Raw genomic sequence first — 72,089 nt, 5'->3', positions numbered from 1 at the left:
CGTTGAATTTATTTTGGCAAGGTCACGTCATGGTTGGAATATGTATGAAAAGTCGACAAAGCGCAGGTATTCAACGACATTTTCCGATGTTCCACCGATGGCCGATTGAAAATTATCTAGTGTTAGTATCCTTTTTTCAAATACTTGAAACGTGGCAAGAGTCTCATTAGCTCCATACCTTAGTGTCATCAAAATATTTGTTATAAGTCAAAACAAACTCTGGAATGACGTTTGTGTATCGTTAATCAAGATAACTTGGAATACTAAATTGTTTTTCGAAGATAAGATTTGAAAAATACGTTTTCAAATATTTAAGAAACCGACTTTATTTATCTATGAGGATTGTTTGTATATTTTGTGTATGAAAATGATAAAATACTTAAAGTGTCATCTTCTTGTCTGTGTGGTGGAAAAAACGAAATACCTGGATCATTTATACTGGAGGGTATTTACATTTTTCATGCTGAGCATGGATTTTCAATATTCTGAAATCGCTCGACAATTCAATAAAATCATTTTAGTTTTGGGTCTTCAAATATAGACTTGCAACTCTCCTTTATAATTTTTCCTCCCACAGACGGAACATGCCTTGACGGATTGTGTTTTGAGTGATCATCGATTTTACACAGAATTTCGCTGTAAATGTTTGCTTAAAGTTCAAAAACTATCCAAACAGGATATATATCTTCAAATTCTATTTATTTAGAAACATCAAGTTTTAAATCAGTTATTTTCGCAAAATGTTTTACCAGAAAAATGTTTCCCAGTACCCATGTACTCCCAGGAGCGTGTTGCCGATTTTTATGGAATTACGTTCGAAATATTGTGACACATATGCCACGCCATGTTATGTCGTGTCGTAGTCACGCTTAAATTTCTGACTTTCTGAATTTTACGTTTACGTTTTTTACTTTCTGGAAAACGTTCATTTACAGTTAGGTACAATTCCAGACGACTTGTGCAAGTTTTATCTTAATTCACTTCAAATTCTTTTCAATTTAATTTTATATCTCAATTTCAATACTGTTTTGAGCAGTAATAAAAATCGAGGAATGCATTCTAACGCTCCTAATCGTTCACAGTATTTCGTCACGCACTCCCGATGCCCAAAGATAGACCCAAATATTTATCTTTTTGCCTACCTCAGAGTTCAAGGGTCATTAGACTTGAAATGAATTAATTTTTGCAATAGATAGAGTTGTAGAATAAATTATTTGAAAAGACATGGGCCGAAGTTTACTGAATATTTCTCTCATACTCGATTGAGTAAGAATCACGTTTGCGTGCATAAACAATTTTACATTGTCAGTGGGTTGTTTTTCTTCGCCCAAATTCTAAACAAACGCCAGACCACATATAACTAATCAAAATCATTGTTGAATTATTATTTTTTGATAATCAAAGCGTGACACGTGGAAATGTATTACAGACAATGCACCCCCTCACTGGATTCTGCCAAAATTATGGTATTTCTTGAGCTGTGGGGTTAATAATATTATTACAATTAGCAGGTGAGCCCCCAGTAAATCAAGCCGACTATCACGATTGGATCTATGCATAATATCGTTACAGCAGTAAATACACGTAAAATATTTATTCATTTTGTAATTTGATTCATGGAATTTAAACTGTTAAAATAACGCCGATAAGTAGCAACAGGAAGTTGAAATGTTTTAAAAATTTATAATGAACGCAACTCTTTTGTTATGACTAGCAACGAGAAGATATCTTCACATATTTACTTCTTGAAATCGGGCGTTAGTTGTAGAAACAACCAGTCACCAAACGTGGTCCTGTCGTTCTACAGTTAGATTGCCTAATCAGGTGGTTAGATGACTGATATTGGCCAAAATGATGTGAATGATCGGTTACAATTACACATAATGAGATTCTTATTGAACTGAATTCATACAAAACTGTCCATAATCTGAATACAATATGAAATACCCTAACTTATGAGATTATAAACATTTTGTCCAAGTGCATAAATAGGTATTGATAACATCATACAAGATGGGTACGGCCTCAAGGCATGGGACACATGGCATTCCTTTCCACATAGGATTCATGATACGGCACTGGTACGGAAAATGCTTACGGCAAGGATCAAATGGAAAAATGAAATTGGTTATGTGCAGTACCTTCCCTAATTTGTCGTTAGGCAAGGTAGGCTTAAGCCTAGGGGCCTCAAGTCTTAGAGGCCTCGACATTTGAAGCTGAAATATTATTTATTTTTAAATTTTAGAGACTTGCTCCAATAATTAACAGGTTTAGAATTGAAAAATATATATGTGTTCAAATTTTTAATCAGGTTAATATATCTTGTCTCAAATATTTTACGTTTAGGACATAAAAAGTTAAAAGACGGACGAATAAATGAATTTGTTCAAATTTAAAAAACGCTAGCTCTTTAAGTTTATTACACAGTATATTTTACTATTTTCAGATCGTTTTTTAGTTACAGAACTGTTTATTTCAGACAAGTGGAACGATATATTCATTTATCCTTCATGTTTTATTTATCAGAATTTGTTTCACGCAATTCGGAAACAATTTTATGACGCAATAATAAATTTCACGTAACAACGGAAGGTCTATTGAGGCGTCATAATAGATTTCATAAAAGCATTTATGACGTCATTATGGTTGAAGCAGTCCTTACCTTTGACATTACCGGTACCCTCCCCTCAAAAAACCGCCGATTTTTCAGTCGCAAGAATTTTCACAGTCAGCCGTCACCCTTGACGGATTAAAAACCGTGTTCCCATATTTTAAAAGTAATACAGCGCAATTCTTGATGAAATATTAGATCTCATAAAATGCATAGAAAATTTAGAAATAAATAAAAGTAATAGCCTTCTGGCAAAAAATCATCTGTAACCACTGAAAATTTCAAAACAATTGGTCCAGTATTCGAAGAGGAAAGCGATTTTATAATGATGAAGACAAAAATTAACAAGAACAACAACAAAATATTGAAACGATCCATAGGTCCACTCAAGTGTCCAAAAATGCTTGAAAGCAAAATGAAGTTCAATTCATATCAACCTCTCTTGCATATTACGTTGTTTTTATGTAATCATAATGTTCGAAGTTAACTTCTTATGGCTGAAAAACCTTGACAAAAATTGAAAAAAACTAAATTTTCATTTTTGTGAATTGAGAATATAACAGTTGTTAGTATATTTATAATCAACTTGAATTTTACTTGAATCACGTGCGAATCTATGAAACCTAGTAAGAAAAGAGAATAAAGTTTTTTTGTCAAATGTTTTCACATATATATGAGCATTATATATTCAGGTACACCTACCGTATCCAAACATGACTCAAATATAATGACAGAGAAATAAATTTTAATTCGTCTCATTAGAATTATGTGACTCAATATGGCTCTACATTAATAATTAAATTATCACCGTTACATAGACCTACTATTACAAGACAGACATATGGATGCACCGTGACAACATATTCAATTTCGATTGAGATAATTCACCAAATCGAATCGCTTCGTCGAGGATCGTTACATCAAGTGAAAACTGTGAGACAAATACTTTTAATATAAAATACTATTATATATAGTTCTGATACTAATATAGTGACTTCAAGTATATTTTTGCATAATGCGTCAGTTTCCCAAAAGTTGTTGTTCATCAGGATTGGTTTGGATTTCCGTAGAATTATCACTCTATACTTATTTGAAAATGTATTAATATTAGGACCGAGTTAGTCCTGATACAATTTTCATAGCACCGACTTTATATTGTTTTTCAATATTGAGCAATTATGTAAAATATGCTTGAAGTGATGATTTCATTCGATGAAAATATGAATGAAAAGAGAAGAAATAGTCATTTTTCAAACCCAGACAGAAATAGGTCATCGGCCTTCATGTATCTCCCTTCCTCATAAATGACTATAAAACGCAAACACAAACGTAGACATATTTGTAGAACGCCCTTATCTTCATATTTTAATCAAATAACGAATATAAAAGTTGGATGCCAGGAAAACCTTCATAGTATAAGGGAATTATAAACCGATTACATTTTCTATCGCCCCAGACTTTGCACAAACGTGACAGCTTCACACAGAGATCTTTGTCCTTTCTTCTCATTTTTGCAAAGACTAATAACATATTTCGACCAAAACTTGCCGTATCAATGCTCGGTTTATCTGCACAATGTACTTGGACGCTTTATACTTTCATTCGTTACAGAATTCGAGCAGGAAGATGAGTCGCAGCGGGATCTTACGGGCAAATATTTGCGAAATTATCCAGAAACATCACTTGAAAGAAATGAGCCGCTGGAAACGGGAATTTAATAAATTGCATATAAAATAAATGCGACGCAAATCAATTGGTTCTATCACATATATTGAATGGGGGTGAAGTGCTGGTTGGTCTACGCAAACTCATATAAGATCACTAATATAAATTATCTGATCGAAATGCACACACTAATGATGATGAGACATAGTAGATACCACGTTCCAGGCAATGTCACCTTTAAAGCGTTTTCACTGATGTCATTAGTTCTGTCAGTCCCAATTTTTCATGTCATATGACTTACACTAGCCAAATAAGACTAATAATAATCAATTGAGTACAGCAGGCTACAGGTACAGTACACCAATGGCATCAGATCAATTCCAAAATGGAGTCTATTTCAGCACCAGGCTTGCCCGAAATTTCAACTGCGATTTCGGTCATTGACGCCTTGTTGAAAAGGTTGGATTTCGACTCCGATACCCGACTACGCAATAACCAAGCTGAATCGACCTTTTTCCATTGGAAGTTTGGACCCAGGCTCGTCGTTTTTGTAATAAAAGATAGACCCCAAACTCATGACATCGGGGAATTTAAAATCATGAATTCGGATCCAAATCAAATGCCAGTAAAGAAGCGACAAATCACGACCCCGACTGCACAACCATATGCTGAACATTTTCGTAAATATTTATCATGCATGCCGCGATCAAACCGCAGATGTCACCCTGGTTACGGTAGCAAATTCATAACAGAAAAAATGAACTTTGGCGAAACTGAAAAGTAACTCATAATCTGGAATGAAGGATTTCTTAGAACAACGGTTTGCCGGGTACTACTTATTTAACAGTTTTATGTCGGAATACGGTATTATTCAAGAAAGCATAATAAGTCTATTGCCTTTTGCGGTAACGATAAATGATCTTGCAGGCACATCTTCAACATTCTGAACATATTTGCTGATAATTCTACCATATGGGAAATTTGTTTAAACATCAGCAAACTGGTATCGAATATGCTAACGACATTAATAGATTTCGAATGTAAATAGTTAGTTGATCGATCGAATGTATCACACGAATGTGATGAAACATTGAAAGTTAAGAAGTTTCACTGGTACAACGTGGAGTGCTTCCGATGTAACCCGTTCAAATTATAGAGAGTCCTAATACGTTCAATTATTGATTATGTAATCAAAAAGTGTCGATAATACAAAATATATCACTTCGTATTTGTTATGGTGAATAACCCAGCACACCAATCTGCTGCCTGAATGTTTCCTGTGAACGGATTCCGCTGAAATTTCGTCACCAAGCTGCCTGCATAATTGTATATAATAAGCATTATACGAAATACAATATAATAGAAAAATCATTAGCAAATTTCAGTTCATTGTGTGTACCGAATCTTCAGGCACCACCATGGGAATGGAAAATGCAAATTTTGGATTAGCTCTTATTGATATTGTATCAAAAATAGACCGTGTATCTAAAAGTCAACTACCATGTGACAAATCGGTCGTTACTTAATAATTTATGCAGGTGCAAAGACTTATCTGGGATGTGATTCTTCATTTTGTACTTTATAGTATAATGAAATGTTTAACTGAAATGTTTACACTCGACAAAATGTAAGTTTATGATGTGTATAGTGCATTGATTTGGATATTTTTGCATTGGCCGGCACATGCTTTAATTTCATCACATTGTATGAGCTTTTTGGACGAATTGAAGAAAAAAATTCTCCGGTAGTCACATATCAATTTTTAAAATTTAACTATTTTATCTTCTTTCGGGAGGTGAAATATTTCTGTGGATTTTGCATGTAGATATGAAATTAGCTTGTTTCGATTACAAACAGACCGCCGTCGTTAAACTATTAAACACAAAATTAGCTGTCTCGACAATGGACTTTGCGCAACACTAGCGTGCAAAACGAAACCGCCAAGCACTTTATTATAATTTATGTACTGTATTAATATGCGTCCACATCATGGGAAGATGAAAATGTAAACCGATAAGTAAAATTACCGCTTCACTCCATCCCGCCAGTTACAGGGCTTGGTGAGATCATGCGGTCTGCGTCAGATTTAGAGGGTATATTGAGTAACGGTGTCCCCTGCTCTATAGCGCCACAGCTGTCGAGTAATTTATCCTACAGTTGTCGAATGTTAGCAATAGGAATAAGAAAAACACGAAAATAATTCAAGTTATTATTAAAAAGTATTATAAAAAGTAAAAAGTATTATATTTTGTCGACATGGGCACACCCCCAGCTTAAAATGTGGGGAAAAGACCTAATATTCACAATTTAAGTGTTATATTGTTAATATAAGCTTTTTTAACTTTGAAGAAAGATGTTGAATTGGACATCTTGAATAGTAATCAAATAAAACAAGGAAAAAAAGGCAAATCGCCACCTACTGCTGCCACATTCTGCGCTACACCGCATAGACACACAAATTGGAGAATTTCCCACGGCACCCCTGACATTATTTTACGGCACACCGGTGTGCCGCGGCACCCCGGTTGAAAAACACTGCTCTAGGTTCATGGACGATAATAATGAAGAACTTTTCACCCAGGAGCGACTCCGTAAAAGCTCCGCGACACCAAGGATTCTGTTTTCGCACACCCACACAGAGTAATGATCGAGCCGATGCCTGCGAACGACGTAAATTTCCAAACCAGAGAAAAGTACAATTTGCACTATTGTACGATATACAAAAAAATGAAAGTGCAGAACTGTTTGAAACTGAAATATATTTACCGATAACTTGTTAAGTGGGAAGGTCACATCCAGCATTCTTGTTCTTCAGAATATGTTAGACGCAAGTTTGTTCTTCATACGGATTTTCCGGCATTTCGGAATCCTTGATTGTATTGATTCACAAAGTCTATGGCCTGTTGTACCTGTGATAATTCTGAATTAAATCTTGATTTATTAAAGTTGAATTATGCAGTTTAATCTTCTTACGAAGTTGATATCGCTATGGTGTTATATGATGGTATGAATTGTCTGATCGTCCATAAGTTTGATTTTCAACGCTAGGTGGCACTAATGTTTTGAAAATCTTACATCATTGACCCCCAAGTATGAATACACTATACATTTGCTTTAATTCTCATCGTTTTCCATTTATTTTAACTTCAAACCACTGCAACTATTAAACTAAATAATTAACTTCCCTGCCGAACAAAGAGATGTCTTCGGCCTTCTTTTGAATAGTTTTAAGTACGATTTCACTTCTACTATGATGCCAGTTTTGTATTTGTTTGTTCAATTTACGTTTTATATTTGTCATATTCTTCATTCTTTGATATTACAAGCGATTCAATTCAATTTACGACTGTTCACTGACAACTGAGGCCTAAGTCCCAGTCACTATATTTGCGGTTAAAAATAGGCAGAAACATCTTTAATTTGAGCAGTTAGTTTATCGATTTCTCTTGGCATTTTTATGTAAATACTTAAACGTGAACAAATAATGAACCGACGAAAGCCATCAGAGAGTCAATATATTTATGGAAGGTTTGCGACAAAGTTCATCTAGGAAAATACTGGCTGACTATGTCATATTTGAGTCAGTTAAGTCAAGAGTATCAGTTAAGCATTTAAAATTTTTAGAAAATCGGTTTGGAAATTGTTGATCGTCCAATTTTTTCATTATTAATAAAAATCATTTTGAATATAACTGATAATAATCCAAGTGTTGCTATAGATACAATTATGCAAAAGAAACTATTGTAAAAAATAACTATAATATATACTCAATAATGTGACAAGTTTGTTGAAAAATAGTCGAAATGTTTCCATACTGAAGAAAATCGGTATTTGTATTTTTTTGCATGATGGGCGCTCACACGTTTGTACACTACTCCTTGCTTTATAGTGAATAAACAGCCAACAGTGTCATTACTCAAACCTATTATAGAATTCTTCGAATTCTTATTAACAAAATGATAAAAACGAAAGCGCAGGTTCATATTTCTTTTAAATGCTGTGGGTATGGGTTAGTTCGTGCATAAAAGATTGAAAAAGACATTGAAGATTGAAAGATCTACCTACAGCGGATCATCTCATTCATTTTATCATGTTCGCAAAGACACTGCTCCGCAGAAAAAATATGCATACCATTAAGGTAACATTTTGTCTTCAAGAAAGAATTTACAGTTTGGACACCAAGTTCAGGTTGTGCGCCATCTTGGTGCGCATACTTCAGGAGGTCCGGTTTCTTTTTGAATTCGTACTAACAGATTTAAAATGGTCAAATGATCGCTAACCATGATGGGACACCAATTCTGTGTGCAAGATGAATTAGTGAATTGCGCGAGTTGTTAATAAATTGCCTGATCATATTGAATGACAATTTCAGGTTCCCCAGAAGAGGAAGTCAAAGTGGAAGCTTTCATAACACCTTTATTTCGAGACCAATTCTTGCTCAAAATTTGGAAGGCTACTAAAGTTTTAGGCCTGCGATGGAACACAAACTACTATTTCAATAGAAATAGTAAACACGCCACCCGATGTATTTATAATCACCTCTCCTAAGAAATTATGCGCATAGGTATTTCACAAAGCGTATATACTATAGAGAAAATTTTATCTCAGAGGCGCAAAAACATTTTCGAAATATTTAACAGAGGTCTTTTACGTTTTGATGAAAGCATTATTATCAAACCACGTGTGATAGGATTTTTCCGTGTGTTGTTTACCCTTTTGTTTTTCTGTTTGTTTTTGATTTGATTATAGCTCTGTTTGATGATGATTGCCACCGAACGTGAAGGCAGGAATGCATCGTCTGTCGCGTTTTGGCTGTGACAAGCAGAGTCGTTTTTGTGTTTCGTGTGAGACGGTTCTGTTCCATTTATTATTGTCCATTTTAAGTTGAATTTTTGATATTTGATGAAGATTTAAGCCGCAGTCGAACCTCAAAACTTCGGATTGTAGCGTTGTGGATCTTTTTAAAAGATAGGAAGTAAAAGCTGTGACAGAAGTACCGTCGTAAAAACGAGCAGACGACAGGAAAGAAGACGAAATGAAAGAACAAAATACTCAATCCGTAATCAACAAATACGATCAAGTTATACATCAAAATCAGCATCTAATTTTGATAACGTTTCATTACCCAACTTGATTGTGAACGCTAGGTAGTAATAATTCATAAAAAATTAATTTCAAAATAGCATACTCCATCAGACAAATTATATTTCTCTCAAGTTATTTTCAGAAAAAGTAATGAATTATTCCGCCAAAATATTCTTGCCAAACCATCACTGTGGCGTCTAGTTGCTTGTTAACATTAGTGTGAAGACGAGTATACAAAGCGAGCAAAATATATGTAATAACCCAAATAGCCTAATATGAAATATTGAAAATATATTTCATTTAAGTATACCCCAACAGGGTAATTCCATTGGTCTTTTCCCTTTCTGTTACTCTTATAGAAGCCACAGCCTTTAATGGATCGTAACTTTTAATATAACTTTTGCAAGAACCATGTATGCTTAAAGCTGTTAATAATTTTCAAGGGGAAGTCTGGAGAAAACTCAGCCAATTATTTAATTTAATTAGGTTGGCGTTGGGCAAATGTAGGTCTGCTGCTAAGTGTATTTTCGTGTATGAGGAGAAGTTGGGAGAAGACATTTCGTAATATTGGGATGGGAGATGCGTTGTTTTTGAATCTCAGTTATTTTAGAAATGAATGAGGTAATTGATAAAGTAAAGTTGTTGACTAATGATGGTATTTTGTCTATACGTAAACTAATTTTATAAGAAAAATAATAACACGTGTCGAATAGTTTATGTTAAATCTTGTGTAGTAACTTTTGAGTTAAAAAATTGACAAGTTTAGTTGTGATCATGTAAAAAAAAAGAACGAACAGGTTTATACTTTATGAAAGATTTTAGCGGAAGCGGAATTTGTTAAAAAAAAATTTCTGATATTAGCTGGTTCATTTCTCACACCATGTATGAAATTATATCAACTAACATTTCTTTTAAGGTAAGATCCTAGTATTTCGGTGCTCCCGTAGTATGTGTACCAAGATGGCGCACAACCTGAACATAGTATGTGTACCAGTTTAGGGTTATCAGTTTATGCGCAATCTTGGCGCACACTACGGGAGTGCCAGAATTTTTGTGCGATGAATAGTTGACCAGGTTGATTTCGAACAGATTTTTTTTACATCAAATTCGAAATAATATTTCAGGGATACGTTTTTATACACGTTTTTCCAATAGATAGATACCCTGTAAACTTCCAAAACAAATATTCCAGACAAATCTACGCGCTAAATATTACGCAAATTTCCGTATAAGATAAAACAGTGGAATTTCAGATACCTAAAGACTTTTAAATCCTTAGAAATTGTCTGTTCCACTGGAAAACAACCGCAAAATTATTTATTCATGAGATAGAAAATCCATCTTTGATTTAGTGCATTAGCGCTAAATTTTAATTTGGTCACAAATGTTTTGAGTTATATCGTCACAAAAATGTTAAATGGACTAATGTTGTCAACTGAAAATGAAACAGATGTGTAGTACGAAAGAGAGAGGAAAATACTATGAAAAGATAGAAAGGCTTTACTAGAATTTTCATTAATGTATAATTTGTTAAGATACTAAATGTACATTTTAGGGAAATGGCTAGATTGTCATTTTCATCGTACGAGAAAAAATATGGCTGTGATTTCGTGTCGATGGCTGTGACTTACCTACTGTGAACACACGTAAAAATCTTTAACCTCTAAATATATGAACAGAATATACTGCCGCAGCGTCTCAATGGTTCTTCGTGTGTAGTATATATGTCCAATATTTATATCTTTAAAAACGAATATTTCCAGTGTATTTGATTACACACTAACGGCATATAATTCAAAAATTGAGAGTGGGTGCAGCGGTGTCTGAACCTGATTCCGAAGAGATGAATTGCTATATTCAAGATATATTTAGATAATTGGCAATTTCGTTTCAGCATGTAGCATCAACTTCATCAACCTCATGAAGGTTAAGCCATAATATTTATCATTTGACACGTCAATATGTAGTGTTCATACTGTGCTTTGGTAGGTTTTATTTTTGCTCGTTGCAACATACAATTACCTTAATTTTATTTCTGTATAGTTATCTGAGTTGATCCGCGGATACGTTTTCCATACTCTCATTTCCAACAAAACATATTTTTTCGATTCAGTTTAAGTCTATTAGAATAAGATCTCAATTTTTTTCGTTAGTTGATATCATTATCATGAGTCCCGAGAAAGTTAAAAATCGAATTAAATTACTTTTGTCGATTTCTTGCTCTAAATTATGTATGAGCGCGGACGCCCGAGTAAAGTTTTTGACGACGTAGACGATTTGTAGAATGCGATCAGTGGCTTAATACCAGGATCACTTATCGCTAGGACAAAAACGTTAAAATATAAATGGTGTAACTTGTGATTTACGAACAGGTTACGAAGCCATGTTTTTCTATTTCTTGTTTCAATTTGATGTTGATGTGATATCAATTTATGCTTCATTTTGAAATTTTATAAAACCCTTTTTCATAAATATTTCACAATGATAACCTCCAAATTAACATAAATTTAAAAAATAAAAACAGATTATAATAGCATAATTTTACTCTACGGTAAAACATACTATTAATCTATTGTTGTACAAAAATAAAACAATCGGGATAAGAAGAATACGAAATTTTATTATTTGTATAACAAAAAGCATTGTTTACTAATTCAAGGTCATATGCGGACAAAATTGTTGTTATTTTTGTTGACAACTTTATCTTCTTCCAGCTCCCACTACTGAATAATACATGGATCTTGATATTTATTTATTTTTTCTATTCGAAAAAATCGTTACCAATGATCTTACACTTTCACCTTTTATTGCCTAATTCCCAGTACGATAAAAAAGTGGTCAATTTAGCATGAAAATGCAGGCTCTTTCTTGTATCTGACATTGGTTTAGAGAACATCTCTATTGAGCCCAAAGGATAAAGACGATCAGTATTACGTAGCGTAAAATCGATATTACGTCAACATTGTGTGCGCGACTGACAATTTTATTGACTTTGTACTACGTGGTTACATTTTTAACGAACTACGAATAAAAATTGAACTTGCTTAATATTTGAAAATTCACTCGATTTGTCCACCGTTTAGTACAGTGCTACTTACATACTTTGTGCAGCAAGCTTTACAAACAAATAGTTCAGATGAAATCGATAGGAAATGATGAAGACAATGGAATGGTAACGGATGAAAAAAAACGGCGCATGTTCACTAAACTAAACTAAACTAAATGTTCACCCCCACCTGGCTACGTCATCTCAAAATTACGTCACTATGGCATCACAATCACGTCATGGAGCTTGCTAAGGAAAAGCTCCGATCGCCCGAAATGACATCACCGCCGACGATAACGAACTCGCTAACGCCAGCGATCTCTCTCATATCGAGATCGCTACGACGAGAAAACGAGAGAAATAGCTTGCTTGATTTCGGGTGATCGCCTGCGCGTTTTGGACGGCATTTCGTATACTTTGACGGGCCTTATTTCTCATTGTGATGTTGTAGTGACGTAATTTTTTGATGACGTAATTCAGTGGGGGTTAGAAATGACATATGCGAAAATGGTTATGCTACGGCAACTAGAAGTACTTAGCGGCGTTTAGGGAACTAGGCCCAAAAACAGCGCAAGTATACAGTTATTTATACAGTTTTGTTGTAGACCTCACTAACAATGAATTAGATTTATTCTGCCATCCGATCGAGTGACCATTTCAGGTTCATGAAAGTCACAGTTTTAAAAAAAGTAAGAAAAAAAACGACGCATACGTATGAAACAAGGACACTCACTAAACAGTGCTGTCGATACCTAGTTATTTACTACAAATATTTCCGGTATATTATTGAAAGCTATAGTGAATAACAATTTGTTGGAACACGAATATAAATATTGTCGGGTAATATTTATAAACTCTATGATAGTTAGGAATCCCGGCGCCTGGTTAAAGTGTCGCATAAATCATATCTTCGATTCAGAAAAATAGCATCTTTGTGCTTCAATGGCCGTCTTTGTCCGTTTCGGTGGAATCTGTAAATTACGATTTCGCAAGCGTGGTGGGCATATTGTTTCTTGTAGATTTTGTTTTCATTTTGTCGTACATGAACATTAATGTCTAACTCTAAGTTATTCCCGACAAACGTTATTATAAATTGAATACATTTTTGTAAGAGTACGATGAGAAAAAATTAGATTTACAACTTCATAATTATATTTACAATTCTATTCAATTTAGTAAGTAGATCGCTAATGCAGTTTGGTAGAAAATGTAAAAGGAATCGGTGAGGGGCATTAAAACGCGAACATCGCATTGTGTACAAACTGTCAGACGAAATGAACGAAAGAAACTGCAGAGTTATTAAGAGTGCTAATGATTTGGTTTCTGCGAGACTAACTACTTATCCTTCTTCCATGCTTTTGTGTCGGCGGATCCGTATGCATATAGTGCAAGGATGCTGTAGCAAGAGTAAGGATAACTATCCTAAGTGATTCAAGAGTCTTGCTGCACACTAACACAAATATATTTCTGTAACGTTTCGTCTGTCCAAGGTCAGACTTCTTCAGACATACATAGTTCAAATTTTTTTTTTTTAGTTTACAGTAGTTCAGTGGTAAATTAGTCAGATATAAACATTGGTAAGTGCAGTATTCTGAATAATCCCCTAAATCTTGCAGTTATCATCGATTCACAAATTTATATGTTATTTGCCACCGAGCTGCTGTGTGCGACACTCGTTCCTGCGAAAATCTTCTTTACTTCGATATGTATTTACAATGGTGCTTTCCATACTAGCAATTTCTTTTTCTCCAACGCTTTTTGTTTTAAATGGTTTTTATTTTATTTTTCTATTTCAATATATCAACTCTGGTATTATATGTACCATACGATATTTTCAGTTTTGAATTCATTATCATTGTGGGTTCATTACAATATTCGTTCTCCATAATATTTACATTGTTTCGACAAGATTGAATCAATCGCTTTACTTTATTATACGCATTGAGGGCTCTAGTGTTAAAATCTTTAAACTAATTTTGTGGGATTAATTTTTGTATTAAAATAATTATTTTTAAAATTCTGCAATATTTATTGAAAGTTTCTGACAGTACAATCAGATCAAATTCTGTCAAGTTAGACTAAAGCAGGCTCTGTGGTAAGGGTACTATTAATGTTTGAAACGCAAAAATTAGCTTGAGTTCAAACGTCTTATGTTGTTGTTTTATTACCATTAAACATTATCGGTTTTCTAATTTGAAGTCTATTATCTTGATTGTTGTACGCAAAATCATTCCTGGGAACTTAATATCATCATCTCTGCTGTTGAGAAAGTCTTTTTTATTACTATTATTAACAATCAAGCATAAATTGAAGATATTAAACGTTAGCAAATGGGCATTGTATCCCCAATCTACGCTTGATCAAAGCTACTTTTTGGAAAATAAAAAATTGTGAAGGATTATTGTCTCATCCAACGTTCGAAGTATCTTATTTCAGTTCAATTTGTAAAATTAGATGTTTACAAATCTGAAATTGTGTAATTCAATTCATTTACATTGTTTTACATGTGTAGTATTGTAAACAAGTGTCTATTATTATTTTATACAAGTAAAATACAAAAATAAATTGAAAAAACGAGACAAAACTTTGATCTGAGTTTTGCCAACAAAATAGACTAAGATCTGACAAGTGTTGAATCAATGTATTAGACGTTTAGACCAGATAAGTTGTTAATTAACAGATTTGAGACAAAGCAACTTGAAGAAGTTTTCTATAGATGAATGGCTGGATAGACTCAGAGAATTTCATTCGACTTGGCAGAAAGTATTTCTAAGTTCGCGGAGCCCCAGGGGCATTGTGATTAGATTCAAAAAATATCAACTGTTTTCAATTTAAATAATCTAGAAATGACATCGTTAAGCTTAAATTTTTTCTACATTTAAACTATAAATGAGATTACGTCAAAATTTGATAAAAGAAACCTTTAGTTTATACGTCAGCTGAATTTATAAGTAGGATTTTTAAACAGGGAAATGTAATTTAAAATAGCGATACTTTAATACTAGTATAGAGAATTCTCGAAGAGAACAAGCATATGCTTCTGACTTGAAAATCCTAAACTCAACTAAATGTATTTATTTTAATCCGATTCTGAATTTTTTTTATCGGAATTACTCATTCAAATACGATGGCCAATCGTTCTACATTAAGGAAATTATACTTGGGCACCGTAATTTGTAAATTTTTAAATAATTTGAGATGATTTCATAAAATTATAATATTAAACTGACAATTGAAGTCGGTAGGAGATTTCCTCCGAAATTATTAAAACTATTATTTTCAAATGATTCAAGCAATTTTTGTTTTATTATTTCTCGATACATTTGAATATTTTAAAAATAAAATGATGATGATAAAGTGATGCCTTCTCTTAGTTAAAGAATGTCGAAATCAAAATATTTTCAAAGCTGTGTCATTTTTTGAATTAAGTTTTGCAAATTTTGTATGAACGCCCATATTAAGGGGATGAATAAGGTTATCGTTGCATTTATGACCCATTCAATGAAATATCTAAGGATATTTTTGAATCAATTATAGTTGTTCTATGAAAGACATGTCCCATTATATGCAAAGAAACAATGTATGTTTGATATCTCTTGTCCGCGAAAGTAAACAAATATGCAACCAATTTGTCTGCCGCTCAGTAGATGACCAGCGTGAGACCATCAAATACTTAGCATGACCATTGATAAATCGTTCAATAACGGGATCATTTATATTTACCCCGTACTTGACAAGCTATGTTTCGTGTTTTAATTTCCTGTGGCGACAATAATCGGCAATAAAATTTGAAAATTGTCCGGTTTGCGGACAAAAAGATTTCTTCGTCCTTCTGTGATTTACTTTGAAGTGGCCGAACTAAAATATCGAAAAGCATAATGTTTTTATTGTCAGAGGGATCATTCAATGAATTTGTTCATCCGGGCAGGATGGGCATTTATAAAAGGGACGTTAAGAAGTGGACTTGTGGAAATATTTAGCATCGCTCAGGAAAGTGTCGCGGACGGTGGAGCTTGTAAAAATTTGATACATATATGATAGTGTGATATCGCCCTGGACAATGGTCAATTTACGTCATTAACCTAACTGTAACGAAGTTTAGGTCAAGTTCGGATTGTCTGTTTGGAATTGGGCTCACTCTTGTGAAAGGAATTATTCATTAGTATTCATTGGTGACAAACAAACAAACCAAATTTAATACCTAATTCTTGGAGACGTTGTATAGGTTCAGCCAATCCTTATATATTGTAGTGCTAGCATGAGGTGGATTTCGTAAAATATGACCGATAGTTTATTTACCAAACGTATTAATCAAGTCGGCAGATCAATGGAAACATAACATGACATGTAAATAAATATGTATACTATATCATAGATCGAAAATAAACTTTATATTAGAGTATAACATCTAAGATGGTAGTACAGAAATTGAGAATTAAATTAGTTCAAGCTATGAATATTAGAATCTGAATTTGATTTATTTGTAGATTCATTCGAACTAAAATAGACATCGTCAAGCAAACTACGACGGAGATCGCGATTACGTCGTGTTTTATCATACATGTGATAACAAAGTTACCTTACTAATAAAATCCTATAGGTTAGTGAGAAGTTTCACTCTGAAACGCCAAAGAACTTCTGTTCAACAAGTTGATATTTAACATGACGACTTGAGTGAAACGGGAGGTATTGGCAATATCTCTATTGGGAGTTGGGACCGGGGAACGCTTTTGAAAGATAATGTTACACCTTTAAAGAGTATGATCTTATATATTCTCCAATTCTGTAATTTTATAAACATATGACGACCATTGACCTGACCCTTTGGCCTGAATCGATTAAAGCACACACATCGCTAGAATGAAAAACTCAAAATATTAAAGTTTGTTTTAATTTCAGATATATTTTCGATCCCGTATATAAAATGACAGTACTTTTTCAAATTAGGTTTACTTGTTTGAAATTGCGTCATATTTTCATAATATTCAGATTTAATTTTCTAAATGATACTTCTGTGTAAAATATATAGATTTTTACTTATTCAAAGTGGATATATATATTTGTGAAAACTAATTTGTGTAAAAAGACAATGATGGAACTATATGCGTGAAATGGTCAATGATTGCGCAAAAGGGCCGCATTAGAATTCTGCAAATATAACAAATTTCAATTTACTATTTGTTTGAATATTTTTCTAAAATTTAGATCGATAAGTTAAGAAGGAATGCGTATTCAAATATTTAAAAATAGAGTTCAAGTAATATTAGAAAATTTGTTTGCTCAGACTTTAGGATAAAAGTTTCTCAAGGTCTCAGTGCTAGGTATTGAGATAGGTGAGTCCAACTACCTTGTACGTTAGCGGTGTTCCGGGAGTAGTGGGTCGGGTTGTACCAGCGTTAGAAGAAAATCGCCAATACAAAGTGCCGAAAATACACAGTAAATGAAGTTTAATTAACGGCTTTGAATTTCATAAATATTTTTGTATATAGGAAAATTATGATTAACTTGATCTTGTATATAAGGATTTGATATTGTGAAAAAATATCATCACCCATAGCTTTCAAATCTCTGTATTATTTCAACAGATCTTATTTGTATCATACTGCATTTGAAACTGATACTGCAAAGTGTAACAAATCGGAGATATCTTGTAACGTCCATCAGCGTGATTTAAAATACATATAAATATTCTATTAAAGAGAAGATAAGATCCATATTTTACTGATTTTTCTCTGTCTTTTGCTATAAGCCCAAAGATGAATCCGTTCCAACGTTTTTATTTTTCATTGAACCACACTTACTCCTATCACTGTATGCACATGTAAAGCACGACGGAAAGTGAGTTCATTATTTATGAGAATTCGCGATGTATGTCATGATCGAATACATGACATAAAATCGTTTTGGCGCTATTTCTTTGCTTTTTTCGTGTTAATGTCAAAAAATGATGGATAGATATGGTTAAGCGATTGGCGTGTTTTTTGACTCGTAAATGTTGTCAACCATTCTGTTCACTCGTGAGCCATATTTTATCGTGTTAGTAATGCATTTAGGATAAGTGGAACTAGAGAACAGTGAGTTCAATACTTCCACGATGTAGTTATAGCTGACCTATTAAAACTATTTGACTTGTTGGAAACTTGAGCTTTGCTGAATAAAAGTAGCAACTGCAAAATTTTACTTTGCCGCAATTTTATTAAGTAAACCTTGAGTAACAAGCTACAAAGGTTTTGGGAAGAGTAAGAATCGTTAGGCCAAAGTTATTTAAAAATTGCATATCATCGCACATCTTAAAGTCTATAATAAATATGGGCTCAAGTTTTTAAAAATAACAAATTGCTTATTATCCGTTTCTGTTTTGTAGTCTTACTTAGAGTCTAACAAAAGATTTCAGTTGAGATGTTATTGTTTTAAAATTAATGTGAATTATTTGTTATAGATGTTGAGTTAAATTAGATTATATTTTATCAATATATATAGTTGATAATTTATGTTATCGACCCCGTGTCTCTCACAAGGTCTTAGCTGGGGAGATCATTTGTCGAAATTTCAGTTGCAGAGAGTATATGTGTATGTATGTATCTTTGAATACTTTTTTTTATTATCTTCTTGCCCTAAGTATGGACAGTTATCTCATCGTTCAATAAATAATAGCAGGGTAGTCGTCAGCTTAATGTGAAATTAGGTTTCGAATACAAGATATATTTCGGGATTACGAACTCCTTTTAATAATTAATATAGTCGTGTGGTGTGAACAAAAAAAAAGTTGCAAATACAATATGTCAACCGGCCAAGTCTAGATATCTAATAAAGAGGACTTATTATTTATGGCCCATATCTGAAAAAAGCAAACTACAAAAACATTTTTTTGTATCATTCACAAAACTTTTGATGAGGCTTTGGTATTGTATATAAAATTACTCAGTAGAGATGAATAGACCAGTTTATGTAAGATATTTCAGGTTCTTCTCTCCGTTTCTAGTTATTGACTATAATTTAAATTACTTCATTGTGTCATTTATTGAGTTTGATCTAAGATCACCTATGTTTATTCTCGTCCATATAATGTATCAAGATTCAGCAGTTTCCCCAGTTAACGAGATGAATAATAGCGAGAATATTGAATTGTACAGAAATATGAGTTCATGCCAGACGAGTTTAATTTTGGATTCAGATAAAGAAATAATGATTGTCGATTAGACTGCTTTTTAAATTCAGTGTATTACAAATTTAAAATATTGGTTTCACTGATTTATTTCTTAAATAATTTTCTCTGGTAGATTATCACAGATGTTTTGTTAAAACAGGGTTTTTTCCAAACAGCGAAATTGTCCCTGAAATGTAGTAGCCCTTTGAAGTACGATTATATGGAACATTTGAATGAATATAAGCGATTATTCGATATGACTTATGTAGTCGATAGCAATTAAATGACTGGACCCTATTTGCTTTCATAGTTCGTTTAAAATGTTTGGCATCCAAATTTTCTGAATCAATCGGATAATATTCGGATAAAGCATTCAGTGTGAAAGAAAACCACAGATTTTACTGCTCATTTCTTACAATCAATTGTATGAAGAAAATTTTGCGATGGTATAAAAAAGATACTCATATTCGCCATTTTGATATGAAAGTGTCATCGTTTTTGAGTCACGATTCACGATATTAAATACTTCATGTTTTGACGTGATTTGTTATTTCAGTTAAACGCATACTTAAAATTTTATCTTGTGTCCCATCAAAATTTGCTTTGTACTCAATAAATTGATATTATACATGATTGAGCATAAATAAAGAATAAATGAATAAAGAAAAATTTTACTTAATAATCGTTTGTACCAAGTCGAGTATGATGTTGAGTCATAAAGTGTAAAATGACAAAAATGAAAGCATTTCCAAACAAAGTGGTTTTAGTTGAATCAACTATTGTGAATGGTACTTTGATAAAAGTCAACACAATCAGATTGAATACCAGAATTTCTTATTCCGGCACGAGTATTAAAAAACAATTTTGAAAAGTCGGACGACATAAAATTTTGATTTTTTTTCACTTCGAAATTTTATCTTATATGATTATTGTCAACCCTTTTAGAGCATCGTCAAATAGAGAATAGAGCATAAAGAATTGCCAAAAATAATTCTTTTTTCGATACATCCAAGCTTTCGGCTCGAAAAATAATTTCCCACTTGTCACCAGATGAAATCTTGAGACGTTGGTCTCAGACTGATGTCAAATATTTTCAAGTTCTTTCAGTATAGATAATATTTATTGGCGATGTACGTGGCCGCAAATATCTAGTGCCTCTCCGTCGCAAAATTTTATTTAGACAGAGGTTTCATATATACAGCTATATACTATAGGCATATTTTAATATTAGACATAATAAAGTCCAAATTTTGGAGCGATCATGTCAATTTTGCCCTATAATTTTACTTCATTGTTGGTGCAGTCTTCTCAAATTCATATTGGACGACTGAATTCACCAACAAATTTAAAATAAAATTAGAATAATGAGAGAATTAATGTCATTTACGCGAAGTAATCAGCCGTATAATGGGAACAGATGCTTGGATTATGACAATATATTTCCGGGGTGAGATTAGGGAATCATTTATCGAGTTAACCAAAATTTCTTTTGATCTTATTTGGTTAGGAAACTTATTGAGGGGCCGAGCATTGGAGAAGAGATAAATCTCTTTTTTACACTGTTGGCGTATGTTTTATATCTGGATTTTTAGAAGTGCATGAAGCCGCTTAAATTTTAATTCTGCATATATAAATAACTGAATTACGTATGGAAGTTTTCATTAGATCCCGAGGTCGTTGAAAGAAGCACAGTTTTGAGTTATAGTGATTCAGGGCAAAACTTATTCAGGAAGTTGTAATTAATGGGTTTGATATAAAAATTGCAAAATTGTGCTTTAACTAGAACTATTTACTGAAAAAGTCAGCCCATTATATCAACATAAACTTGAGTGGTTTAGAGTTGAAATGTGAAATTAGTCTGCTAAGGAAAGGTAACCTGTGTGAAGCAAGATATTTATCTTGGTGGTACATTGTGGTACATCAACTAATGTGAATAACAATACTTTGTACTAAACTTTTATAGCAATATAGCACATACTAAAAACTGTTCATGAGCGGTATATAAAAGTTGAACTGCACAACGGGAGAACTATAATTATGTTAATCACATATTTAAAAAATCATTGAAATGGCGTCCTTTTTATGCTTACGAAAAATTTGAATAAAAACTGGGTTAAGTTTGTTTGTTTATATGTTTGTACATTATTTGTCTTCTATCAAATGCAAACATTAAAATTATAATAGAGAAATTGGAGAATGCGTTCAAACAATTCCTTCCTAATTTACATAACGTTCTTGTATCTCGATTTTTCTCTCTTGTTGAACATAACCCGTGATGTTCACATTTTTTATAGGATTGTATAGATATTCTTATTTTGATGTCACCAATCGAATAGTGCCATAGATTAGGCAGTCAGATATAGAGCACGATACCGAAGTATTGTGGACAGGAAGATTCGTATGCATCGAAAGTGCGGAGTCGTATGCCGCCTATATATTTAGGTAACTGACTGCTTTAGCTATCAACTAGGTTTTGGTATGCACTTCAAATTTGAGCAGATTCAAGTAAGATCTATACATAACTTGTACATGCGACCCGGAGTGGTAATGTTTATACAATATACAAGTATGGTTGAGCAATGAAATAACGGGCCAACCAAACCAGGAATGTACAGCCGTCATGTCCGCTATCAATAAACTTCTTCAGAAAGTGGACTCCATAAACAGTTACAGTTAGAGTTTTACGGATAAAATTTTGTCAGATATAAATGTTTATGTTTATATGGATTGTAAGAGATAGAACTGTTAGTAAATTGTGAATTTCACAAAAATTTTCCTATATCTAAGCGGCTAAAATAAATTCTTCTTGACAGACTTTGGAAATCGCGCTAAAATAAAATCTTTGTGGGAGCGGATTTCATAACACTCGTTGTTTATCATAAGATTTAATTAAATAACTAAACCATTTAGTAATCAATATAGCAAAAAACACACCTAATATTTGGTTCCCGAGTACACTCTATGAATGGTCCTTGTTTGAGAAGATATAAATTACTTGAGTGGAACACTCAAGTCGGCGTCTCCTACTCCACGACGCTGTTGAGAATAATTCGTTACCCGACAAAACAAATAGTATTATATAGCCAAGATATCCGCGGATCATACAAAAATACATGGTTAAATTTCGTTTCATCCCTCTAAATTGAACTGAAGCCAAACTTGATATGAAACATTTAAATCAAAGGGTAAACCTTTGTTACCCAAGTTATCATAAAAATAGCTGCTTCGAACCATAGCAATATTACGTGTGGTGCAATGATAATATCGAAATTTATCATTCAACCCATACTTAGTCAGGCGATATCTAAATGTCTTAACCAAAATATATAGTTTGATTTTATTGATATCGTTCAGCATCAATTTGTTCTGACTTCTAGATCATTATACTAATGGCTCGAAAAACTGTTTTTTTCAAATTTTCCCCGTCAATTTTTTTTTTCTTTTTTAGGAAGCATCAATTATTTTACTGAATTGGATTGAATCTTTTATTCATAATATATGTACAGCTGACAGATTTATTTTAGTTTTCAAGAAATAGGTTGAGTTTTGAGTGAAATTTATATTTATTTGTTGCACTGAATGTAATTTTAAAAGCTTCAGTAATTTGTTATTTGTTAGATGCTGTTCGTCAAACTGACAGAAAAGAAAGATAAGATTCTAAAAATATTATAGATATCGTTGTTTAGGCATAAAAATTTGACGCCGAAATATTAGTCTTATAGCGTCTTGCCTGTTGCCCCCAAAATTATAAATAAGCAGTGATACAAATGAATCACATAAATCACATCGGAGGTTAAAATTAAATATAGTAAAAGGTAGATTTTATATTTTTTCGATAAGCGTATGACAAAAATCTGCCGTCACACCTTTTATTCAGGTGACCGTATATTGGCGAGGTGCACAAAATTCTATTTTCGCTAGTTGTAAATATATTTTCCTTCAAAATCCTATTTGAGAATATTTACTCGAAGTCATGTCAAAGGTTAGGAGTAAGTTGAAATCAATTGTAAGTCAGCTGTTGTGTTCGTTCTCAGAATGAACCCTTTCAGTTCCAAATAACTTTCTTTTGTGAATTTAGCCAAGTGTTTAACACCGAGGATCGGTGGATCGGTCGGCGGTGAGATTGTATGAAATAAAAATAATAAATAAAACCCTGTTCTCCAGTGATTCAAAATTGTCAACATGAAATCAGCGGTTACCAAATATATCGATTGCAAAGTGCTCTAAATCGACCTCAGCCTGGATCACAGAATATGAGTAGAATATCAACAGCATCATACACACAAGTCGCTTCATTATACAACATAAATAATATATGAACTTAAATGTTTATTGGTTTCCGATGATGAACAAAATCGTTCATTACTTAACCATTAAGTCGTGGTTTTGAATAACTTGTTTATGACCACTATGCATAAATGAGCATGCATTAAAGAAAACAGTAAAGTGGTTTTTCGAATCTTTCTCCTCTCTTACCTTACATAACTCGGGTTTTTGCTATCGTCTGGATCATAGGTCATGTACTCTTATTAAGCGCTGGCTAAGGTGCAGATCAGGTGTTGACAATACATACAGACAAGACATGGTCGAGTTTTAGAAATCGTTCTCCCCCAGGATGACCTGATACCATCTTAGAGTATATATCATCCTTGATTAAACATGGCCTTAAATTCGCGCACGCGTTAAAGGAATGGACATTATTATGGATCGTGTTTGATGCAAATACCAAGCTGTATTCTAAAATTTAAAAAGCTTTTTATCAGTACAATCGAAAATCGTTACTAATGACTAACGCCATTGTTTTGATAATACAAATACACCTTATGGTTGAGTTCGCTCTCAGAAATGAAAAATTACATTTTGCTTGGCTACGTTTGTCAAAATTTGAATACTTATATATATTAGTATCCGTTGTATGAGCATGCAAGTGTATTATGTTTACATTCGTTCAGATATTTTGAGAAGCGGGTATTGAGTACATGTTGCAAAATTCGAGATAAATATATCACTATGAAATAAATATAGTTTTTGTATTGTCCTTTCTTTTTCATTGTTGTGCGTTCACGCCGCGTGGTTCAGTTTTCTTGTTATAGCACATCGTTATAGCTTTATAGGGCACTAAATGTTGACGATAGAAAAAGATTTCTAGCAGGACAGTTGCGCTTGCAGAGTAAACGGTATTGTCTTGTCGAGAATGCAATGATACCCAAGTATAGCTGGATTATTGAGGCCTCCAATAGGACACCTCTCAGTCCTATTGGGTTGACCATCGACTGGAATACACACATAAAAAGAATCATGTAGGTAAAATGAATAGTGATCTTAGTCTGAAATAACACCACAGATGTGAAAATACTGGAATTTCTATGGAGGAAAGAGTTATTGAGAAATATTCTTTTGACGCGTGCATATTTCTGTTAAAAAAAAATTTAGTTGCTAATCGATTCCAAGTCAATTTATTCTTCAGGATTGGTAATTGAGGCATTCCCACAGTTGAAAATGTTGTCGTCGAAGTTATCATAAAATACATAAATATTGTCTTGCTTCGTCTAACGAGGCTATTATAATTTGGCGTTCAAAATAATGTTTAAAACACAAATGCTGGCAATTGCCGTGGCGACTAATGGTATACGGGCTAATTACCATAATTGTGAAATTTTCCGGAACAAATATATTGGCAGGGAAACATCTTTAATTTGACACGCACCATTGAGCACAAACAATCTGTCGTTCACGCGACTTTGGGATTGCTTACGATACAAACTTGCTCATGTCTGGCCACGGTATTATACCTCTTTTTCATATTTTATATCAACGGCCCATACGAAAATTCAACATGTCAGTTACAATTGTCTCGTTTTGTTTTCAGATATTACAGTAATTTATTTCTAACTGAACATTTTAAAGCAAATATTCGAGCAAAGGGAGCAGGGTTTTCCGCCTGCTTGTATGAAACACGATGAAAAACACTATAGTAATAGTAGCTACAGAATTGTTGATTCTGATATCAGTTTTTAGACAAGTCGTTTCGAAAAATAATAAAGTTACAGAATATGTGTCTGAAGAAGAGCCTAAAGGTAATCTACAAATTATTGTATAAAACAAACTATTATAAAAAATATGAATGGATTTTATTATTTTTCGTCTCTTTATGAACTCTAAATTGCCACATTGGTGTATTCAAAGATATTAATTGAGAAATATAATTTTACGTGGCCGACGGGATCACTTTATTCAAGAGAAAAGAGTATTGGTGTTACATAATTCTCCAAATGGGAACAACAATCCTATTTCCAGGACAAACAATTGAGATATTTATTTGAATACACAACATGATAATTTACATCTTAACAGGTACCATCGTTGCAAACATGGCTAAAATATTGAGCTTAAGATACGATGAACGAGCTGGAAGATCTTTCAAACTTCTCAGTCAAAACCTAATCACGAAAAGTCCGTCAAGTACTTTGAAAGGAGTGGAACTGATCACCTTAAATGAGGAAACAGGTGTAATGACGCTGGCGGAAAAAATTGACAGAGAAAAAATTTGCAGAAAAGCTGAAGAATGCATCATTCAAATTCAGGTATGAACTCTTACTACGGTAATCTATAAAAATGCAGTTGAACGTGACTGACGACAATTACAAATGGCATCAAAGTTGTACCAGATATAGTTATGTTCAATGTTACAGGTAATAATTTCGAAAAAGAAAACGTATTTTTACCGCTTGTAGCAAAATTCACAATTTTCATTTCATATAGGCCGTGATGCTTCCTCAGAAACATTTTAGTATGTTGAATTTGGACATTAAAATTGGAGACATAAACGACAATCCGCCAAAGTTTTTTGCAAGGAAAATAAATATTACTCTCCCCGAAGCTGAGACTTTTATAAACGACGTTATAAACTTGGACAAATTTCAAGCACATGACAAAGATATTGGTAAGTATATCTAATAACAGTGAAGGAATAAATTACATGACTTTTTATATTTACACTGATGTCTCGGCATTGCTAGTTGGAGTTCGAATTTGGTTGGATCACAATTTTTCAATAATAACTCGCCGGTCTTGAAAAGTTTTTGTCCGTTCGTTGTCAATATCGATTTATATTCCAAATTGTCATTTTGTCGGCCACGCCTTCTTCTTTCTATCTCTCTATCTCCTGTGCATCATTATACCTCACAAAGGACCCGGGTCCCGTAATATAAGTAATATAAAACGCCTTTTTACATTTAGGACTCAATGGTGAAATCCTTTATACCTTGACTGGAAATCCGTATTTCACAATTATACAATATGGCGACGAAGCAGGAAACCCGCATTTGGGGCTAAAAGTTTTAAAAATGCCTGGTGAGATGAATCCTTGTTTAGTTGAAAATGAATCTCTAACTTAATTCAATGATAAATCTTGTTATCATCCATTGTTCACATTTATGAACTTATTAATATTTGTAGCAAACCCACTTGAACCCAATATATCGGTACAAGAGTCGGGAGAACGAATAAATGAACCAAATGGATAAACTGAAATAGTTCTTAAAACGTTTTTCATTAAATGTTAATAACGATTAAATTTAAAATACCTGCAGATCACGAACTTGAAACATTGCATCGAATGACATTATATGCAGCAGATCGAGGAGAAGAATCACTCACTGATCACGTGCCACTGTTTGTGACAATCGCGGATTCTAATGATCATGATCCAATATTTGACCAACAGGTAGACGCCGTACTTTGCCGTGTTTAATAGCCATAAAATATTTGTCAACTTTCCATCTGAAATGGTGCAGGCGAATCGAGAAATATACCTAAAATGGAAGAAAATTACAAGTTATCCAGGTTTTCAAATTTATCTTACCAAAACATAAATATTTAATGAACTTCTGTTTCTTAATTCTGGGCAATTTCATAAAATCAATAACTCGTGGATTTGAAATTATTATTCCACCAATAATGTAGAGATTAAAAATACACTGTAAAAGTAAGAGTGATCTGAAAAGTGGATAACGGAATATTTTTTAACGACTTTTACTCAACATATGGACTCTTGTCATTTAGGTACCTCACAGAAAGCTTATAGTAATTGGTAATAAATGCGAATGTAATGACAAGCAAATTTTGTTTTTGTTGAGTTTATTCCGATTAATCGAGAATATTAGTCTGGTGTGTTAGTCCATGAATATTCAACACTTTTGGTATGAACATTTTTGTATTCAGCGTATTTAAATTTTGTCCAAACTCCTTCTTAATACCATGGCAACTAATTATGCGTGTGCGTCTGTACAATGGAATATTTGTGAGTTACACGAGTTCTGAGTTTAACTTTACTATTACCAATATGCTAGATGTGAGTAACAATAACTACTTGTTATGAACACAAGCTACTCAGAGATATAAAATGATTTTATATTCTCATTTTGCAGGATTATTCGATATACCTCGAGGAAAGTACAAAAGTATCAAGCTTGATCACAACTGTTCATGCTACTGATCTTGATAGCGGAGATTACGGTCGAATTCGATATTTTGTTGTTCCTCCGAAACCTCGCACGATTGAACAACTCGTCTCTGTCGATCCTGAAAATGGGGAAGTTCGGCTGAAGAAGAAGTTGGACAAAGAAATTCATGACGGGTGAGATACCAACTGAAATAGCATCTAAATAAAGTATTTAAATGAGCATTGACGCTTCAGGAAAGCATCATACCATTCCAAAACAATGTTGTCTCGGGCTGAACTGCCTTACTACTATATAGACATTTCTCGCAGAAAACACTAGGCTACATGTACCAATGAACAAGAGTAAAAACAAGTAATACACCCAGCGCAGAAATTGCAATACCAGTATTTGGTATAAAAAAAAAACAAAGTCTTAACCGCGTATAGCACGCAATGAAGATCAATTAAAACTGCTCGTTTAATCGCAATTAGACCTGGTCTTTACGTTAATAGACTTGGTACAAGTAAAAATAGCATTTTTTGTTCATGTAATATCATATATTTTTTAACATTCAAAAAGAAACATTAACTAAACGATATATGCATATCTAATCAAAGTGGATGTTATCTTTACAGGTTAAGAATATTAATTCAAGCAAAAGATTCAGATTCAGAGTATTTGGTATAAAAAAAAAACAAAGTCTTAACCGCGTATAGCACGCAATGAAGATCAATTAAAACTGCTCGTTTAATCGCAATTAGACCTGGTCTTTACGTTAATTGACTTGGTACAAGTAAAAATAGCATTTTTTGTTCATGTAATATCATATATTTTTTAACATTCAAAAAGAAACATATTAACTAAACGATATATGCATATCTAATCAAAGTGGATGTTATCTTTACAGGTTAAGAATATTAATTCAAGCAAAAGATTCAGATCCAGCAAAACCAAGAGTAGGTAAAGCATGGCTTCGAATTTTCGTCGAAGATGTCAATGATAATAATCCAGTAATAAACGTTAACTTTATAGTGGATGCAAAAAATAAAACAGGTTGGTGAAGATAGAAATTATGGCTGGCAAGTACTCATTAAAAAGTGTAAAAGAAATAGACCATACGTAAAATTATAAAAAGAGCATGGACGCTCTTAAGCAGATAGAAAAAATACAATGTGAATGTATAAAATTCCCAATTTTTTTTTTCCTTTCAAATATTCCTGCACAACTGTTTGATATTCAAAACGTAACATAAAGCATACCATAAATATGTATTATTCCGTTCGTTAAAGATGTGAATAGATAGTTCCTTTTCCAGAATCAATGACCAAATTTTAGTATGTGGAATTAGCAAAATAAAATTCTATGAATTTGGGCTGCGTTTCTACAGCACTTTTATAGTTTCATCCATTTTACAGGTTATATTCAAGAATCAGCTGGAGTTCGAACTTTCATTGCGTATGTTGATGCAACAGACGAAGACGAAGGTTTAAACGGGGATGTCGGACTAAAGATAAAGTCATTCGGGAAAAAGAAACAAGCAAGAAGTGAATAAAACCGTGTTCTTCTATAGATATCTTACTCAATATCACCAATCCTTTACTGTTTGCATATAAATTATTCACTTTTATTAAGTAAAAACTTCTTTTCTTTCAGATTATAAAGAAGTAACAGGAGAATTCATTTTGTCCCAAGATGGTTTGCTTTCAACTGGTAGACTTCTCGATAGAGAAACGTATCAACAATATATCATCGAAATTAATGCATGCGACAAAGGATCACCTAGAAGGTGATTGTTATAAACGTTTGATTTAGATTATTTATTCATTTGATTAAACGAGAGCCTCGAAGATAAAATAACGTTAAAATTTTCGTCGTTTCCAAAATACCCAGATGAGATGAATTTCTTCGAAAACGTTAAGTTATCAAATATTCTAATTATTATTTGTTACAGATGTACTTTCAACAACATCACCGTAGTTGTTCTCGACGTAAATGACAATTCTCCTGTGTTTGATATTCCTTCAAAAACCGTCGTTCTTCCGGAAGATAGTGAAGTAGGGGTGACAGTAACAGGTGTATCGGCATTTGACGCAGATGCTGCCTACCCACCATCTCTTTGGTTGAGGGTAAGTGTTAAAACTGGTTTTTGACTTGAAGTTATTTGAATAATCAAACGGACGACTGACGAATCTCAATTGTTAGCTTGAACAAATAGCACTGAAACATTGTGCTGATCAATGAAAATTAGAAAAACTTCAACAGTTCTCGAGTCTTGGACTCTCACTTTGCTCATATGGTTAAATGCAGCTTATTTACATGTGTTCAGATAATAGTTTTCGACTTTCTATACCCAAGATTTAAAATTACCCTGTATAGTAAGAATCAGATAGAAATAATCGTCCTTGTTAACTGATGAAACTTGACGTTATTTTTGCTTTTCTAGAATAAAAAAGTTGAGCCATCCATGAATGGTGTTATTACTTATTCAATCGCTGGAGGTGATACGAATTACTTCAATATTGGCGAGAGATCGGGAAATATTAAACTTGGGAAAAAATTGGATCATGAAACACAAAGTATTTGGAAGGTAGGTATAATCCCATTGACCTTCCATTTTTCCCATTTTCCTTGACATTTTACATCTTCTTTAATATCTTCTTAATTTCAGTTGATAATCAACGCTCGTGACGGAGGTTGGCCAAAGTATCGCGATGCGAATTGTACCGTGATAATACGTGTTGGTGACATTAATGACAATCGACCGATTTTCAAGAATCCTAAATACAATAATTCTAAACATTACGCAACAATTCTGAAGGATCAACCTATCATGATAGTTCAGGTAAATTGTTTGATGCAAGAATGCAAAGAAAATAGTGGACATTTCATTTTGTAAATCATTTTAATTTTGGCAATCAGTTTTAAAGCGATAATTTAATTGCATTTTGCTGAAATAACAGATGCTAACACTACATAATCGACATCAGCGTTCAAAATAAATCATTTAGAATTTAGATACACACAAGTCTTACGATATTTTTTATCTACTGGAAGTAGAACTAGAGAATATAATAGGTTTTTACGTAAAGTTACTTTATTTATCAATTCTTCTTTTGAGTAAAGTATAAAAGTTTCAATTTGTATTTGACCACACTGAGGAAACAGTGAATAAACAGTATTTTCATGGCAAAAATTTCAACTAATTTGCCGCAATTAAAAAACCTACAAATATCACAACTCACGTATCTGCAGTGCTGGAATAAGTTGGGAAAATAAAAATCTTCGTTATTTAATCCTATTCTTGTCATCAGGCTGAAGATCGAGACAATGGGATCAATTCTAAAATTCAGTATAGAATTATAGAAGAAGATGGAATAAAATCTGGAGGCAAACAACCTTTGTCTGGGCTGTTTATAGTCAATCCAACAACGGGAACTCTGAGACTTAACTTCAGCAAATCTAATTTAACGAATTTCTTAGGATGGCATCACATCACCATCAAGGTTCGTTTCGCTAACGCATCATGTTACTTCTTCATTAGTTTGATTTTTTTTTTTATATCTTTTAACATATATGAGAACAATCTAAAAGTGGATGGATCACAATAAATCAAGAAATCCCAGATAAGCCTTTGCAAACTATTTCTTCATATTTTGTAGAAAATAAGTTAACTGAGCTATTTACTTCAAAATTTTACAGGCAAGTGATTCGGCATCATCGCCTTTATCAGTGGTAACCGCGATTCAATTAAAAGTTACGAATGAAATTGTACCAAACCCTTTAACACAAGCCGGTATTGAACCCAAATTCATTGCAATCGTAATAATCCTGGCAATTGCCGCCTTGATATTGATGATATTGATTGTCGTGACTCTACTTCGCCGACGAAAGAAAAAACAGGTAAATAGGTTTATGATTCAACACGTTTGAAAGTTTAAACTAAGATTTTAACATAACATAAAATGGAATGCAATATTAAATTAAAATGGCGATATAAAAACAATATCTTCAATGCTTTACAGCTGCAAACGTACAATTGCAAATCAGCAAAGTCTCGAGCAAGACATTGGTTGTCATCTCCGTCACAAAATAAGACGGGATCAGATACGCAAGGATGTTTAGAGCCTGGAAATACTCTTGAATCTGCTTATTCCGATGTGGCCTACAAGTAAAAAACTTGCACTACTTTTACTAATTTATTATCAAATAAAATTGCTATCAGCACCTGCTAAGTTCGAAGCATGTTTCGCTACTAATCAAATGATGAAACATTCTATACAAGCCATAACTTACAAAAAGTCGCTTCCAAAAGTATGAGAAATGTTTGCGTCTTTTCTTTATACGCCATAACCCAGGTGCCATGCGAAATTATGCACTTAATCTTGTCAATTTGGTTCCATCTAAGTATTTTTTGATTTCGGGTAATATTTCTATCGATTATTATATTATTTTGTAGCATGCAACCATATGGACAAGGCAATGAATCTACAGCTACAAGAAATTTTGTACCGGAATCTAATGAAGTGGCGAGAAATAAATTCGCATCACACGGAAAGGTAATTTGTTTTATCAGCAAATATAAACTATTACTTAAAAAACTTTGTTTGTTCAGTCAAACTAAGTAAGATCTTTGGAATAAATACTCATGTTGAAAATGCATTTTCATCTAACGAGAAATTAAATTTCTCTTATATGTATATATTGTATTTGAATATTGCCATCGTATATACTATGATAACGGGTTTTCTTTTCAGGCAAGTAATTCATCTTTAATATTACCTATCGTAAGATCTCTTGATCTGGACAGTGGGCGAGGAGACAGTGGATCTGAAAATGAAAATAACGATTTTGATGCGAACGAAGCAGGTAAAATCATATAATGAATATATAAAACCATTAGAATATAGCACATAATATTTCAATAAATATTGTTTCAGGTCCTCACGTGCAACCTCATAATCAAACAAGAGAAAATGTTTCTCGCTCATATAATTTTCATGATGACGCAGACAGTTCACGTACTAGCGAACTTGGTCCCCGATGCGAAGAAAGCTGTAGAGAATACGGACACAGTGATAGCTGCTGGCTCCCATCCCCAAACAGAGGTGATATATGTTTACAATATATCCGTAGTGTTAGTTTCTATCAGATGACTAAAAATTGTTAAAAAATATGGTCATAAATATGTGCTGCAATATTTAGTAAACTCAATAAAGAGTTGATATGAATCATCTGATATGATCGTTTTACTGCGTTTGTGACTATGAATAATTTTTTTCGTTCAGATTCATATTGCGCTCCAATTCTTCCATGTCCTGGCACATTACGATACACAGCACCGCCATCCCAACATTTATTTCACTACAATTGTATTGACTACCAAGATACACGAGTTTCAGAAAGTATATCAAGAATACCTGGAGATAGATACTCAACAGCACCGACAGAATATTTCCAAACACTGCCGGCGAGAAATGGACAAGCTTCTAACTTGTATTACCACGGGTATGACGGCGACCTAGAAACAATAGACGAAGGCGCACCGCTTGGTGTACGTATATACGAAGGTATCGATACTTATGACGTTGATGACGTTAGCAGTCAAACGCATTTAAATTTGTCGACATCGTTGAATCATTCGAATGATATAATAGCGCCGACACAGCCTGCTTCTTCCAGAACCAGTGCTCTTTACTACATTTCAGGACGCCCAAAAAATTCACCATATCGACTTGCACCCGACTGGGAACAGAAGAAGTATAAAACAATATCAAACGTTCAGAGGACACGCCAGTCTAGTAGTTTATCTGAACTTCCGCATCCCAAATCAGAACTTCGCTACACTCCAACTTTTCGTCCATTAGCGCCATCTCCTGGATCAGAGGTGCGGTCGCATATATCGACTTCTTCATCTGAAAATTCTAACACAGCCCGTGTTACACTGAATGATGTGCAATTTACTCCTAAAGAAGAATCGTATGAGAGTAAAAACTTTGAAAGGCGTGGTTCGTGTGATTCAAGAATACCAGTAATTCAACCATCATTTAGGAGTAGTCTTGCACAAACTCGCAATTCCATTGTAATTGCAGATCCTTCCAATAAAGGGACCGTATCTATTCAAGAAGCACAAGAAATTGTTGATGACATTGATAAGTTATTATTAAATTAATTTATATACTGTGTAATATATTTATATCTTCTTCGTATTGGCCATACTTAAATATGGTTATAAATAAACTAAATACACTCGATATCTTGAATAATGAAAATGTATTAAATTGATAGTTTGGAAGAATCGGCTACAAAAATCGAGTCCAGACTGTTTTCCCCGCTTCTAATCTGCAATTAGAATTTTCGTTCTATCTTCCATTTTCCTCAATATGGTTATAAACTAAATACATTCGATATCTGGAATGATAAAAATGAATTGAAGTGATAATTTGGATTTGGAAGAATCTGCTACAAAAATCAGAAAATGAGAAAAGGCAGCCCGCCCCGCCCTCTAACTTAATATTATATATATAAAGAAGTAAGTAGGTCAATCTTGACAACGTATTCCATCGAGAACAATAAACACGCGAACAGTGTGTAATACAAATATTTGAACGATGAATGCAGTCGGGTATTAGTACAAGATATATTGGGTTTTATGAGCGCGATGTTTGAACAATGTAGTATTTTACTTTTTGATAGCAATGTTTGTATGTATGCAAGTGTATGTATTCATGTTCAGTTTATCGTATGCATTAAGTAAAGCGCAGTATATAATAAATACGAGTAGTAGCTACCTCGTTTCGAGCTTAATTCAGAATTCTGCAAAATGTCAGACGAAGAAATACCCAGTAAACGGCGACGCGTTGACGAGAAGGACATCTCTAGCAAGGTGGACGCTAAAGAGCTATATAAAAAAATACTATCACATCGCGCTCTGCCGGTAGACTTGGATCGCTACGGATATCCAAGACCAGATGAACAACACCCTGGGAAGGCTAAATTTAGCAACCTTTCATCAGTTCAACCATTTAACGATTCAAACAATAAGACATGCGTAAGATGCCAAAAATCATTTTTACTGACTGAGGCAATAGGAAACACCTCCGTCGGGAAATGCTTTTATCACAAGCGGAGGTCGTATCAGGGAAGGCCACACGATTGTTGTGGCAGGCGAAGGGGTTCAAGAGGTTGCCGTACTGCTGATAAACATGTACACGATGATAACTTGAGAGATCCTTCAAACTACATCTCGACCATCAAAAAAACGGTTCCTGATGATGGAAGTCCTGGCATATATTCAATTGATGGAGAAATGTCGTACACTGTCAAAGGCAGAGAACTTACCCAAGTGACGGTTGTTGATCATAACGATGAAGTAATTTACAACGAATATGTGAAACCAGAAAGCCAAATTATTGATTACAATACAGAATTCAGTGGAATCACAAAATCAGATATTGATGGTACAACAACGACATTGAAAGACGTTCAAAATTTCTGCTTAGAGAAGTTTTCGTCAGATACAATCTTGATTGGACACGCTGTTGAATCCGACCTTATTGCCTTGAGACTGATTCATGAAACTATCGTAGATACGGCCATGGTATTTCCACACCCGAGAGGACTCCCATACAAGAGAGCATTGCGAACCTTAGCCATGAATCGTCTTGGACGCAACATTCAGAGCGGTACTCACAACAGCAAAGAGGATGCAGTAGCATGTATGGATATTATTTTACGACTTGTAAAATGAAGAATAAGAAGATCGCTAATGTTCGAAATGAATTTATCAACAGATTGTCATCACATGCCAGAATTCAAAAGTTGCTTCACGTTATTAATTTTTATAAAACTCGTAAAATCTAAGGATCTTTAAAACAAGGATTAATAAAATATTATAACATATATATATATATATACTTGTTTGGTGATTTCTCATCATATTATCTGATTTTTGAATATATAGATAAATAAATTTAATTGGGAAATTCATTCTGACTAATAACAAAGTATATTATTTTCTCTGTGTAACGAAGATTTCTGCGGCGAGGCATGGTTTGGTTATTCGTTTCAGTCGACTCTCTAATCCAAAACCTGTGGCAACATATCTACTTTAGTCTCAATAGTACATGCAGGACGAATTTTATTTTGTGTTCAAAAGCGCCACGACCATTCCACATTTTTCACAACGTCACCACGAACATGTCTCTCTGGGACTGGATGCAACTACTTTTTAAAGGCCGATATGTTCAGGATTACTTACCCAATTTATTTTATTCTGAGTGAATATGTGGCCGCGGAAGCACTCAGAGCTTAAACTCAAATGCATGTTGCAACAGTGATGATTTCCGATGAGATCACTAATAATTTCTAATGTTTTATACGAAAAGAATACAACAAAACAAGGCGAAACTTCAACAGACTAATTGTATTTAAGCGTTCAAAATAGCGTTTATATGGGCATCTGCATTAGATATAATTTTGGATGACGCTTGTTCAAATTATAGCGACACCCAGGTCCAGGTCACGTCGATTTTTGGGGCGTTTTTTTAGATTGACACTCGACTCGGGTTTCTCTCACACATCTCAACTGCAACAACAAGCTTCTGCCTCAAACTAAGTCAAGTTTTTTACTGTCATACTTACTTTTAATGGAGCTCTTATATCGATTTTCCGTTATCGTTTATAACTGAAGAATCTAATACACCGACAAGATTGTATGCTACTCGTTATAACTAGTGGCCTGGAAGCGGACAGTTAAGGAAGCACAGTCTCGACACGTGCGAAGTCATAGGGAACAAGAACTAAGAGCCCTACAAAATCACCAACTTTATAACGGAAGTTTTTACGTTAATAATAGAACTACTCGACAAAGTGGCATAAAAAATTAATAAATCAAGGCTGATATATACTTACATTTTTATATGCTCTCTTAGCCAATTCATCAATTCCTAGCTTTTAGAACATTGATCGGCAAACGTTACGAACTGGCGAGCCAAATATACACATTTCCCGTAGCCTGCGTGCCGCATTATTTTTGCCTACGAACAATCGCCTCATTAAACTTCAATCATGGTGCACTCTCACTTTCTATTTTTGTGGTAAAGCCTGATACATTGAGACGTGTATGTGGCCTATTTTAACATATAATCAAACAATGCATTAGTTTTATTTACTTGATATTATGTGAAGGATTATGTTATTCCTGTGACATATGGCCAAAGCGGTAAAATCCAATAGTAACCTAGTTGCTCCGCGTTACGTCGTTCAGAATTCAGATGACGATCTGACCAGCAAGTACGAAGTTTATTCTTAAGTGTAATACATTTAGATAAAGCTACTCACAGCAATATATGCTTCCGAATGTGCACATTAGGCGCTTTGCATTGACGCACGTATGAGCAGTGGTGCAGCCCCGGGTCGAAATTTGTAGTCACAATGACATGCCTTGGAAGGACGATTAACATTAATAATAAAAAAAAATCAATTTAAGTACCTTGGAATGTTTGACATTCGTCGCTAACTTCCTACCGTTCTTCAAGACATTTTTGAATTTCAAATTTAAATCAACTTTTAATTACAATCAACGATGGGTTTATCAAGTAAATGTCATACCACTTACGCTGCTTATTACAAACAAGCGCCTTATTCAGCAGCACTTGTTACCACATAAATCCGGGTGAAGGCAATAATAAATTTAGGATCAATTTTTGTTTTGTACATTAAACGTCCGGTCGTTCGCATGCGGCAAAAAACTGGTTCGCGAACCGCATTTGGACCGCGGGCCACAGTTTGCCGACCCCTGTTTTATGAAAATTATTTCTCAAAAATGATATAAAAAAAATGAATGAGTTTCAAGTATATTTATTTACCATACTGAACTTATCATATATTAATGAAAACAATATTATAAGATACTTATAAATTTTGAATCCTTTATGTGTACGATAGAAAGTAGACAAACAACAAATTGGCAAATGTCATTCCAAATTTATTTGATGTTGCTTTGTTATGCCCATTTAGTCTCGAACATGTTCGTTACTTCGTTTCATTAAAAACTGCTTGTACTATATAAGCTGTGGTAGTAATGAATCCGAATACATCCGCAGTTACTTTTCTCGACTCAATAAAACACGTAGTGTCATTCTGTAGGTAACAAGCTAAAACAATAGAGGCAACTAGACAAAAGATGTAGGCGAAGCTCGGCCAGTGATATTCTGCAGCATTAATTTTCTTAATTCTCATCATCATTATACTTGAAGTAAATTTGCAGAAATATAAGCCATCACGGCAAAAGTTCAACCCGATGGACATGCTTGGGATGATTCGCATTAATAGCCTCCAAGAGCCAAAAGAGAAAACGTAACAGTTCTGAGGAAGAAAACAGCACCTGTTGCCGTATCTGTATACAATAGAACTTTTTAGTGGCGTGAATATATATATAATTATATGAGTTATGCACAACTTTAAATTATGAGATTAATATAAAAAAATTGGATTGTATTGAAATAATTCTTCCATTTAGGGCTGGAAGAATGTTCTCTATGCGTGTAGATTCTGCGGTTATGAATCGCTGCAATTTCGACCTTCCGTACAATGGTGTACAGAAAGCAACATACTAGCAGATATGCAGAGCGTAAAAGTACAAAAGAACAGCAGGAGGCGATTTCCTGGAATAAACGTTTTAGTTTTAAAAAATGTAGAAATATAAAACAATATCAAACGTTCAGAAGACACATCTTTCTAGTAGTTTATATGAAATTCCGCATCCCAAATCAGAACTTCGCTACACTCCAACTTTTCGTCCATTAGCGCCATCTCATGGATCAGAGGTACGGTCACATATATCGACTTTTTGATCTGAAAATTCCAACACAGCCCGTGTCACACTCAATGATGTGCAATTTACTCCCAAGAAGAATCGTATGCGAGTAAAATGTTAAAAGGCGTGGTATGTGTGATTCGAGGATTCCAGTACATCAACCATCATTTAGGAGTAGTCTTGCACAAACTCGCAATACCAAACTTTTCGTATTGGCCATACTTAAATATGGTCATAAACTAAATACACTCGATATCCGGAATGATGGAAAAGAATTAAATTGATAGTTTGAAAGAATCTGCTACCAAAATCGAGTCCAGACTGTTTCCTCAGCTTCTAATCTGCAATATGTAATTAGAATTTTCGCTCCATCTTCCATTTTATTTTTTAAATCCAAAAATGATGTACGGCAACAGTTCAGCAATAGCACTTTTGTTGTGCAAATATACTTGACATTCAATTTTTTTAATTGCATCATTATGTTAATCTGGAAGAACCTGAACACGGAAGACCTAACTGATTCATGTGCAATGTCTGAAAGCACCGCATCGCAACAGTTTCCGAAAGATTTAGTCAGTAAATAAGTTTTAGCACAATATACAAATACAAAAAGTCAGATTATTTTTCTCATGAATATTGTGTCATGTAAATATTATTTTATCATATCGACATACAGATTCAAAAGATATTGTAGCCTTACCAGACAATGAGAAAGACAACCCGCCCCGCTCTCTGACTCAATTTTATATTAACAAGTAAGCAGGTCAATCTTAACTACAGGTTCTTTAATTCTATTCGTCCCGTCACCGTGACAAAGTAATCAATCGAGAACAATAAACACCCGAACAGTACAATACAAATCATTGAAAGATGAACAAAGTCGGGTATTTGTACTATTATATTGGTCTTTATATATACGTGATGTTTATGCAATATTGTATATTACTTTCCGATGTTTGTATATATTGAAGTGTTTCAGTTTACCGTATATGTTCAGTGAAGAGCGGCAAATAATAAAGACGTATAGAATAAGTCCCAGTAGCTGCTGCCTAGTTTCGTGCTTAATACAAAAATTTGCAAAATGTCAGAAGAAGAAATACCCAGTAAACGGCGACGCGTACTCGACCAGAAGGACATCTCCAGCAAGGTGAACGTTAAAGTGTTATACAACAAAATATTATTACATCGCGCTCGGCCAGTATACTTGGACCGCTACGGATATCCAAGACCAGATGGACAACACCCTGAGAAGGCTAAATTTAGCAATCTTTCGTCAGTTCAACCTATCAACGATTCAGACAACAAGACATGCGTAAGGTGCGAAAAATCTTTTCTACTGACTGAATCAATAGAAAACACCTCCGACAAGAAATGCGTTTATCACAAGCGGCGTTCGTATCAGGGAAAGCCACATGATTACTGTGGCAGGCGAAGGGGTTCACGAGGTTGTCGTACTGCTGATAACCATGTACACAACGATAACTTGAGAGATCCTTCTAACTATATCGCAACCATCAAAAAAACGATTCCTGATGATGGAAGTCCTGGAATATATTCAATTGATGGAGAAATGTCGTACACTGTCAAAGGGAGAACTCTTACTAAATTCACGGTTGTTGATCATAATGGTAAAGTAATTTGCAACGAATTTGCAAACCCAGTATGCCAAATTATTGATTACAATACAGAATTCAGTGGAATCACAAAATCAGATACTGATGGTACAACAACGATATTGAAAGACGTTCAAAATTTCTGCTTAGAGAAGTTTTCGTCAGATACAGTCTTGATTGGACACGCTGTTGAATGTAACCTTATTGCCTTGAGACTGATTCATGAAACTATCGTAGATACAGCTATAGTATTTCCACACCCGAGAGGACTCCCACACATGAGAGCATTGCGTACCTTGGGCGCCACATTCAGAGCGGTACTCACAACAGCAGAGAGGGTGCTGTGGCGTGTATGGATATTATTTTACGACTTGTAAAATGAGGAATAAGTAGATCGCGTATAATCAGGATAAACGTATCAACATTTTGTCATCTGCCAACTCATGCCAGAATTCAAAAGTTGCTTTACGCAATGAGCATATCTACAATGAGTAGAAACTTCCAAATACTTGCTCATTAATCGATTGTACCCTGCATTTTTACGTCGTCCAGCTAAATGGTTCGTTGCATATGGAGAAAGAATATCGCTCGCTGCAAAAATCCCTTGCTTCCGCCGCTTCGGGTGCGAACTTGGTCTTCTTGACGCTTGCAATTTTTCAATTCGTGTTCGGTTTTGGGTTTCGAAGTATGGTACGTTGAAAACATACTAACTATGAGCATATGCTTATTGGGAATGCATATCTATTAGGCAGAAAACGTAGCTATAGCACAGAATATGAAGTCAAGTGCGGTTATTTCTGATTAGAGCATGGGATTTAGGTACATATCTATCCAGGGGGAAGCAAAGGCGATAAGAAGGCCTAAATGTATGGCAAACCACGGCTTCTCACAATCATTGTTTATAAGGTGCTCCATACGAATCCCCAGGGCTCCCCTATTTTAAATTACTCTGTCAGTCTGAAATATCTTGAATATTGAAAACGAAGACAAAAATTCGAACAATAGCAGGGAATCGGCTATCCTCTCCATCTGGGTAAATATGTCAACCCCATCCTATATTAATGAATACAATGCCCCACGCCCCCCTTTGCATGGGTCGCATTACGTTCGAGAAAATTTTTTCATGCGAAATTTCTTCCACAAAAAAGAAACACCGTCGATTTACGGTCGCGCATTATGGTTTCGTCAAAACGATATTATTCTGTGTATTATCACTGTAGCGTAATTAACACCGCCAGACTTCTTTATCTTTACGATATGTTATCTTTTTTTAGTTGGCGCTGATAATGATAAATAAGAATGCGTGATTGTTGATTGTCATTCAGTAACGCGTATGTAACCGCCGTTATGGAAGTTCAAAATGAAAGAAGGGTTATAAGCTAATTTAAGAATTCAGATAATTTATTTTCGTCGTGCAAGAAACATTATGAACAAACATAGTTAATCGAGGCAAAAGAAAAACAACAGGCACACAATGTTTCGACTGCAATTGACGAGGAGCCGCGAAAGACTCTCAAGTCATCGTGTCAGCGACACCATTAATTTAAGGACATTCTCTTTTATTTTAATACAAATACAGGGCGCATTAAAAAGCTAAATAGAATTTATTAACATAAATTTGCAACGAGTTACGCAAAATTTACCGCGGCTGGCTATCGCCAACAGGCAGAAACGATGAATGTGAGAATTTTTTGTTTTGTTTCATTTTTGCACCATCATATTTTTCGATTTCTAATTTTGCGTAAATCGCGTCAACATCGTTTTTGTAAATTTAGAAACGCTCAATCAGATAAGCAAGGCATGTGAATAATGTATTCTATGCGAATTTCCCGAGATATTGTGGAGAAATAATATTTTGACCACGTAGAAATGCCATTATTGCTGTTTTTTTCACGTGTTAAGTATCAGTGTTTAAACCAAAGCTGAGTTACGTGAATACTCAACAATTTGCGGAGTTTTTCAATTATTATTTAATACGAAAGTAACACGGAAACGATATAAAAGTAAAACATAAAAATGTCAACTATCAGCTTCACAAATATCGCATCCCGGGGTCAGTAATGATAATATTGTTCGCTCAAAATTGGGACCGTAACTGTGATACAAATCTTACACCGAAGATAAAAATCAAAATAAAATTAATTTTTGTTGTGAATGCATTCCTTAATAGTTGTCTTTAACATCTTCGCCGACATTCGTTAAAATATTCGAATAATTTTATATAAAAAAAATACGATTTAGCTCACCACTAATCACGGCGCATGTAAATAATCATTGAATGACAATAAAAAATCAACTTTATTAGCATTAAATTCCTAGTAAAAGTTTCACATTTCACCTATTCGATCGGCGCTACACGCGAGCATGTTTTTGTATATATTCACCAAACACTTGTTATTTAATGTGGCGAAAATGTTTTTATCAAATCTCTAACCTGTGCAGGAAAGGGGGCATAAATCACATTAACTGAGTGAAATAAATCGTTAAAAAGACTTTATGTATGTTCATGATGTCATATGCAACGAACCATTTAGCTGGACGACGTAAAAATGCAGGGCACAATGGATTAATGAGCAAATATTTGGAAGTTTTCACTCATTGTATATATGCTCATTGCTTTACGTTACTAATTATTCTGTAACTCGTAAAATTCCAAGATCTTCAAAAAAATATATGCTTCTCGTACAACACTTACGTCGCTCCAGTACTGTACGTACCAATGTGGAGGCAGTGAAGCAAACAATCCTAAGGGGGAAAAGCCTGGCACGTATCATCATAAAACAAAACTTGTGGTAACTTCCGTTTTATTTTTAGTATCAAAGAGTACTTTTTAGTACTATCGAAGATTGTGCAGACTCGTGTTTTCGTCGGAAATCCGCAAGTGAGTTGTGAAAACCAATCGTTTGATTAAGCGACTCACAAGTGACCTATCGCGGTACCTGTTACCAAATTTTCGAATAGTATATTGGTATTCTAATAGTTGAATATATGCCCAGCTCTACCCTGTAACCAGTAATTATTGACTCGATTAATGTTATGTGAATGGACTTTCAATTTTTGTTTTATGTAAATTCTAAGGTAAATCGTAAATTGGCTGATAGTTAAGTTTCGCAAAAACGTTTGGGACCCTCAGTGAATTTCAGGCTCGTTGCGGACTCATTCAAACTCATCGCGGACTCATTTGAGACCGCGGACTCGGGTTGGGAAACACTGGGCTATACAAATAAAACTTTAGTAAAATACACAAGACGAGGAGATACGACACAACGACGATGTGTACAATATAGTCAGTTAGTTTATGGCTCGTCCATGTCCCGGTGTGAGAGGATGAAGATCGGGTATGGGTCGCTAGAATGGTATGTTAGAATGGTAGTTCGGCCTGTTCTTAGCATAGATTCGAGTTGAAATAGTCATGCTGTGGTGTTTGCATGTAATTGCAATCTCTAAATGCCTAACTTGGGTAAGGGTGACTGTAGTCTAATACCTGTAGAGTAGTCAACTCTATTCACTGGAGTACAGCTACAGGTATAGGCCTGAGCCTACACACAGACTAACTCAATGCAGCAATTAGTACCGGTACCGGGGACATGGGATTACATATCATCTATTTTATTGTCTGTTACAGAAGTAGTTCACAATATGTACTCCAGCATTCATTTCATTCATCCATAGATTACTGCTATATGACCCGAATTTTAAAACACAGGCCGCAAACATGGAAACCCTACGGACCGTCGCAAGATAGCCTTGTCCGCTCCGGGCATGCCAGCGGCGGGTGAGTGATACGGTTGAGTGATCATACAGGTATTCTGTTCAACCATAGTTAACTTGATATAGTTGTCTCTGTTTATTTATGTTACACAGTTCTCTCGTTACGCTTGATATGTCATGATATTCTCTCTCTCAACGCGATATTGTGGCGCATGTAGTCCTCAGCTATCTGGCTGTAGCCGATGTCTAATGGGGATGTGGGTTATCGGACTGAATATTGTTTGAATGTCCTGTGCCTTTGACAGAAATCAATTGCTTCTGCTAGCAAAACTCATAAAATAACATCTTGAGACAAATTACATACCACGTGTGGCAACTTTTTTAATTTATCGTGGATTAAAATACCGCCCGACATTCGACCAGGCGTATGTCGCGCTTGGGTGATAGGAACGGATTTATCAGTGACTCGAAATCCAAGATAAATGTATTTTATTGGGAGCGCAAAAAAATGTAACATACACTTTGTTTTGCGCTATAACTTCGTATTTTCGGAAACCGGGTGTCGTGAAATAATGTTTTATTATCTAACGTCGGGTACTCATCATTTTCCGGGAGAATTTGAAAAGTCATTTAATTTAAAATAAAGAATGTTTCACTATTCCAAAAATGAAGATTGTTGCAATTGAAAAATCCTCTGTATGATGGCAGTCGGCACCAATAATAAAACGGGGCAATAACGCTGTCTTCGCGTTAAAAATGTAACATACACTTTGTTTTGCGCTATAACTTCGTATTTTCGGAAACCAGGTGTCGTGAAATATAAAATTTGATCTAAATCAATCGCAAATAATGTTTTATTACCTAACGTCGGGTACTCATCATTTTCCGGGGGAATTTGAAAAGTCATTTAATTTAAAATAAAGAATGTTTCACTATTTCGAAAATGAAGATTGTTGCAATTGAAAAATCCTCTGTATGATGGCAGTCGGCACCAATAATAAAACGGGGCAATAACGCTGTCTTCGCGTTTTGAATATTCAAGCCGGGATTACGGTGTTTGATGTCTGCCGCAAACGCGTTCGGGCTCTTTACGAGAAAACACAAGTATAATCACGCGAGACAGATTTCGTTGCGAGAGGATAACGCTCGTCCCTGATTTAATAAATTATAAATTCGAAATACAAAAATTGACGCACAGCGCCGAAAAGGCGGAAACCGAGTTCGAGGGATTCGAATCCTCAGGTTTCGGTATGCTATACCATTCATCTCTGCCTAAGAGTAATTGAATTCTAACTTTTGTGCTATAATCCTGGTATGAACCTTTAATTACTATCCAATAAATACAATCACAGAAAAGCAGAACTACTCTGCCCCTAATCCACTTTGATAACTTATGGTACCGACGCAGAGATGACTTGCAGATGCCACGACCCCCTACTTTATCCTAATGACTCAGTATATCTTTTCATTTATTCCAACCAACAAAACCATTCCAAATACGCAAATAAGATCATACGAAAATCCCCTTCTGTAAGCTTCAAAATATAGCAAACTGATGACGTAGTAACGCATCAGTCATGCGTAGCGAACCGTCCGTGGGCAAACTATATTCAGTAAACTATGGTTCAACGACGACCGTGCGTAAGATTTCGAGAGAACTTGCGTGACCGTGCGTAAAGTGTTTACGAGGTCTTTCGTGAATCACACTTAACGAAATTTCGCTGTTGCAATTTAGAGAGACGAGGTTACGTGCTCGTAAACGCGGATGTTTACGAAGTTTGGCGAATGGGGCCCCAGGTTCGTTAATTCCATTCGTCCCGTCACCGTGACAACGAATTCAATCGAGAACAATAAACACGCAAACAGTACAATACAAATCTTTGAACGATGAACGCGGTGGGGTATTATTACAAGATATATTGGGCTTTAGGGGCGCGATGTTTGTACAATGTTGCATATTACTTTATGATAGCAATGTTTTTATGTGTTCAAGTGTTTCAGGTCATCGTATGTATTAAGTAAAGTGCAACATATATTAAAGACGAGTAGTAGCTGCCTCGTTTTGTGCTTAATTCAGAATATTGCAAAATGTCAGACGAAGAAATACCCAGTAAACGGCGACGCGTTGACATTTCCAGCAAGGTGAACGCTAAAGAGCTATATAAAAAAATATTATTACATCGGGCTCAGCCAGTAGACTTAGATCGCTATGGATATCCAAGACCAGATGAACAACACCATAGGACGGCTAAATTTAGCAATCTTTCATCAGTTCAACCGTTTAACGATTCAGACAACAAGACATGCGTAAGATGCGAAAAATCATTTTTATTGACTGAAGCAATAGGAAATACCTCTGACAGGAAATGCTTTTATCACAAGCGGAGGTCGTATCAGGGAAAGCCACACGATTGTTGCGGCAGGCGAAGGGGTTCAAGAGGTTGTCGTACTGCTGATAACCATGTCCACAATGATAACTTGAGAGACCCTTCAAACTACATCTCGACCCTCAAAAAAACGGTTCCTGATGATGAAAGTCCTGGCATGTATTCACTTGATGGAGAAATGTCGTACACTGTCAAAGGGAGAGAACTTACCAAATTCACAGTTGTTGATCATAATGGTGAAGTAATTTACAACGAATTTGTGAAACCAGAAAGCCAAATTATTGATTACAATACAGAATTCAGCGGAATCACAAAATCATATATTGATGGTACAACAACGACATTGAAAGACGTCCAAAACTTCTGCTTAGACAAGTTTTCGTCAGATACAATCTTGATTGGACACGCTGTTGAATCCGACCTTATTTCCTTGAGGCTGATTCATGAAACTATCGTAGATACAGCTATCGTATTTACACATCCGCGAGGACTCCCACACAAGAGAGCATTGCGAACCTTAGCCATGAATCGTCTTGGACGCAACATTCAGAGCGGTACTCACAATAGCAAGGAGGATGCAGTCGCATGCATGGATATTATTTTACGTCTTGTAAAATGAAAAATAAGGAGATCGCAAATGTTCAGGGTGAACTTATCGGCATGTTGTCATCCGCCGATCCCATGCCAGAATTCAAAGCTTGCTTCACGTTATTAATCTTTCTATAATTCGTAAAATATGAGGAACCTAAAAAAATGACTAATAAAATATTATAACATATATATATACTTGTTTAGTGATTCCTCAGCATATTCTCTGCTTTTCAAATATTATGTATATATATGTATTAATAAAATTTAATTGAGAAATTCATTCCGACTAATAACAAACTATATTATTTTCTTTGCGTAAATAAGATTTCTGCGGCGAGAAGCATCGTTTGGCTATTCGTTTCAGTCGACTCTCCAACTCGAAACCTTCTTATGTGGCAACATATCTACTTCAGTCTCAATATTACTAGAAAAACATTATTTTGTGTTCAAAAACGCTACGAACATCATACATTTTTCAATTTTTATTATGACTTTCCACAACGGCTCTACGAACAATGCTCTGTGCAGCCATTAATACCCAAAAAGCAACTACTTCTAAATGCCTATGTTTTCACGGTCCGGCATTACGGACCCAATTTATTTCATCCTGAGTGAATAGGTGGGCGCGGAAGCACTTTGACCGTAAACTCATATGCATGTGTCAACGGTGATGATTTCTGATGAGATCACTAATAATTTCTAATGTTTTATATGAAAAGAATACAACAAAACATTGCGAAACTGCAACAGACTATTAGTATCTAAGCATTTATATAGACATCTGCATTAAATATTTTTTTCTAATGATGCCGTTTTAAATCACCAACTGTGTAACGGCAGTTGTTACGTTAATAATAGAACTACTCGACAAAGTGGCACAAAATTATCAAAAACTACTGGCGTCTACTGACTTCTTTATCCGCCTTCTTAGTTGGTCCATCAATTCCTAGCTTTTAGAATACTATTTTCCAAATAAAAATATTTACCATATTTAACTTTTATTATAAAATATTATTAGAAACGATATATATTATAAGATACTTATAAATTATACAGCATTTTAAATCATTTATGTGTACTGTAAACAAACAACAGTTTGGCCACTGTCATTTCAAATTTGTGAAACGCTGCTTTGCCATGCCCATTTTGCCTCGAATATGTTCGTTACCTCGTTTCTGTAAAGCTGCGTGTACTATATAAGCTGTGGTAGTAATGAATCCGAAAAGATCCGCAGTTACACTTCCTGACCCACTCCAACTCGTAGTGTCACCCTGGAGGTAACAAGCTAAAACAATAGAGGCAATTAGACAAATGACCAGTGATATTCTGCAGCATTAGGGGTTTCGTTCTCATCATCATTATAATTGAAGTAAATTTGCAGAATTATAAGAATTTTAGAAACACTCCAACAAATAATATAAGCCACCAAGTCAAAAGTTCGACCCGACGTACTAGCAGACATGCAGACATGCAGAACGTAAAAAGTATAAACGAACAACAGAAATCAATTTCCTGAAAAAAAAATTCGGTTTTGATGAATCCAACTAGTAGAAATCTAATAATTTGTTTGTCTCGTTGCTCTAAAACTGTTCTTTTTCAAATCCCTCTATAGCAGGGTTTCCCAAACTGGGGTCCGCGGACCCCCGGGGGTCCGTGACAACTGCACAGAGGGTCCGCGACGATATGAAAAAGTCTGAACGATATTTAATGATTGATTTCAATCAAAGAGCAATTGCATATATTTGGTTGAGCGTTGCGGACGAATATCCATTGCTGTCGGAAAAGAAGATTGAAATATTTTCTTTTGCAACGACCTACATGCGAGAGGCAGCATTTTCACCTCTTATCAATATGATGACAGAATACAGGTCGAGACTTGCCGTCCGATCTATAGGTTTGCTTGTCACAAATTGCTTCGAGAATCGAAAAATGCTGCAGTGAAAAGCAAAAGTCTAATTCATCACATTAATGTCGTTTGTGTTGTCGTGTTGCAAATGAAACATTATCTTTCCTCGTTGGTTAGGCACAGAAATTGATACGGCATAGCACGGAGGTCCGTCAAAATTAAGATTCTCAAATAGGGGTCCCGGACCAAAAAGTTTGGGAAACTCTGCTCTATAGAATAACTAATGCATTGCATCTGGCTAATAACAAAAAAAAAACATAGCCATACCATGAGACAATTTTCAATATAACCAACGCACATAATGATGTGGTAAATACCGAACGATAATATCCACGAAATCAGGAGAGCCGCAAAAAGCGGTATTTTAAACCAGATGAAGCAACAAGTGATAAGCTGATCATTCCGAAAATAATCAAGAATATTTCAAGGATTTCATGTTTGGTACACATATAACTTGTACCAGATTTCGCCATGATATTAATTTTGTTTACTTTCTATAGCCAAAAAAACAAAAAATATATTTAAATTTTACCAAGGAATTATTATTTTGCACGTACAATTGCCATTATTTCCAATTTATTAAATCATCATTTAAACTCTAAATAACATTCAGGATTCACGCCATGACTTTACAGGGTTTTTATTCACTATTTCATTTAATACGAAAATAAAACAGGTACGATGGAAAAGTAAACTCATGAGGAGGCCTACTATCTCATAAATATCCACATTCCGACGTCAGAAATGATAATTAGAATAACACTGGAACGGTCAATTTACAGACGGTGACGAGAAAGATCAAAGCCGGCGGGAAAGATAAAAATCGAAATAAAATCCTGAATTCACCCCTTAATAGCTGTCACATATGTCGCCGATGTGAACGCTTAGTTCTGCCAGGAATATAAAGTCAAACTTGGACGTTCGCCGTTGCGTGAGAATTGGTCTTTGTAATGAAAAGAGGACAGGCGTAAATATCTCACCAACATTAAATGTTCATCGTTCTGAATGCCTGTTGAATGTATATTAAAAATACCCGGTATTCGACAATTCGTTAAAAATCTGACGAAACGCGTGGTAGCCCAAACACTAACGAAATGAAACTTAATAATAAATCCTTCATTAAATTTGGTAAATTGCACTACTTCACGAAAGCGTGGTGGAATTGACGATTATTTCATATCTTGAACACACAAACGGTCATCTTTTCCGGATGGTTTCTATACGGTCTGAAAAGTCGAATAAGCGTTTCGACATAGTAAATGCTATGATCTTAGCCATCAAATTATGCTCGGGCCTTGCACGAAATTCATAACGTGAAAAATACGTACAGCGGTGAGAATTGTTTATAACAATTTTAAACCGATTTTTTTTTTCATAATTATTTGATGTGATGTAATACAGTTTGTTTGACTGTTTCATTTCTCTTGCGATTGCCGACAATAACACCATTGAATGATTCTGGCGCATGGGAGAAACATATAAAAATGTAACAAGTATGAATAAGGTTATGCAAAAGTGAGAATACCTCTGATAATAATAATGGCGTAAAGTGGGAAGGGAAGTGCAAAACCAAAGCGTAATAACGTCACGTATTTTCCGTGCGGCCGCGCATATTTTACAATAATGTGAGGCGCTCCGAAGTAGGGTTTTGTTTTTTATCAATTTTAAGGAAAACATCCTGTTTTGAACCAATGGCTTGTTTAAAATCTATTTTTTATGTATTGTTTTTTATGGAAATACCCCATGCAACGCCGTGAAACAACAACAAAACGTCGCGTTCTGGCTGCTGCACACGTTGCCGAAATCATAATTTTAAAAATGCAAGTAAAAATTATTGGGTTGACTTTCACTTTTATCGCGTACATTTATTGCCAAGTTAGTACCTGCACCGAAGTCATAAGAGTTTAACAGAAATGTTTATCCGAGATATCAGAGAGACGTTTGAGTAAGAAATGTCACAAAGTATACCTCACGAGCCTATAGTACAATCCAATTGAATCAAGGACAGCCAGCCTTTGGCAAAACAAGTGCGTTACGATAATGAAGATGAAAGAATATACTTAGATCGGTGGCAACTAGACCCTCGCTTATGGTTATGCTAATTGTAATACCTCTCTGATACAATCCCGTCACAACTTATCTGTTATGACGAATAATATAAATTTTGACTTTATCTATTGACATTATTTATAACAATTTTGAACCGATTTTTTTTTCATAATCATTTGATGTAATGTAATACAGTTTGTTTGGCTGTTTCATTTTTCTTGTGATTGCCGACAATAACACCATTGAATGATTCTGGCGCATAGGAGAAATATAAAAAATGCATTTTAAATCATTTATGTGTACTGAACAAACAACAGTTTGGCCACTGTCAATTCAAAGTTGTAGAACGTTGCTTTGTCATGCCCATTTAGCCTCGAACATGTTCGTTACTTTGTTTCTGTAAAGCTGCGTGTATCATATAAGCTGTGGTAGTAATGAATCCGAAAACATCCGCAGTTACTCTTCTCGACCCAATCCAACTCGTAACGTCACCCTGGAGGTAACAAGCTAAAACAATGGAGGATTAGACCAAAGATGTAGGCGAAGCTGGACCAATGATAATCTGCAGCATTAAAGTCTTCATTCTCATCATCATTGTAATTGAAGTAAATTTGCAGGATTATAAAAATTTTAGAAACACTCCAACAAATAATATAAGCCACCAAGTCAAAAGGTCGACCCGACGTACAGGCTCAGGATGAATCGCATTGATAGCCTACAATAGCCAGAAGAGAAAACGTAACAATTCCGAGGACGGAAATGGCACCTGTTGCCATATCCGTGTACAATAGAACTTTTTAGTGACGTGAATATAAATATAATTAAATGTGTTATGCACAATTTTAAATTATGAGATCAATACAAAAAAATTGCATTTGAATTGAAATGATTCTTACGTTTAGGCTTCGGAGAATGATCTTTATGCATACATATTTCTGCAAAGTACAACATGGCCGTTATGAATCCGAACACAATTGCTGCGGATCTTTTGCTGCAATTTGTGCTTTCCGTACAATTATAGACAGAAAGCAACATACTAGAGACATGCAGAACGTAAAAAGTATAAATGAACAACAGAAATCAATTTCCTGGAAAAAAAATTGGTTTAGATGAATCCAACTAGTAGAATTCTAATAATTTGTTTGTCACGTTGCTCTAAAATTGTTCTTTTTCAAATCCCTCTATAAAATAACTAATGCTTTGCATCTGGCCAATAACAAAAAACATAGCCATACCATGAGACAATTTTCAATATAACCTACGCACATCATGATGTGGTAAATACCGAACGATAATATCCACGAAATCAGGAGAGCTGCAAAAAGCGGTATTTTAAACCAAATGAATCAACAAGTGATAAGCTGATCATTCCGAAAATAATCAAGAATATTCCAAGGATTCCATGTTTGTTACACATATAACTTGTACCAGATTCCGCCATAATATTAATTTTGTTTACTTTCTATAGACAAAAAAAAACAAAAAATATATTTAAATTTCCATTTTCATTTCCAAAACCAGTAAGCCACTTGAAAGCAACAAACGACATAAATTATGTTGAAAACGCATTTTGAAAACCTTCTTGTTTTCACGCTTCTTGTTCCAAAGCTCCCACACTATTTCAAAATTAAAAGTGGCCGATAAAAACTATTATGCATTACTTGCATAATGCGTTTGTTATTTCATTTCGCAACTTAGTTCACGAGTCAATTGTCTACGCACTTCCGTTCAAACCTAGATATTCGATTATTGCGTTTATATGGATTAGATTGAACATAAATAGTAATATGCCAATATATTCTGATAAAAGGATCAACCAATGAGCTGATGTAGAATGATGCGGTCGGGTTTGATAAACAATGGGTATAATGAACAAACCGCTGTCTGTTTTTTTTTATAGCTTTAGTCCACTGTTCCACTGTGAAATATTCATAACGTTGGTGAGTGGATGTGATTACCTAATCTCGACGTGGGAGTCAATTGTCTACGTACTTCCTCCCAGATTTAGATATTCGATTGATGCGTAATGATATATCACGCAAAAACAAATTTATATAGATTAGATTGAACATAGGGTAGTAATATGTCAATAAATTCTGGATCAACCAACGAGTAAATGCAAAATAATGCGGTCGGGTTAATAAACTATAGCAGAGGTTCCCATCCACCGCCCCGCGCTTGGCAACGCGAATCGCAACGTAACAACAGCCTTTCGATGTCATTCTCTAAAGTATTAGCATTTTATTTAACACCCACTAGGTACTATCCAGACCAGTATACCTACTAAATACTATCTAGTATCTAGGCCGCTTGGCTTGGGCACGAAACTCATTAAACCGATCCCTTGAATTCCGCGAAAATTACCTCACGGCAAATTTGAGGAGTGGTATTTGGGTATTGTTTCAATTCTTAGTTTTGCATAAAGCGCACCAACAGCGTCTCGTAAAATTAGAAATGTCAAATTAGGTAACGAATTATTGTCCAAAATATTTACCAAATTTTACCAAGGAATTATTATTTGGCACGTACAATTGCCATTATTTTTGATTTATTAAATCATCTATTAAACTCAAAATAACATTCAGGATTCACGCAATGACTTTACAGGGTTTTTATTCACTATTTCATTTAACCAAAATAAAACATATACGATGGAAAAGTAAACTCATGAGGAGGCCTACTATCTCATAAATATCCGACTTCCGACGTCAGAAATGATAATTAGAATAACACTGGAACGGTCAATTTACAGACGGTGACGAGAAAGATCAAAGCCGGCGGGAAAGATAAAAATCGAAATGAAATCCTGAATTCACCCCTTAATAGCTGTCACATATGTCGCCGATGTGAACGAATAGTTCTGCCAGGAATATAAAGTTAAACATCGACGTTCGCCGTTGCGTGAGAATTGGTCTTTGTAATGAAAAGAGGACAGGCGTAAATATCTCACCAACATTAAATGTTCAGCGTTCTGAATGCCTGTTGAATGTATATTAAAAATAACCGGTATTCCACAATTCGTTGAAAATCTGGCGAAACGCGTGGTAGCCCAAACACTAACGAAATGAAACTTAATAATAAATCCTTCATCAAATTTAGTAAATTGCACTACTTCACGAAAGCGTGGTGGAATTGACGATTATTTTATATCTTGAACACACAAACGGTCATCTTTTCCGGATGGTTTCTACGGTCTGAAAAGTCGAATAAGCGTTTCGACATAGTAAATGCTATGATCTTTGCCATCAAATTATGCTCGGGCCTTGCACGAAATTCATAACGTGAAAAATACGTACAGCGGTGAAAATTGTTTATAACAATTTTAAACCGATTTTTTTTTCATAATTATTTGATGTGATGTAATACAGTTTGTTTGACTGTTTCATTTCTCTTGCGAGTGCCGACAATAACACCATTGAATGATTCTGGCGCATGGGAGAAACATATAAAAATGTAACAAGTATGAATAAGGTTATGCAAAAGTGAGAATACCTCTGATAATAATAATGGCGTAAAGTGGGAAGGGAAGTGCAAAACCAAAGCGTAATAACGTCACGTATTTTCCGTGCGGCCGCGCATATTTTACAATAATGTGAGGCGCTCCGAAGTAGGGTTTTGTTTTTTATCAATTTTAAGGAAAACATCCTGTTTTAAACCAATGGCTTGTTTAAAATCAATTTTTTATGTATTGTTTTTTATGGAAATACCCCATGCAACGCCGTGAAACAACAACAAAACGGCGCGTTCTGGCTGCTGCACACGTTGCCGAAATCATAATTTTAAAAAATGCAAGTAAAAATTCTTGGGTTGACTTTCACTTTTATCGCGTACATTCATTGCCAATTTAGTACCTGCACCAAAGTCATAAGAGTTTAACAGAAATGTTTATCCGAGATATCAGAGAGACGTTTGAGTAAGAAATGTCACAAAGTATACCTCACGAGCCTATAGTACAGGGGTGGGCACAATTTTTTAGTATAAGAGCCTCATGCTGCAAGTCAGAACTTTAAAAGAGCCGCAGAATTTGTGAATTTATCAATATTATCAAAATACCATGAACAGAAAAGAAATTCACACAAGAGTCTAATAACAATAAATATATAAACAAGGCAGCTATGCTCAAATATATGCACAATTTGAGCTCATTTAATTTGTGTTTCCTTATTGCTGATTTACGAGGGTAGTCTCGTAAGAAGTTTTCATGATTCGTTTCATGGTGCCGTTTAACATTGCTGACTTCATTCTAATTATTCTGACTTAGTAGCTTATGGCAGATTATCCACAAAAGTTTATTCTCCTGACTGGTAAATGCGTATTCTTCTTCCCATTCTGACTTGAGAACTCTGTTTTCATCTTCGTACTTTCCTTTCTTAATTGAGGACATATCGCAGAGTAACTCAGACTAACTAACCGCAATCAAGCTGCAATACCACCGACGCATCAATAAACATTGACCATTGTGACGAAAGATTTGCTGACTTGACTGACTTAAATTCATAATTCAACGCTACAGCGATTTTCATACTAAAACATAATTTGTCTCAATCATTGATGAAAACTTCTTTACGACTTTTAATAAATTTAAAAAATTCACATTAAAGTTTTTTTCTTAGTTAAAATTTGGATAATAATTCATGTTAGCGAGAAGAACCGCACATAAAGTCTGGCGAGCCGCGGTGTGCCCACCCCTGCTATAGTACAATCCAATTGAATCAAGGACAGCCAGCCTTCGGCAAAACAAGTGCGTTACGATAATGAAGATGGAAGAATATACCTAGATCGGTGGCAACTAGACCCTCGCTTATGGTTATGCTAATTGTAATACCCCTCTGATACAATCCCGTCACAACTTATCTGTTATGATGAATTATATAAATTTTGACTTTATCTATTGACATTTTTTATAACAATTTTGAACCGATTTTTTTTCGTAATCATTTGATGTAATGTAATAGAGTTTGTTTGGCTGTTTCATTTCTCTTGTGAGTGCCGACAATAACACCATTGAATGATTCTGGCGCATGGAAGAATTATATGTATAAAAATGCATTTTAAATCATTTGTGTGTACTGAAAAAACAACAGTTTGGCCACTGTCATTTCAAATTTGTGGAACGTTGCTTTGCCATGCCCATTTAGCCTCTAACATGTTCGTTACTTCGTTTCTGTAAAGCTGCGTGTATTATATAAGCTGTGGTAGTAATGAATCCGAAAACATCCGCAGTTACTCTTCTCGACCCAATCCAACTCGTAGTGTCACCCTGGAGGTAACAAGCTAAAACAATGGAGGATTAGACAAAAGATATAGGCGAAGCTCGACCAATGATAATCTGCAGCATTAAGGTCTTCGTTCTCATCATCATTATAAGTGAAGTAAATTTGCAGAATTATAAAAATTTCAGAAACACTCCAACAAATAATATAAGCCACCAAGTCAAAAGTTCGACCCGACGTACAGGCTCAGGATGAATCGCATTGATAGCCTGCAATAGCCAGAAGAGAAAACGTAACAATTCCGAGGACGGAAATGGCACCTGTTGCCATATCTGTGTACAATAGAACTTTTTAGTGACGTGAATATAAATATAATTAAATGTGTTATGCACAATTCTAAATTATGAGATCAATACAAAAAGATTGCATTTGAATTGAAATGATTCTTACGTTTAGGCTTCGGAGAATGATCCCTTTGCATGCATATTTCTGCAAAGTACAACATGGCGGTTATGAATCCGAACACAATTGCTGCGGATCTTTTGCTGCAATTTGTGCCTTCCGTACAATTATAGACAGAAAGCAACATACTAGCAGACATGCAGAACGTAAAAAGTATAAATGAACAACAGAAATCAATTTCCTGAAAAAAAAAATTGGTTTAGATGAATCCAACTAGTAGAATTCTAATAATTTGTTTGTCACGTTGCTCTAAAATTGTTCTTTTTCAAATCCCTCTATAAAATAACTTATGCTTTGCATCTGGCCAATAACAAAAAACATAGCCATACCATGAGACAATTTTCAATATAACCAACGCACATCATGATGTGGTAATCACCGAACGATAATATCCACGAAATCAGGAGAGCTGCAAAAAGCGGTATTTTAAACCAGATGAAGCAACAAGTGATAAGCTGATCATTCCGAAAATAATCAAGAATATTTCAAGGATTCCATGTTTGGTACACATATAACTTGTACCAGATTCCGCCATGGTCTTGATTTTGTTCACTTTCTATAGACAAAAAAAACAAAAAATATCTTTAAATTCCCCTTTTCATTTCCAAAACCAGTAAGCCACTTGCAAGCAACGAACTACGTATGTTGAAAACGTGTTTTGAAAACCTTCTTGTTTTCATGCTTCTTGTTCCAAAGCTTCCACACTATTTCAAAATTAAAAATGACCAATAAAAACTATTATACAGTACTTGCATAATGCGTTTGTTATTACATTTCGCAACTTAGCTCACGAGTCAATTGTCTACGTACTTCCTTTCAAACTTAGATATTCGATTGATGCGTGATCACATACCACGCAAATTGATATGGATTAGACTGAACATAAATAAATAGGCCAATATATTTTGATAAAGGATCAACCAATGAGCTGATGTAGAATGATGCGGTCGGGTTTACTAAACAATAGGTATAATGAACAAACCACTGTCTGTCCTAATCTCGACGTGGGAGTCAATTGTCTACGTACTTCCTCCCAGATTTAGATATTCGATTGATGCGTAATGATATATCACGCAAAAACAAATTTATAAGGATTCCATTGGACATAAATAGTAATATGCCAATAAATTCTGCTGATAAAGGAGCAGCCAATAAGCTGATGTAGATGCAGAATAATGCGGTCGGGTTAATAAACTATAGGAATGCTGGTTTAAATTCTATTAGTTTCGTTAATGAGATATGTATGAGCAGAAATTATTGTATTTTGAAACCATATTTCAATAATATATTATATGAAATCTTGGTAAAAAAGTAGCGTGCACTACAAACAAAGAATTAGCAAAACTTTACCAAAAAGGCAATAAGAATGTAGATCGATTCCTAACTCATGTACATATAAATATTCGAAAACAATTGCAACTGTCATAGTGAGATAATTAAGTTCTGACTATAGTACTGCTTTGCTGATAATAACTCTTAGTATATATATACATTCTTATTAGATAATTTTTAACAAATGGAGATCAATTACTCAATTTTATGTTCAAGGCGATTGGACAAGCCAACTTTGATTCGATTCCAGGGGCTTAGTGATAGTTTCGATGTTTTTCATACCTTTGTGGGTAGATTACGGACATCAAAATGAGCTGTAAATCCTATTAAAATATCTTCTATTGGTCTTCGCTTCGAATATTGAAATCGTTCAACTCATTATAAAACTTGCACTTTGTTTGCGGCATTTTCATGATACAACGACAGAACAGTTGAGTGTTGAATCGCATGGCCAACTTTGGTTCGATTCCAGGGGCTTAGTAATAGTTTGGACGTTTTCCATATTATTGTGGGTAGATAACGGGCATTAAAAATGAACTGTAAATCGTATTAAAATATCACAACTATGACATAACAATTTTTCTCGCTATCTTAACTAGTTAGTGAAGTATGACGCAAATCAGTGGCTGCCTCCGTTAAAACAAAAATTTCTGTTATAGATTCAAATGGAAAAATTATTTATGTCTGCTATACTGCAAAACCGGGACATTTAAGTCCATCACCGGAACAGCGTGAAAACATGCTAAAACCAGGACGACTGTCCCGGTATGGTAAGCTTACCTATAATACATTGGCATATCAGGAGTCGGTATTTGTTTGCGTAACCTCAAAGAAACGCTGTGGAGATTTAACAGGAAAAAGAAATATTCGTAGTTGTTTGAACATAAAGCAAGAGAGCAATACTGAAATGTATTTACACGAAGATCGCGTAATAAGTGAGCGAGTCTATCTTAACTGCCTTCTTTAACTGCCTTCTTTAATTCTATTCAACCTGTCACCGTGACATCGTGTTCAATCGAAAACAAAACATGCGCACAGTACAATTAGGACTGGGCATTTCAAATCGAATATTCGAATCGAATGGTAAATTATTCGAATCGGGTCAGAGCAAAATTTCGAATCGCCGCCATCTTTTTTTTCCTTTTCGCAAATGGTTGAGGTGAATTTGACAATATTTTTCATTGGAGCCATATTTTTCAACGCAATTCTGACATATGACTTCTGTAGTGATTTATTGATAAAATGGTGTTTTGTTATTTTGTGGGAACGTTCAATCTGTCTGAGTGATGTATTCTATGTTTTTAGTAATTCGTGTGTTTACAGGACCAATTACAGTTACACATTTCTAATTGACTCCCAGGTATTCGAAATTCAATTCGAAAAAAATATTCGATTCGATTCTGAAATCATCAGGTATTCGGAAATGCCCAGCCCTGAGTACAATACTTATAATTAAAAGATGAACAAAGTCGGGTATTTGTACCACATATATTGGGCTTTATGTATACGCGATGTTTGTACGATAATGTATATTACGTTTTGATGTTTGTATATATTCAAGTTTTTCAGTTTATCGCTTATGTTCAATGAAGTGAAGGAAATAATAAAGACGATTAGAATAAGTCCCAGTAGTTGCTGCCTATAGTTTCGTGCTCAATTCAGAATTTTGCAAAATGTCCGGAGTAGAAATACCCAGTGAACGGCGACGCGTACTTGACGAGAAAGACATCTCCAACAAGATGCACGCTAAAGTGTTATACAACAAAATATTATTACATTGCGCTCGACCAGTAGACTTGGACCGCTACGGATATCCAAGACCAGATGAACAACACCCTGAACGGGCTAAATTCAGCAAACTTTCATCAGTTCAACGATTCAGACAACAAGACATGCGTGAGGTGCCAAAAATCTTTCCTACTGACTGTATCAATAGAAAACACCCCCGACAAGAAATGCGTTTATCACAAGCGGCGTTCGTATCAGGGAAAGCCACATGATTGCTGTGGCAGACGGAGGGGTTCAATAGGTTGTGGTACTGCTGATGACCATGTACACAATGATAACTTGAGAGATCCTTCCAACTATATCGTGACCATCAAAAAAACGATTCCTGATGATGGAAGTTCTGGCATATATTCAATTGATGGAGAAATGTCGTACACTGTCAAAGGGAGAGAACTTACCAAATTCACGGTTGTTGATCATAATGGTGAAGTAATTTACAACGAATTTGTGAAACCAGGAAGCCAAATTATTGATTACAATACAGAATTCAGTGGAATCACAAAATCAGATATTGATGGTACAACAACGACATTGAAAGATGTTCAAAATTTCTGCTTAGAGAAGTTTTCGTCAGATACAATCTTGATTGGACACGCTGTTGAATGCATCCTTATTGCCTTGAGACTGATTCATGAAACTATCGTTGATACAGCTATCGTATTTCCACACCCGAGAGGACTCCCACACAAGAGAGCATTGCGAACCTTAGCAATGAATCGTCTTGGACGCCACATTCAGAGCGGTACTCACAACAGCAAAGAGGGTGCAGTGGCATGTATGGATATTATTTTACGACATGTGAAATGAAGAATAAGGAGATCGCAAATGTTCAGGATGAACGTATCAACGTCTTGTCATCCGCCAATCTCATGTCAGAATTCAAAAGTGACTTCACGTTGCTAATTTTTCTCGTAAAATCTAAAGATCTTAAAAAAATAAAATATAACATATATATATATTCCTGTTTAGTGATTTCTCAGCATATTTTCTGCTTTTCAAATGTTAGGCTTTATATGAATAAAATTTAATTGTGAAATATATTCCGACTAATAACAAAGTATGTTATTTTCTCTGTGTAACGAAGATTTCTGGGGCGTCCGCAGTTACTCTTCTCGACTCAATAAAACTCGTTGTGTCATTCTGTAGGTAACAAGCTAAAACAATAGAGGCAACTAGACAAAAGATGTAGGTGAAGCTCGGCCAGTGATATTCTGCAGCATTAAGGTCTTCGTTCTCATCATCATTATAATTGAAGTAAATTTGCAGAAATATAAAAATTGTCGAAACACTCCAACAAATAATATAAATAAGCCATCACGGCAAAAGTTCGACCCGATGAACATGCTTGGGATGATTCGCATTGATAGCCTTCAAGAGCCAAAAGAGAAAACGTAACAGTTCTGAGGAAGAAAACAGCACCTGTTGCCGTATCTGTATACAATATATATAACTTTTTAGTGGCCTGAATATATATACCTATATGATTAAATGAGTTATGCACAATTCTAGATTATGAGATCAATATAAAAAAAATTGGATTGTATTGAAATGATTCTTACATTTAGGGCTGGAAGAATGTTCTCTATGCGTGTAGATTTCTGCAAAAGTACAGCGTGGCGGTTATGAATCGCTGCAATTTCGGCCTTCCGTACAATGATAGACAGAAAGCAACATACTATCAGGTATGCAGAGCGTAAAGTACAAAAGAACAGCAGGAGTCAATTTCCTGGAATAAACGTTTTAGTTTTAATAAATGTAGAAGTATAAAACAATTCCAAACGTTCAGAAGCCCAGTAGTTTATCTGAAATTCCGCATCCCAAATCAGAACTTCGCTACACTCCAACTTTTCGTCCATTAGCGCCATCTCATGAATCAGAGGCACGGTCGCATATATCGACTTCTTCATCTGAAAATTCTAACACAGCCCGTGTCACACTCAATGATGTGCAGTTTACTCTCAAGAAAGAATCGTATGTAAGTAAAACGTTAAAAGGCGTGGTTTGTGCGATTCGAGGATTCCAGTAAATCAACCATCATTTAGGAGTAGTCTTGCACAACCTCGCAATTCCATTGTAATTGCAGATCCTTCCAATAAAGGGACCGTATCTATTCAAGAAGCACAAGAACTTGTTGTTGACATTGATAAGTTACTAATAAGTTAATTTATTTACTGTGTGATATATTTGTACCGTCTTCGTATTGGCCATATTTAAATATGGTTATAAACTAAATACACTCGATATCTGGAATGATGACAATTAATTAAATTGATAGTTTGAAAGAATCTGCTACAAAAATCAAGTCCAAACTGTTTTCCCAGCTTCTAATCTGCAATTAGGATTTTCGCTCTATCTTCCATTTTTTGAATCCAAAAATGATGTACGGCAACAGTTCAGCAATAGACTATAAACATGCACTTTTGTTGTGCAAATATACTTGACATTCAATTTTTTTAATTGCATCATAATGTTAATCTGGAAGAACCTGGACACGGAAGACCTAACTAATTCATGTGCAATGTCTAAAAGCATCGCATTGCAACAGTTTCCGAAAGATTCAATAAGTAAATAGGTTTTACTAAAGAACAATATACAAAAAGCCAGATTATTTTTCTCCTGAATATTGTGTCATGTAAATATTATTTTATCATATCGACATACAGATTCAAAAGATATTCTAGCCTAACCAGACAATGAGAAAGGCAACCCGTCCCGCTCTCTGACTCAATTTTATATAAACAAGCAAGCAGGTCAATCTTAACCACAGTTTCTTTAATTCTATTCGTCCCGTCACCATGACAAAGTAATCAATCGAGAACAATAAACACCCGAACAGTACAATACAAATTATTGAAAGATGAACAAAGTCGGGTATTTGTACTATACATATTGGTCTTTATATATATATACGCGATGTTTATGCAATATTGTATATTACTTTCCGATGTTTGTATATATTCAAGTGTTTCAGTTTACCGTATATGTTCAGTGAAGAGCGGCAAATAATAAAGACGTATAGAATAAGTCCCAGTAGTTGCTACCTAGTTTCGTGCTTAATTCAGAAATTCGCAAAATGTCAGAAGAAGAAATACCCAGTAAACGGCGACGCGTACTTGACCAGAAAGACATCTCCAGCAAGGTGAACGCTAAAGTGTTATACAACAAAATATTATTACATCGCGCTCGGCCAGTAGACTTGGACCGCTACGGATATCCAAGACCAGATGAACAACACCCTGAGAAGGCTAAATTTAGCAATCTTTCGTCAGTTCAACCTTTCAACGATTCAGACAACAAGACATGCGTAAGGTGCGAAAAATCTTTTCTGCTGACTGAATCAATAGAAAACACCTCCGACAAGAAATGCGTTTATCACAAGCGGCGTTCGTATCAGGGAAAGCCACATGATTGCTGTGGCAGACGAAGGGGTTCAAGAGGTTGTCGTACTGCTGATAACCATGTACACAATGATAACTTGAGAGATCCTTCCAACTATATCGCAACCATCAAAAAAACGATTCCTGATGATGGAAGTCCTGGCATATATTCAATTGATGGAGAAATGTCGTACACTGTCAAAGGGAGAGAACTTACCAAATTCACGGTTGTTGATCATAATGGTATAGTAATTTACAACGAATTTGTGAAACCAGAAAGCCAAATTATTGATTACAATACAGAATTCAGTGGAATCACAAAATCAGATATTGATGGTACAACAACGACATTGAAAGACGTTCAAAATTTTTGCTTAGAGAAGTTTTCGTCAGATACAATCTTGATTGGACACGCTGTTGAATGCAACCTTATTGCCTTGAGACTGATTCACGATACTATCGTAGATACAGCTATAGTATTTCCACACCCGAGAGGACTCCCACACAAGAGAGCATTGCGAACCTTGGCCATGAATCGACTTGGGCGCCACATTCAGAGCGGTACTCACAACAGCAAAGAGGGTGCAGTGGCATGTATGGATATTATTTTACGACATGTGAAATGAAGAATAAGAAGATCGCAAATGTTCAGGATGAACGTATCAACGTCTTGTCATCCGCCAATCTAATGTCAGAATTCAAAAGTGACTTCACGTTGCTAATTTTTCTATAACTCGTAAAATCTGAGGATCTTAAAAAAATAAAATATAACATATATATATATTCCTCTTGAGTGATTTCTCAGCATATTTTCTGCTTCTGAAATGTATAGGCTATATAAGAATAAAATTTAATTGACAAATATATTCCGACTAATAACAAAGTATATTATTTTCTCTGTGTAACAAAGATTTCTGGGGCGTGGCATCGTTTGGCTATTCGTTTCAGTCTCTCTAACTCAAAACCTTCTTCTGTGGCAACATATCTACTTTAGTCTCAATATTACTAGAAATGCATTATTTTGTGTTCAAAAACGCTACGAACATCATACATTCTTCAATTTTCATTATGACTTTCCACAACGGCTCTACGAACAATGCTCTGTGCAGCCATTAATACCCAAAAAGCAACTACTTCTAAATGCCTATGTTTTCACGGTCCGGCATTACGGACCCAATTTATTTCATCCTGAGTGAATAGGTGGGCGCGGAAGCACTTTGACCGTAAACTCATATGCATGTGTCAACGGTGATGATTTCTGATGAGATCACTAATAATTTCTAATGTTTTATATGAAAAGAATACAACAAAACATTGCGAAACTGCAACAGACTATTAGTATCTAAGCATTTATATAGACATCTGCATTAGATATTTTTTTCTAATGATGCCGTTTTAAATCACCAACTGTGTAACGGCAGTTTTTACGTTAATAATAGAGCTACTCGACAAAGTGGCACAAAATTATCAAAAACTACTGGCGTCTACTGACTTTTTTATCCGCCTTCTTAGTTGGTCCATCAATTCCTAGCTTTTAGAATACTATTTTCCAAATAAAAATATTTACCATATTAAACTTTTATTATAAAATATTATTAGAAACGATATTATAAGATACTTATAAATTATACAGCATTTTAAATCATTTATGTGTACTGTAAACAAACAACAGTTTGGCCACTGTCATTTCAAATTTGTGAAACGCTGCTTTGCCATGCCCATTTTGCCTCGAATATGTTCGTTACCTCGTTTCTGTAAAGCTGCGTGTACTATATAAGCTGTGGTAGTAATGAATCCGAAAACATCCGCAGTTACACTTCCTGACCCACTCCAACTCGTAGTGTCACCCTGGAGGTAACAAGCTAAAACAATAAAGGCAATTAGACAAATGACCAGTGATATTCTGCAGCATTAGGGGTTTCGTTCTCATCATCATTATAATTGAAGTAAATTTGCAGAATTATAAGAATTTTAGAAACACTCCAACAAATAATATAAGCCAAGTCAAAAGTTCGACCCGACGTACTAGCAGACATGCAGACATGCAGAACGTAAAAAGTATAAACGAACAACAGAAATCAATTTCCTGAAAAAAAAATTCGGTTTTGATGAATCCAACTAGTAGAAATCTAATAATTTGTTTGTCTCGTTGCTCTAAAACTGTTCTTTTTCAAATCCCTCTATAGCAGGGTTTCCCAAACTGGGGTCCGCGGACCCCCGGGGGTCCGTGACAACTGCACAGAGGGTCCGCGACGATATGAAAAAGTCTGAACGATATTTAATGATTGATTTCAATCAAAGAGCAATTGCATATATTTGGTTGAGCGTTGCGGACGAATATCCATTGCTGTCGGAAAAGAAGATTGAAATATTTTCTTTTGCAACGACCTACATGCGAGAGGCAGCATTTTCACCTCTTATCAATATGATGACAGAATACAGGTCGAGACTTGCCGTCCGATCTATAGGTTTGCTTGTCACAAATTGCTCCGAGAATCGAAAAATGGTGCAGTGAAAAGCAAAAGTCTAATTCATCACATTAATGTCGTTTGTGTTGTCGTGTTGCAAATGGAACATTATCTTTCCTCGTTGGTTAGGCACAGAAATTGATACGGCATAGCACGGAGGTCCGTCAAAATTAAGATTCTCAAATAGGGGTCCCGGACCAAAAAGTTTGGGAAACTCTGCTCTATAGAATAACTAATGCATTGCATCTGGCTAATAACAAAAAACATAGCCATACCATGAGACAATTTTCAATATAAGCAACGCACATAATGATGTGGTAAATACCGAACGATAATATCCACGAAATCAAGAGAGCCGCAAAAAGCGGTATTTTAAACCAAATGAATCAACAAGTAATAAGCTGATCATTCCGAAAATAATCAAGAATATTTCAAGGATTCCATGTTTGTTACACATATAACTTGTACCAGATTCCGCCATAATATTAATTTTATTTACTTTCTATAGACAAAAAAAAAATATACTTAAATTTTACCAAGGAATTATTATTTTGCACGTACAATTGCCATTATTTCCAATTTATTAAATCATCATTTAAACTCTAAATAACATTCAGGATTCACGCCATGACTTTACAGGGTTTTTATTCACTATTTCATTTAATACGAAAATAAAACAGGTACGATGGAAAAGTAAACTCATGAGGAGGCCTACTATCTCATAAATATCCACATTCCGACGTCAGAAATGATAATTAGAATAACACTGGAACGGTCAATTTACAGACGGTGACGAGAAAGATCAGAGCCGGCGGGAAAGATAAGAATCGAAATAAAATCCTTAATTCACCCCTTAATAGCTGTCACATATGTCGCCGATGTGAACGCTTAGTTCTGCCAGGAATATAAAGTCAAACTTGGACGTTCGCCGTTGCGTGAGAATTGGTCTTTGTAATGAAAAGAGGACAGGCGTAAATATCTCACCAACATTAAATGTTCATCGTTCTGAATGCCTGTTGAATGTATATTAAAAATACCCGGTATTCGACAATTCGTTAAAAATCTGGCGAAACGCGTGGTAGCCCAAACACTAACGAAATGAAACTTAATAATAAATCCTTCATTAAATTTGGTAAATTGCACTACTTCACGAAAGCGTGGTGGAATTGACGATTATTTCATATCTTGAACACACAAACGGTCATCTTTTCCGGATGGTTTCTATACGGTCTGAAAAGTCGAATAAGCGTTTCGACATAGTAAATGCTATGATCTCTGCCATCAAATTATGCTCGGGCCTTGCACGAAATTCATAACGTGAAAAATACGTACAGCGGTGAGAATTGTTTATAACAATTTTAAACCGATTTTTTTTTCATAATTATTTGATGTGATGTAATACAGTTTGTTTGACTGTTTCATTTCTCTTGCGAGTGCCGACAATAACACCATTGAATGATTCCGGCGCATGGGAGAAACATATAAAAATGTAACAAGTATGAATAAGGTTATGCAAAAGTGAGAATACCTCTGATAATAATAATGGCGTAAAGTGGGAAGGGAAGTGCAAAACCAAAGCGTAATAACGTCACGTATTTTCCGTGCGGCCGCGCATATTTTACAATAATGTGAGGCGCTCCGAAGTAGGGTTTTGTTTTTTATCAATTTTAAGAAAAACATCCTGTTTTAAACCAATGGCTTGTTTAAAATCAATTTTTTATGTATTGTTTTTTATGGAAATACCCCATGCAACGCCGTGAAACAACAACAAAACGTCGCGTTCTGGCTGCAGCACACGTTGCCGAAATCATAATTTTAAAAATGCAAGTAAAAATTCTTGGGTTGACTTTCACTTTTATCGCGTACATTTATTGCCAAGTTAGTACCTGCACCGAAGTCATAAGAGTTTAACAGGAATGTTTATCCGAGATATCAGAGAGACGTTTGAGTAAGAAATGTCACAAAGTATACCTCACGAGCCTATAGTACAGGGGTGGGCACAATTTTTTAGTATAAGAGCCTCATGCTGCAAGTCAGAACTTTAAAAGAGCCGCAGAATTTGTGAATTTATCAATATTATCAAAATACCATGAACAGAAAAGAAATTCACACAAGAGTCTAATAACAATAAATAGATAAACAAGGCAGCTATGCTCAAATATATGCACAATTTGAGCTCATTTAATTTGTGTTTCCTTATTGCTGATTTACGAGGGTAGTCTCGTAAGAAGTTTTCATGATTCGTTTCATGGTGCCGTTTAACATTGCTGACTTCATTCTAATTATTCTGACTTAGTAGCTTATGGCAGATTAACCACAAAAGTTTATTCTCCTGACTGGTAAATGCGTATTCTTCTTCCCATTCTGACTTGACAACTCTGTTTTCATCTTCGTACTTTCCTTTCTTAATTGAGGACATATCGCAGAGTAACTCAGACTAACTAACCGCAATCAAGCTGCAATACCGCCGACGCATCAATAAACATTGACCATTGTGACGAAAGATTTGCTGACTTGACTGACTTAAATTCAACGCTACAGCGATTTTCATACTAAAACATAATTTGTCTCAATCATTGATGAAAACTTTTTTACGACTTTTACTAAATTTAAAAAATTCACATTAAAGTTTTTTTCTTAGTTAAAATTTGGATAATAATTTATGTTAGCGAGAAGAACCGCACATAAAGTCTGGCGAGCCGCGGTGTGCCCACCCCTGCTATAGTACAATCCAATTGAATCAAGGACAGCCAGCCTTGGCTGTTTCATTTCTCCTGTGAGTGCCGACAATAACACCATTGAATGATTCTGGCGCATGGAAGAATTATATGTATGAAAATGCATTTTAAATCATTTGTGTGTACTGAACAAACAACAGTTTGGCCATTGTCATTTCAAATTTGTGGAACGTTGCTTTGCCATGCCCATTTAGCCTCGAACATGTTCGTTACTTCGTTTCTGTAAAGCTGCGTGTATTATATAAGCTGTGGTAGTAATGAATCCGAAAACATCCGCAGTTACTCTTCTCGACCCAATCCAACTCGTAGTGTCACCCTGGAGGTAACAAGCTGAAACAATGGAGGATTAGACAAAAGATATAGGCGAAGCTCGACCAATGATAATCTGCAGCATTAAGGTCTTCGTTCTCATCATCATCATGAGTGAAGTAAATTTGCAGAATTATAAAAATTTCAGAAACACTCCAACAAATAATATAAGCCACCAAGTCAAAAGTTCGACCCGACGTACAGGCTCAGGATGAATCGCATTGATAGCCTGCAATAGCCAGAAGAGAAAACGTAACAATTCCGAGGACGGAAATGGCACCTGTTGCCATATCTGTGTACAATAGCACTTTTTAGTGACGTGAATATAAATATAATTAAATGTGTTATGCACAATTTTAAATTATGAGATCAATACAAAAAAATTGCATTTGAATTAAATTGATTCTTACGTTTAGGCTTCGGAGAATGATCTTTATGCATACATATTTCTGCAAAGTACAACATGGCCGTTATGAATCCGAACACAATTGCTGCGGATCTTTTGCTGCAATTTGTGCTTTCCGTACAATTATAGACAGAAAGCAACATACTAGAGACATGCAGAACGTAAAAAGTATAAATGAACAACAGAAATCAATTTCCTGAAAAAAAAATTGGTTTAGATGAATCCAACTAGTAGAATTCTAATAATTTGTTCGTCACGCTGCTCTAAAATTGTTCTTTTTCAAATCCCTCTATAAAATAACTAATGCTTTGCATCTGGCCAATAACAAAAAACATAGCCATACCATGAGACAATTTTCAATATAACCCACGCACATCATGATGTGGTAAATACCGAACGATAATATCCACGAAATCAGGAGAGCTGCAAAAGCGGTATTTTAAACCAGATGAAGCAACAAGTGATAAGCTGATCATTCCGAAAATAATCAAGAATATTTCAAGGATTCCATGTTTGTTACACATATAACTTGTACCAGATTCCGCCATGATATTAATTTTGTTTACTTTCTATAGACAAAAAAAACAAAAAATATATTTAAATTTCCATTTTCATTTCCAAAACCAGTAAGCCACTCGCAAGCAACGAACTACGTATGTTGAAAACGTGTTTTGAAAACCTTCTTGTTTTCATGCTTCTTGTTCCAAAGCTCCCACACCATTTCAAAATTAAAAATGACCAATAAAAACTATTATACAATACTTGCATAATGCGTTTGTTATTACATTTCGCAACTTAGTTCACGAGTCAATTGTCTACGTACTTCCGTTCAAACTTAGATATTCGAATATTGCGTTTATATGGATTAGATTAAACATAAATAGTAATATGCCAATATATTCTGATAAAAGGATCAACCAATGAGCTGATGTAGAATGATGCGGTCGGGTTTAATAAACAATGGGTATAATGAACAAACCGCTGTCTGTTTTTTTATAGCTTTATTCCACTGTTCAACTGTGAAATATTTATAACGTTGGTGAGTGGATGTGATTACCTAATCTCGACGTGGGAGTCAATTGTCTACGTACTTGCTCCCAGATTTAGATATTCGATTGATGCGTAATGATATATCACGCAAAAACAAATTTATATAGATTAGATTGAACATAGGGTAGTAATATGTCAATAAATTCTGGATCAACCAACGAGTAAATGCAAAATAATGCGGTCCGGTTAATAAACTATAGCAGAGGTTCCCATCCACCGTCCCGCGCTTGGCAACGCGAATCGCAACGTAACAACAGCCTTTCGATGCCATTCTCTAAAGTATTAGCATTTTATTTAACACCCACTAGGTACTATCCAGACCAGTATACCTACTAAATACTATCCAGTATCTAGGCCGCTTGGCTTGGGCACGAAACTCATTAAACCGATCCCTTGAATTCCGCGAAAATTACCTCACGGCAAATTTGAGGAGTGGTATTTGGGTATTGTTTCAATTCTTAGTTTTGCATAAAGCGCACCAACAGCGTCTCGTAAAATTAGAAATGTCAAATTAGGTAACGAATTATTGTCCAAAATATTTACCAAATTTTACCAAGGAATTATTATTTGGCACGTACAATTGCCATTATTTCTGATTTATTAAATCATCATTTAAACTCAAAATAACATTCAGGATTCACGCAATGACTTTACAGGGTTTTTATTCACTATTTCATTTAATACGAAAATAAAACATTTACGATGGAAAAGTAAACTCATGAAGAGGCCTACTATCTCATAAATATCCGACTTCCGACGTCAGAAATGATAATTAGAATAACACTGGAACGGTCAATTTACAGACGGTGACGAGAAAGATCAAAGCCGGCGGGAAAGATAAAAATCGAAATGAAATCCTGAATTCACCCCTCAATAGCTGTCACATATGTCGCCGATGTGAACGAATAGTTCTGCCAGGAATATAAAGTTAAACATCGACGTTCGCCGTTGCGTGAGAATTGGTCTTTGTAATGAAAAGAGGACAGGCGTAAATATCTCACCAACATTAAATGTTCAGCGTTCTGAATGCCTGTTGAATGTATATTAAAAATAACCGGTATTCCACAATTCGTTGAAAATCTGGCGAAACGCGTGGTAGCCCAAACACTAACGAAATGAAACTTAATAATAAATCCTTCATTAAATTTAGTAAATTGCCCTACTTCACGAAAGCGTGGTGGAATTGACGATTATTTCATATCTTGAACACACAAACGGTCATCTTTTCCGGATGGTTTCTACGGTCTGAAAAGTCGAATAAGCGTTTCGACATAGTAAATGCTATGATCTTTGCCATCAAATTATGCTCGGGCCTTGCACGAAATTCATAACGTGAAAAATACGTACAGCGGTGAAAATTGTTTATAACAATTTTAAACCGATTTTTTTTCATAATTATTTGATGTGATGTAATACAGTTTGTTTGACTGTTTCATTTCTCTTGCGATTGCCGACAATAACACCATTGAATGATTCTGGCGCATGGGAGAAACATATAAAAATGTAACAAGTATGAATAAGGTTATGCAAAAGTGAGAATACCTCTGATAATAATAATGGCGTAAAGTGGGAAGGGGAGTGCAAAACCAAAGCGTAATAACGTCACGTATTTCCCGTGCGCCGCGCATATTTTACAATAATGTGAGGCGCTCCGAAGTAGGATTTTGTTTTTTTATCAATTTTGAGGAAAACATCCTGTTTTAAACCAATGGCTTGTTTAAAATCAATTTTTTATGTATTGTTTTTTATGGAAATACCCCATGCAACGCCGTGAAACAACAACAAAACGTCGCGTTCTGGCTACTGCACACGTTGCCGAAATCATAATTTTAAAAATGCAAGTAAAAATTCTTGGGTTGACTTTCACCGCGTACA

At 34.9% G+C, this 72,089-nt stretch overlaps 2 protein-coding genes, 1 long non-coding RNA gene and 4 pseudogenes across 3 annotated transcripts; 6 read left to right on the top strand and 1 right to left on the bottom strand.

Moving 5' to 3' along the window:
* Window positions 1-25,427: 25,427 nt before the first annotated feature.
* On the top strand, window positions 25,428-34,320 carry LOC120339856 (protocadherin-18-like). Its single transcript, XM_039408067.2, has 19 exons — window positions 25,428-25,631; window positions 25,909-26,138; window positions 26,317-26,497; window positions 26,794-26,907; window positions 27,147-27,280; window positions 27,984-28,192; window positions 28,906-29,051; window positions 29,414-29,542; window positions 29,652-29,784; window positions 29,950-30,124; window positions 30,442-30,585; window positions 30,667-30,840; window positions 31,310-31,501; window positions 31,698-31,898; window positions 32,021-32,166; window positions 32,455-32,554; window positions 32,753-32,864; window positions 32,936-33,103; window positions 33,284-34,320. Exons 1-19 carry the CDS (start codon window positions 25,514-25,516, stop codon window positions 34,165-34,167), a joined length of 3,690 nt encoding a protein of 1,229 aa, XP_039264001.2. The 5' UTR covers window positions 25,428-25,513; the 3' UTR covers window positions 34,168-34,320.
* A 498-nt stretch (window positions 34,321-34,818) lies between these two features.
* On the top strand, window positions 34,819-35,745 carry LOC120339166 (putative exonuclease GOR pseudogene; annotated as a pseudogene).
* Window positions 35,746-39,895: 4,150 nt separating this feature from the next.
* LOC144427416 (putative exonuclease GOR) lies at window positions 39,896-40,804 on the top strand. Its single transcript, XM_078116603.1, has one exon. It carries the CDS (start codon window positions 39,896-39,898, stop codon window positions 40,802-40,804), a length of 909 nt encoding a protein of 302 aa, XP_077972729.1.
* Window positions 40,805-45,779: 4,975 nt separating this feature from the next.
* LOC144427316 (putative exonuclease GOR pseudogene) lies at window positions 45,780-47,868 on the top strand (annotated as a pseudogene).
* A 9,973-nt stretch (window positions 47,869-57,841) lies between these two features.
* LOC144427308 (putative exonuclease GOR pseudogene) lies at window positions 57,842-60,917 on the top strand (annotated as a pseudogene).
* A 2,022-nt stretch (window positions 60,918-62,939) lies between these two features.
* LOC144427415 (putative exonuclease GOR pseudogene) lies at window positions 62,940-63,869 on the top strand (annotated as a pseudogene).
* A 4,666-nt stretch (window positions 63,870-68,535) lies between these two features.
* LOC144427158 (uncharacterized) lies at window positions 68,536-69,351 on the bottom strand. The gene is made up of 2 exons (XR_013477781.1): window positions 69,169-69,351; window positions 68,536-68,779 (listed from the first exon to the last, which is right to left on the bottom strand). It is a non-coding gene; the product is annotated as an uncharacterized LOC144427158 (long non-coding RNA).
* Between the last annotated feature and the right edge of the window lie 2,738 nt (window positions 69,352-72,089).

This window comes from Styela clava, chromosome 9 (genome assembly GCF_964204865.1).
Source record: "Styela clava chromosome 9, kaStyClav1.hap1.2, whole genome shotgun sequence".
NCBI lineage: Eukaryota > Metazoa > Chordata > Ascidiacea > Stolidobranchia > Styelidae > Styela > Styela clava.
This window is presented reverse-complemented; position numbering and strand designations above follow the sequence as displayed.

What these genes read in the sequence shown, in the direction of transcription:
- LOC120339856 (XM_039408067.2), top strand. Translation starts at nt 25,514, where the DNA reads ATGAAAAACACTATAGTAATAGTAGCTACAGAATTGTTGATTCTGATA. An exon ending in AAAAGTTTTAAAAATGCCTG is followed by an intron (nt 26,908 to 27,146) that starts GTGAGATGAATC and finishes AAATACCTGCAG; the next exon opens with ATCACGAACTTGAAACATTG. An exon ending in GGATGCAAAAAATAAAACAG is followed by an intron (nt 29,052 to 29,413) that starts GTTGGTGAAGAT and finishes TCCATTTTACAG; the next exon opens with GTTATATTCAAGAATCAGCT.
- LOC144427416 (XM_078116603.1), top strand. Translation starts at nt 39,896, where the DNA reads ATGTCAGAAGAAGAAATACCCAGTAAACGGCGACGCGTACTCGACCAG.